This window comes from Rutidosis leptorrhynchoides, chromosome 11 (assembly GCF_046630445.1).
Source record: "Rutidosis leptorrhynchoides isolate AG116_Rl617_1_P2 chromosome 11, CSIRO_AGI_Rlap_v1, whole genome shotgun sequence".
NCBI classification, from domain to species: domain Eukaryota; kingdom Viridiplantae; phylum Streptophyta; class Magnoliopsida; order Asterales; family Asteraceae; genus Rutidosis; species Rutidosis leptorrhynchoides.
The window spans coordinates 152,604,394-152,676,482 of NC_092343.1; the positions used below are offsets into that span (position 1 = coordinate 152,604,394).

At 35.1% G+C, this 72,089-nt stretch overlaps 1 protein-coding gene across 1 annotated transcript; it reads left to right on the forward strand.

Annotated features, from left to right (window-relative positions):
• The first annotated feature begins 9,585 nt into the window (after window positions 1–9,585).
• On the forward strand, window positions 9,586–13,082 carry LOC139875069 (uncharacterized). The gene is made up of 3 exons (XM_071862443.1): window positions 9,586–9,840; window positions 9,888–10,286; window positions 13,059–13,082. The coding sequence occupies exons 1-3, from the start codon at window positions 9,586–9,588 to the stop codon at window positions 13,080–13,082; spliced, it is 678 nt and encodes a 225-aa protein (XP_071718544.1).
• The last annotated feature ends 59,007 nt before the right edge of the window (window positions 13,083–72,089 follow it).

Sequence of the window (72,089 nt, forward strand, 5' to 3'; positions counted from 1 at the left end):
GTGTGAGTATATAGTCCCACTTTTAAACTCTAAATATTTCGGGATGAGAATACATGTATTTTATGTTTTATGATATGGACACAAGTAACTGAAAAATATATTCTACGTTGAGTTGTACCACTGGCATACTTCCCTGTAGCTTGGTAACTGTTATTTACAGCGGTATTGTAAACGCGAATCTTGTTGATAGATCTATCGGGCCTGACAACCCCAACCGGACTGGACGACCAGTATTCAACGGTTGCACAGTACTTCGTTTCGTGACTACACTTGGTACGGTGTAGTAAGATTTCATAATAAAGGGAATATGCGACGTGATTAAATGTTAAGTATGGTTACCAAGTGCTCAACCACTTAGAATATTTTTATTAAACTGTTTATATACGAAATCTTGTGGTCTATATATATATATTGCTGCCGGCATTAAACCTATATCTCACCAACTTTATGTTGACCTTTTAAAACATGTCTATTCTCAGGGGATTTCTAAAGCTTCCGCTGCATCATGTTGGATCTAACCAGGATCTTGCGTACGCATGTTTGTGTCAAAAATAAAACTGCATATCCGAGATGTTGTATTGTAAAATATGCTAGAAACCGTGTTGTTGTCATCATTTGTAAAGTTTGTAAGTCGAAGATTATCGCTAAACGTTAATCTTCTTTTTATTGTCTTAAGCTTGTAACAAAAATAATGGTTATGGTTTGTAATGTATAATATATGCAGTTTTCTTTCAAAAATGTCTCATATAGAGGTCAATACCTCGCAATGAAATCATACGTTATCTAACGCGTTCTTATGGTTAAGGACGGGTTATGACATTAGGTCCCATTGCGTGGTCGTAAGTCTTTAAAATGACGTTTGACCAAAAAAAATGTCGCCTTCATTTCTTACATAAAGATTGTTCCCAAGTTTACAAGAATTGTTCAACCAAAAGTTTCGTTACAAAGTTATAAGTACAAATGAAACCTAGGCGACACAGTTTTAAATAAAGTCAATAGATGCTCCATGTATGCACATATACTCGACATCCAATGCAAGTATCAAAATAATGAGCGGAAGCATGTTTCACATATCGTTCAAAGACCTGAGAAAAACATAGAAATCTGTCAACGAAAACGTTGGTGAAATCATAGGTTTAAGTAAGTAAGTGAGTAAAAGTAAGTCGAACCACAAGATTTGCAACATTGATGAAATAGTAGTACATTCTAAAAGTTAATATTCACGAGCACCCAATTATCAAGGCTTAACATTCCGTCCGTTGAACCCCATTAATAGTGCTAGAACAACACTATTTCTCGAAAATATATTTCATCCGTAGACGGTAGCGAACCGTCCGAGATGAGGGTTTGTCAAACCCATATGGCCATACAACATAAGTGCACGCCTACACTTACACACTGCAAGAGTAACTAATGATAATCGAATTGAGGATTTTGTTGTAAACTCGTATGTAGAATGTTTGTTTTCCTCTACTTGTGTTCACTTAGTTAAAAAGAAATGTTTATGTTTTCTCATCCCAAATGTAAGTTCAAAAGAGTAAAAGTGGGACTATGATCTCACCTGGAGTGCGAGAGTAAAAAAGGTACTTCAACAAGTAACGTGAAAAGTACAAATGCTAGTCTTGACCTAAACAATTAAAGTTGTATCAATAACGGTAAACACGATCGGTCAAAGATGTTCAATTAGTCCTATGGCTCGTTACGACTCGATTATGTAGCATGTGAAATAATTTGTCAAGTTTCATGCAAGATACAAGTATAGAAACAAGTTAGAAAAGATTGCATAATCATTTGTTTAAGTTTGACAAAAAGTCAAACTTTGGTCGGGTCAAAGTCAACAAAAGTCAGCACGTTCGGGTCGGGTCCTGAACTATTTTTCTGTGCTAGTTATTCATATATAAGCGTGTTAGAACAAGTTACATGTGAATCGGAGATCCATAGCATGCCACACATTTTTCTTATTTTGACCAAGGAGGTCAGAAGCTGGACACGGCTTAGGTCGCGCCGCGAACCAGGATGTGTGCTGGTACCTGGTCAGTCTCAATTGTTCAAGTCCCAAATCAAAACTCTTTCAAGCATATTTTACAAACCGCTAACACTTAGAACTCGCACCTTATATCATTAGAAAGCTAATTTGACAAGGAACACAACTAACTACTTTTCATCAAGCGAAAACATCATTTACAATAACCGATTTCTCGCCAAGTGGTCATTCAAGGTCCATTTTTAAAGCTTCAAGTTCTTGAAATGCATTACATGATTCGGGAATCCAATCCACACATGTGATATGCCGTTTCGAAGGTAATTACTCATGCAATACAACTAAACACTTACTAACAACATTTCATGGCATTAAAAGTATCAAAAGTTCATTTCAAGTTCATCAAACCCTAATCAAAATTCACAAAAATCACTAATCATGTATTTGAAGTTTTCTTAATCAACCTACGCATCAAAACGAAGCTAGTGATACTAGTAACATAATTAAAACATGAGCTTAAACAATTTAACAACATTAACTCATCCAAAATCAAAGATTAAGCAAACCCATTTTCAAGTTCATGCTAGTTACTCCAAAACAACAAATCGAGCATACAAGTCATATATTCATGTTAGACTTGAGCCATAGACACTAATTAACAACTTTATAATTCAAAAACATCAAGAACACAAAATCTAGTGATTTTAGAAAGTTACCCAAATGAGATGAAATTGGTATCAAGTTGTAAAGGATGAAGAGAGGATTCCAAATATGTAATTTGTTTTGTTGCTAGCCTCCTAATTCGAATTTAGATGATGAATTCTTGTTTTGAAGATTGAGAGAAAAATGGTGAAAGTATTTAAGAAAAAGGAAATGAAATGGAAAATGAAAGAAGGAGGTGGGTGTTGACCACTTTGACCTAGTCAAAGGTTTGGTCTTTTGGCGAGTCTAGTCCCTCTAGTTTATAAGCGGGTGCGTGAATTACCTAAATGAGATATTTTAGATACGCACATTAACGGGAGATGTTATAATCCAATAACGAAAATTATTAAGAATGTTAGCTAACGGAGGATACGTATCTAGTCACGAAGGATATTATTTAAAATAAAAAGAGGGCGTTAAAATAATTTAACGGAAAAATGCGGGATGTTACATTACCCACACCTTAAAAGAAATTTTGTCCCGAAATTTAGTTGGAAGAAATAGTCGATGTCTCTTCCTCGAGACCTTGCGTTGTCAATGCTATGAATAAGTGAAGATATGTCCTTGGGCATTTCCACGAATTTGGATAGTCGGTGTTTCACGTTGTATTAAGGCTTGGTTTACGATCCACCATTTCAACCGGTTTTCCCATGGAGGGGAGTTTGTCATCAATTGTAGGTTTATCTAGGAGGATAGCATGTTCCTGTTTAGCAGGACACGTCTCTAAGCTTGTTACATGAAATGTAAGGTAAACGGAAACTTTAATTGAGTCAGGAGATCTAAACGGTAGGAGGCGGTTCCAATACGCCCAAAATTTTTCAAAAGGATCAATATTGCGGATATAACTTTCCTCAATTTCTCGAAACGGGTTACACCTTCCCAAGGTGCGGTTTTTCAATGTTACGCAGTTACTGACCTTGAACTTGAGAGATTTTTATCTAACCTTGGTGTAACTCCTTTGGTGATTACGGGTCGTCTTGAGCCCTTCTCGGACTTGAATTATCTTAACGGTTATTTCTTAAATGCTTTCGGATCTGATGATTTGCTTGTCACCTACTTCGGTCCAACGAAATGGGAGGACAACACTTGTGGTGATGTAAGGTTTTGAAAGGTGCGGCGTTAATACACGAGTGGTAACTACTGTGCGAGAGGAGACAACTAAAGGCAACAATACAAATTTGTAACATGTCTTTCCAAGATGTGAAACGTAAGTTTGTTTGGTCCGATGGTTGTGGATGATACACGGCACTCATGTTTGGACGGGTCCCCGAGGTTCCTTGTAAGGCATCCCGAATTTAGAAGTGAGACGAGTATCCCGATCTAAAATTTTAATGGAGATGGTATGCCATGCCGAGCTAGAATTTTCTTTAAAACACATTTGAACATGTTTCGTTTCTCAAGAGGTCCGCACCGCGGAAGATCCATCGGTTCCCGAAAATGGTTGTTAGGACTATTCACCCTCGTGGCGAATACTAATATAATGTGAAGAGTTTCTCTCTCCATTGAGAAGTTTTATAAAAAGTTTCCTTACACGGAAGTGCGAGCGATAAGACAGGAGTGAAATGAGAACTTAGAATAGGATGAATTCACACCTTAAGGTAACCATGTCGCGCACTTAGTGGTCGAATGTTGAGGCTTGGTGGGATAACGAGATAGTACACGTAGTTGTATGATAAGTCAAAGAAGAGTGAAGTATCCTTGGATTGGGTGTTATCTTAAGTTCCAGTAATATCAGGCGGAAAATGGTGAAATAACAGAGCTATGTAACGTGGCACGTGTTGACGAGAAAGTTGATCGGGTCCATGATTAAGTATTTAAATTTTTCGAGCAAATTAACGAATTTCAGTTTCCTTGATTTCGAGTCGAGAGAGTATGCCTTTAGGGCTTTCAAGTAGAAATATTTCCATATTTGAGTTCCAGTGTGCTAAACGAATTTAGCTAGTAAGGTTTTTGTGAAAGATCATGTTCGAAGTTTGGACACGGAGAGGTTTAAATTTTTCCCTCAGTGAGTTAACGAGTTTAAAGGTCGTGCAACACGAGAAAAGTCGGAAATGAGTCTTCAGTAATAACCGGCGAGATCTAAGATTTTACGAATACAAGTCTGAGTCGTGAGGGTTTCCCGATTACGTGTGGTTCCGATTGCGAGATGTATTGAAATACGTTGACCACTAACAACATGGTCTAAAAATTGGACTTCGTTTAACCAAAATTCTCACTTGGAGAATTCGACATAGAGTTGCTCTTTTCTCAAGAGTTCGAGCGTAAGATGGAGATATCGTTCGTTTTCTTCTTTACTTGAATAGGTTTAGACATCATCTATAAATACGATAACGGATTCATCTAGATAAGTTTTCAAACGCGGTTCAGGAGGCCTATGAATACGGGCGGAGGCCTAGATAATCGAACGGTACTAAAAAAAATTTACAACTATCGTAGCGAGTTCTAAAAGCGGGTTAGGAGACATCTTCTCCCTGATCTCTCAATTGATGATAACCGGAACAGAGGTCGGTTTGAAATATACGCGAGATTCATGTAAATAATCATGAGGTCATGGATACGAGGAAGAGGGTATCGGTTTTCAATCGAAAGTTACTTAGTTCCAATGATCTATACATAATTGTAGGGAAACATTTCTCCTTAACGAATAGGTTTTGAGCTCCTTAGTTCTATAGGTGTCAAGTCACAATTCAAATTATCCACCCAATAAGTTTAACGTATATCCTCCGATAAAATTTATAGGTACACAATATTTTTCCGTTGGTCACTTAAATTGCCTAAGTAGTATTTAAAGGAAAAAGGTGGAGTGCAAAGAGTACGAGTCATAGCCTTGGTTATAAAATGTCTAACAGTAACCGAATCGAATAAGTATGAAATATGCGGGTTGTTGTGAAGAAACGTACCCGTGACTAGTCCATCGCCGTCTCGGGCATCCTAGGTGTCGATGTTGAAAGTTCAACGGCGTGCGTTGGGGTTGGCTTTCTTCTTTGGGCACACATTCCTATAATGACCCGGTTGGCCACATTCGAAACAAACAACCGCCCTTGGAGCATTGGGCGTCTTTTGAGCGACGGTAACGGTACTTTTACAAATATGGGCCACATGGCCACTTCTTTGACACCTGATGCAAAATGGTTTGCCACATTCACCCAAATGATGTTTGCGACATTTGTTACAGTAGGGCAGGTTTCCGGCATACCCTTTCTTGCCGCCGGAGGTGAAAGGTTTCTTGACGAAGTTGTTGTGGTTGTAGTTGTTTGATTGAGAGGCTTCCCATTTTCTTTTGTTGCCGCCCGATTGTTTCTCGGCCGTAAGTGCCGGCACTTTAATTTCACCCACCATTTCCATAATCTGGCGGGCCATTGTTAAAGCCTCTTGCAGGTTAGCAGGTTTGGATGATACTACCTCGTGGTGAATGCTCTTTGGGAGGCCTTCCATGTAAAGTTCAACTCTTAGGGATTCAGGAGTCATGAGGTTCGGGAAACTTAAGGCTAGTTCGACAAACTGTTGATTATAAGCTTCGAGGTCATTCCTGACCGTTTTTAAATTTCTTAGCCCCTGTTCGAGCCTTCGAGTTTCGTCGTGCGGAAAGTATTCGGTGATCATTCTTTCTCTTAATTCGGTCCAAGAGAGTGTGTGGGCTTCATCGATACCCACCGATTGTACATACATATTCCACCATGAGAGAGCAACGCCGGTGAAAGTGAGGGTGGAAAACTTGACCTTATCTTGGTCTTGACAACCGCTTATGGTAAAAATGGCTTTCGTTTGACCAAACCATTGGGTGAGAGCAACCGGTCCCCCGGTTCCATCGAAAGTGGGAGGATTGTACTTCATGAAGTTTTTGTAGGAGCAACTTTCGCTTGAATTACCGGCTCCATGATTGTTTTTGTTGGAAAAGTGATCGGCCACGGCTGCACCCACGGCGGTGGTTATCATTCGTTGAAGTGCTTGTTCTAGAGTTTTGAGAGGAGTATTGTGTTGGCCTTGGTGAGCCATTGTTCCTTCATGACACAAGAATATCGTTGATTAGTATTCTCAACAATACTAACCGTGATATGGAATAAGGATAGAGAGAAAAATTCCCTTGACTCGCCTTAAATTCTTTATGTCATAATGCCGGAACGTCCATGTGAATCACCGTAATATAATCCCGGAAATTATATTACCCTGATTCACATGTCATTTAACATTACTTCAATAAGTCAAGGTGGCGCGTCACCAAAATTTATCAACGTAAGATCAAGATCAAATACGAGTTAGATATGATAGAAGAGTTCGAGTATAATGCATAAATAGTCAAGTAATTCCTACATCAGTCTATATGCCGGTTGTAGTCTAGATTCACTAATGTACCCTATGACTCGGGGTTGACACCAATGAACTCTAAATCCCTACAACCAATGCTCTGATACCACTTGTAGCGACCCGACCAAATCGTCATTGACGGCGCCGACTACTTAGGTCCCATTGCGTGGTCGTAAGTCTTTAAAATGACGTTTGACCAAAATAAAATGTCGCCTTCATTTCTTACATAAAGATTGTTCCCAAGTTTACAAGAATTGTTCAACCAAAAGTTTCGTTACAAAGTTATAAGTGCAAATGAAACCTAGGCGACACAGTTTTAAATAAAGTCAATAGATGCTCCATGTATGCACATATACTCGACATCCAATGCAAGTATCAAAATAATGAGAGGAAGCATGTTTCACATATCGTTCAAAGACCTGAGAAAAATATAGAAATCTGTCAACGAAAACGTTGGTGAAATCATAGGTTTAAGTAAGTAAGTGAATAAAAGTAAGTCGAACCACAAGATTTGCAACATTGATGAAATAGTAGTACATTCTAAAAGTTAATATTCACGAGCACCCAATTATCAAGGCTTAACATTCTGTCCGTTGAACCCCATTAATAGTGCTAGAACAACACTGTTTCTCGAAAATATATTTCATCCGTAGACGGTAGCGAACCGTCCGAGATGAGGGTTTGTCAAACCCATATGGCCATACAACATAAGTTCACGCCTACACTTACACACTGCAAGGGTAACTAATGATAATCGAATTGAGGATTTTGTTCTAAACTCGTATGTAGAATATTTGTTTTCCTCTACTTGTGTTCACTTAGTTAAAAGGAAATGTTTATGTTTTCTCATCCCAAATGTAAGTTCAAAAGAGTAAAAGTGGGACTATGATCTCACCTGGAGTGCGAAAGTAAAAAAGGTACTTCAACAAGTAACGTGCAAAGTACAAACGCTAGTATTGACCTAAACAATTAGGGTTGTATCAATAACGGTAAACACGATCGGTCAAAGATGTTCAATTAGTCCTATGGCTCGTTACGACTCGATTATGTAGCATGTGAAACAATTTGTCAAGTTTCATGCAAGATACAAGTATAGAAACAAGTTAGAAAAGATTGCATAATCATTTGTTTAAGTTTGACAAAAATGTCAAACTTTGGTCGGGTCAAAGTCAACAAAAGTCAAAACGTTCGGGTCGGGTCCCGAACTATTTTTCGGTGCTAGTTATTCATATATAAGCATGTTAGAACAAGTTACATGTGAATCGGAGGTCCATAGCATGCCACACATTTTTCTTATTTTGACCAAGTAGGTCAGAAGCTGGACACGGCTTAGGTCGCGCCGCGACCCAGGATTGCCGCGCCGCTGCATTGGACGTGTGCTGGTACCTGGTCAGTCTCAATTGTTCAAGTCCCAAATCAAAACTCTTTCAAGCATATTTTACAAACCGCTAACACTTAGAACCCGCACCTTATATCGTTAGAAAGCTAATTTGACAAGGAACACAACTAACTACTTTTCATCAAGCGAAAACATCATTTACAATAACCAATTTCTCGCCAAGTGGTAATTCAAGGTCCATTTTCAAAGCTTCAAGTTCTTGAAATGCATTACATGATTCGGGAATCCAATCCACACATGTGATATGCCGTTTCGAAGGTAATTACTCATGCAATACAACTAAACACTTACTAACAACATTTCATGGCATTCAAAGTATCAAAAGTTCATTTCAAGTTCATCAAACCCTAATCAAAATTCACAAAAATCACTAATCATGTATTTGAAGTTTTCTTAATCAACCTACGCATCAAAACGAAGCTAGTGATACTAGTAGCACAATTAAAACATGAACTTAAATAATTTAACAACATTAACTCATCCAAAATCAAAGATTAAGCAAACCCATTTTCAAGTTCATGCTAGTTACTCCAAAACAACAAATTGAGCATACAAGTCATATATTCATGTTACACTTGAGCCATAGACACTAATTAACAACTTTATAATTCAAAAACATCAAGAACACAAAATCTAGTGGTTTTAGAAAGTTACCCAAATGAGATGAAATTGGTATCAAGTTGTAGAGGATGAAGAGAGGATTCTAAATATGTAATTTGTTTTGTTGCTAGCCTCCTAATCCGAATTTAGATGATGAATTCTTGTTTTGAAGTTTGAGAGAAAAATGGTGAAAGTATTTAAGAAAAAGGAAATGAAATGGAAAATGAAAGAAGGAGGTGGGTGTTGACCACTTTGACCTAGTCAAAGGTTTGGTCTTTTGGCAAGTCTATTCCCTCTAGTTTATAAGCGGGTGCGTGAATTACCTAAACGAGATATTTTAGATACGCACATTAACGGGAGATGTTATAATCCAATAACAAAAATTATTAAGAATGTTAGCTAACAGAGGATACGTATCTAGTCACGAAGGATATTATTTAAAATAAAAAGACAGACGTTAAAATAATTTAACGGAAAAATGCGGGATGTTACATTAAGAATACCTGATCAAGCACTATTGAACTATTTAGGTTTCTTTTTAGATATTTCTGCCTATTTGTTATTTGTTTTATTGTGTGGTTAATTATTATCTGTCAAGATGAGTAATAATGGTGATGATGTTACTATGATTAGCAAACTAGATTTTGGTAATCCTTTGTATTTGCACGCTAGTGATATTTCTAGTGCTCCATTAATTACTTTCAAACTTAAATGTACTGAAAATTACAGAGTATGGAGTAGTGCTATTAAACTAGCATTACAAACTAAAAATAAAATTGGATTTATTGATAAATATTGTGTTAAAGATGAGGATGATGAAGTTTTAAGTAATCAATGGGATGGATGCAATGCTGTTGTGTTGTCTTGGATTCATGAATTTAAGAGTTATATTTGGAGCAGATTTTCTCTGAAAATGCTGCAGAGGTTTGGGAAGAACTTAAAGAAACATATGATAAGGTTAATGGGTCTGTGATTTATAATGTGCATCAATCAATAAAGTCTCTTACTCAAAGTGGTCTTACAAATTCTGAATATTATCATAAACTCAATTCTCTCTGGAAACAATTTGATTCTTTAACAAAATTGCCTACTTGTACTTGTGATGCATCAAAAGATTTTTCTGATCACAATTCTTTAATTAAGCTGATGCAATTTCTTATGGGTCTGGATGATGTGTATGTCCATATAAGGAGTAATATACTTATTTCAGATCCTTTACCATCGGTTAAAACTACTTTTTCTTTTGTTTCGGGGAAGAATCTCACAGAGGGTTGGTTGTTGATATGGCCAAAACGGACGGTTTTATTTATGCGGTGTTGTTAGGTCGTAACACGTCAGAATCAGCTACCAAAAGAGAGTAAGGGTTTTATCATTTATATTTAGCTGGGGTTTCCTAGCTATAACTCACCTACTTATCTTTCTTTTAACGTGTAAGTGATAAATATAACTCAGGTTCGTATTTTTGTATGTTTGCTCAGTAACTTGGGACAAAAGTGCCTATATAGTTAACCCTAGTGACAAGAGGTGATAGATTAAGATTAACCAATAATATGGTAATTTAACTGGAAAGATAAAGATAGATAGGTATGGAGAATAGAATTTTGATGGTGAATTATCACAAGAGTTCAACTTTCTAGAATAAACACTAAACCTCAATCAACTGGGCTATGAACCTAACAGATTTATCACTAAGAGTTTAGGCTTTGAAGATTCTGGCTAAGACCGATATCCCTACTCCCAATGTTAACTTAAAAGGGTTTAAACGACCTTATGGATAGAATCCTAGGTACATGAACAAAGTGGTATACCCATAAAGGAAAGTCTCAGCTTTTCTTAATCCTAGTTGGTCTAACTAAAGCAATATTCCACTGCTTAACACTACGCTATACCTTAACATTAACAGACGTGTAATCTTAGATATTCTAAGGTACTGCTAATTGGATTAGAGGTCTATCCTTTGCGATCACTTATTCAACCCCGTATCATCTTACAACATCTCAAGAACGTTGCTTCCGATGCGAATTATGCTTTTGAGTAAGGCAGTGTTCACTGAACTCTATGCTGCCTACTCTAATCACAACCTAAATGGGCAGCTCTTCTTTGACGAATAAATGGTTATTCGTACGTAGGTACTATATCCCTATTGTGACGTTAAGAACACATAACTACTTACCTTGTATCCTAGGGTTGATCAGGTCCTAATACTAGGTTATAGCCACGTGAATAAGTGGAAAGGGTGATCCATAAATTAAACTTCTAAACGTCAGGGTTTCAGCATAACAATAGGATAAGTTTCAGATAAATTATTCAACATGTAATAAACATTTGTAACAGATAGATAGGCATGTAAGATGAAAGCAACTTAAGATAACAAGATAACTTCATTAAATTAAGGAAAGCGTTCACCGTTACAGACGAGATCTGGACTATTACAAGTGCTGACATCCTCTAGACCGCTCCTATTACTATCTTCGGTGTTCGCCTCCGGGTACTTAATTTCCCGCTCGGAGGTGAGAAGGCCTTGAAAGCTCTAGTTAGAGAAACTGTATTGTAGTGATAGAGTGAGGAGAGGTGTGTTGAAATTGGATGACAAGAAGCCTTTAAATAGACTTGGATTTTTCCTACAAACGGCTGGCAGGCCGTTTGACAGGCCGTTTGCAGGGGCCGTTTGCCAGACCAGCCCGTTTGCAGGGACCGTTTGCCCTGGCCGTTTGGCAAGCCGTTTGTGATCTAGGCAAGCCGTTTGGCAGGCCGTTTGGCAGGCAGTTTGGCTTGCCTGGTCAGCTGATTTTTCTGTATCGTATCTTGATTTCTTGTCTTTCACAGTTTTCGCTCTAAAATCTTCGTTTTAGCTATGTTTCTCTTGATTCTTCTTGTATCATCTTTGTAATTACTTTATCTACAAATTTAGCTAAAAAATGATTATTTTTCCGACAAAGTTATGAACTTTATGCTTTTGGGACTCAATATCGGGGGTAAAAACATGACTTTTTAGCCGATATCAAATATCCCACACTTAGACTTTGCTTGCCCTCAAGCAAACTTTCGAACCTTAAATACTGAAGACTTTTATTCGTAGTGATCAAGTGGTCTTTGTTTCGCAAGACGGAGGAGCGAAAACTTAGCTTTATTCATTTTGTTATTCTCAAACCCTTTTTTGCAAGCATGAGAGGAGGTTACATAACTGAGGCTATCTCACTCGGGTCACTCATTTCACTAAAATGTTTAGGGTGTCCTATAGTTCTAAGAAATGAAATTGCTCTTAGCCAGTCATGCTCACATCCTTCGTCATAGGCTTGATCAAGACTCAAATCTCCATCACTTATTTGAGAGAATTTTCAGTTATTGACTCAGGTTGGATCGTGAAGAGATGGTGATTTTGAGATTTCTAGGGTGCGAAGGGTTTTGATAGATAGGAGTTTCTTTTGAAAGATCGAATTTCAGTGATCCGTTCAGCTTTTTGTCAGGAATTTCACGGTGAGCATCCTTGTTTTTGACTGCCAGGAGTTTCTTTTCTCGAATCTTTTCTGGTTCTGCTTTTTTTTTAAAATAAGCATCTTTCGTTTTTCTCTTCGAGGTCTCCTTTCATTGGCGGTCTCCTTTGATAGTTAGCTCGGATGCTCGCATTTTTTTTTCTAATGCGGTTTTATAGAGGGTTTCCCGAAGGAATGATTTTGTCGGGATTTATTTCTTTATTTATGAAGCGAATTGAATAGATAAGTAGTGGTGGATGGAATTGTGGAATGAATATGAAAATGAAGGTGTTTAATGGGGGATGTTTTTGTTTTCACGAATAGCCGAGATTCTAACTTAGTCATCCTTGTCAAAATGTGTGATTTCGAAATGTAGATCAAGAACAAGTTCTGATTCCGAGATGTTAACATCGGCGTGCTCAATAGAAGTATAGTGAAGCACTAAAAATGAGTTCTTATAAAGCCTTATTTTGGGGTGTCTCACAACAATTATAATGGGTCGAATCGCGCCTTTCGTTATGCAATGCTCTTTTGGAAAATTTGGTTTGATTTTCGAAAAAAGTTTTAACCTTGTTTTACTCTTTGGTCTATTTTGTAGAAAAAACTTTTTGATCTTTTATAGAATTTTATAATCCTTAGTGCTTATAGTCTGGAAAGTTTTAAATTTTGTGAAAAATTTAGTTTTACCAACACTTGAGGGTTTACAAGAATCGTTATGTTCAACATTTGCTATCTCACACTTTAAAATAACATTGTCCTCAATGTTAAGGATACAGCGTATCCCACACTTAGGTTTTAAAAGAGGCGTTTTGTCATTAAAAGTTTATGTTGATGGGGTTGCCAATCCTACACTTAGTTTTTAAAGTGGTATAGTAGTTTGCGTATATTCTATTTGAAAAAGTGGTGAAGACGTAGTATTCCCCTATGGTTGCTAGGCATGTAGTCGGATGGTGTGCCAATTATGGTTTTTTTAGTTCTCGTGATGGCGTCATCCTCGTTCAGTGCGTCCTTGCTCCAAGTCGTGCTTCCATCTCGTATGGTCTCGATCGTCGTTTGTTTGTGACGTTTTCTTAATGCAATTTTATTCTAAATATCATACATACTCAAAAACATAAAGTAGTTATGCCCGAGATCGGGCGTACAAACATAGAGTAATAAAGTATCATAAGTAATTATCAAAATAGTTCAGAAATAAGGACAGTTATGGATGAGGTGGAGGGTACGGAAGGGAGTAAGATACACTGGTGCGCGACCTCGTCGGGTTCCTCAAAGCGGACTATTCCTCGTCAGTCATCTCCTCGTCTGTAGTGAATTGTTGTGCCAATTCTGCCGTGTTCATACCCGAGGATATCCTGAACTGTATCTCATACAATCGCGCGATCAGTCCTGTGAGCGATGAGGTGCTCGTGTGAATCATAGGCCCTGTACGCCAACCCATACCTTCCTACAGATCCCTACCCCACTGTGGGTTCACACCCATACCGTCTATACCCTGCATGACTCCCTCAGTCGTATATCGGTTCGTAGCCTGATCTCATACGTAAGCCTGAGCGTCGGTAGATGTATCTCTGTGAGTGCTCATGTGGGATGTGTTGAACAGGTTGTCGATGAAACCCGCAGCCCCTGTGCTCTGTTCCCTAGGAGGAGATGGAATGACTGTACGCTGCATGTAGTGATGCCGAGGTGGAGATGGGGGTCCTGTATACTGATGGCTCGGGCCTGCGCCTCTGGGTCCCTGTAGGATACTAGTACCGGATACTCATGAGGATATGGCAGAACATTGAGTTGTCTGCCCACATAATGTGTAAAGTGATCCAGATTCTGAAAGATCACATGCTGAGCAAACCAACTCTCATGTCCGGGTAGATCTCCCATGTGATAGTGGTACGGCGGAAAGTGCGGCATATCCCCTTCCCCAACTGATGAGTGTCGGCGAGTTTCAGTGGGCCGTCCCTGTGTGGTGGGATCATCCTCATCCCGTGGTTCCTTAGGACCTCGCCGTCTCCTACCATCACTCGTCCTCGTATCAGGCCTAAACCCTGTTACTCTTACTCCTGGTACTGTCCGGTCCTCGGAGTCAGGTATCGCCAGATTAGATGCAATGATTAACTGTTCACCCTTGATATGAATGTACTCCCAAGTGTTCAGTAGCCTATACCCTATCTCTTCTGACTCGGCTCCGATCCTATACCTAAATCTCTCAACACTCCCCAAAGCATGCATCCTACGAAGGAGCTTGGTAACAACGGTTCCCAAAACTGGCACAACTGTTCTCGCGACATTCCTGTCATTGGTGAATGCCTGGGCTAGAAGGTGTGCAACTTGCATATTGTAGTTGTGGATCATGGCGTGCATCAAGCGCATATCATTAATGGTGACGGCACCACCATGTTGGCTTTTCGAATGAAGGGTTTTGGTGATGAGGTGGTGAAGAATGCGGTGTACGGGATTAGTGAATTTTGAAGCCTTTTTACTTGACCTCCATGGTTCATTATCGGAGGTGTAGGCATGCCAGAAAGCTTGATGATCTATGTTGTCCAGGGTGGTGTACCCTCTTTTGAATACAGAAAGTTTAAGGTGTGATGTTTTGTACAGTTCCATATGCCTTGCAAACTGCGCAAGATATAGGTGATAGGTCCAATTTTGATGGCGGAAATGGATGCACTCGTGATCGTTCTAATTGATGATGTAGCGTGAGGGTACGAAATAGTATTTTTTTAATACAAAATACTACAAAATATTACACAAGTTTTATTAATTTACGGATGGGATATACCTAAACCTTGCTACAACACTATAGGCAGTGTACCTAATCGTAGAATAGTGTAGTTTTTAGTAAGTCCGGTTCGTTCCACAGGGAGCTAGTGATTACGTACTATATTTTTAACAACTATATTTATACAAAATATATATAATTATATAAGTAGTAATATTATTATAAAAGGGGGGTTTTACCGTTTAATGACCGGTTTGTCGATTCTATATTTTAAGCGTAAAGATAAATGACGATAATTAAAGTGCGTAAAAAAATGACAGTAAATAAAATTGCGAGTAATAAAATGACAGTAAATAAAGATACGATGAGAAATACAATAAAAGAATTATGCTTATTTAAACTTCCGTAATCATGATGTTTGACGTGTTGATTTTAATTTATTACCATGGGTTAATTGTCCTTTGTCCTGGATTATTTAATATGTCCGTCTGGTTTTTGTCCATAACAGTCCATCAGTCATAAATATAAAGTGCGAGTATCCTCGTCAAATTATCCTTATACCCGAAGTCAAATATTCCAACTAATTGGGGACTTAAACTGTAACAAGATTTTAATACTTTGTTTAATAATTACACCAGGATATCGACTGTGTGTAACCCAAGGTTTTAATACTTTGTTATCAATTATGCCAAGTGTCCTTGTACATAATTTCACCCCTGTTTTAATAATTTCATAGACTATTAATCCATTCCCGTGTCCGGTTAAATGAACGATTATTCGTACATATAAATACCCCGCCCATCGTGTCCGATCGAGTGTATATGGTTATTTATAGGGACGTCCAATTGTAAATCTTTATATTAAAATTAACAAACTATCATTTAGTTAAACAAATATAAAGCCCATTAATAGCCCATAGTCTAATTTCCACAAGTGTCGTTCTTTTGTCCAAACCCCAATTATGGTACAAAGCCCAATTACCCCGTCTTTAATATTTAGTCTAACATCATGATTACTTTGGCTCAAATAAGCATAATAATATCTTAAGTACGAGACTTTAATTTAAAAAGGAGAACATAACTTACATTGAGTATTTATCGCGTAGTGTTACACGGACAGAATTTCGATTTCAAAAACCCGTAAAATAACCTTTACATAACCCGAACTAATCTAATATAAAACTACCCTATACTATATATAATATATATATATATATATATATATATATATATATATATATATATATATATATATATATATATATATATATATATATATATATATATATATATATATATATATTATTTATTACAGAGTATTATTATTTTTTTTTATATTTTTACTCGGCAGAATGCATGGCCTTTTATAGGCGTTTTGATTTCTGACAGCTCCGCGAGTCGTGGAGTTTTAAGCCAGCAAACTCCGCGAGTCGTGGAGTTTGAAAATCCAGCTCACATACTTTTGGAACCTTGCTTGTCGACATATTTTATATATAAATATAAAATATAAATAATTAATATAATTATTTATATATTATATTATATTCTTGTGCATAGTAGACTTGTAATTTTTGGTCCATTGCGTCGGGCGTTGATAGTTGACTCATGTCCCGATTCCGGATTTTCGAACGTCCTTGCGTACAATTTAATATCATGTACTTTGCGTTTTGTAACTTGTACTCTTGTCATTTTGAGACGTTTCTCATCAATAAATTGAACCACTTGGATTGTATCTTGTACATTTGAGCTTTTTGGACGTTTTTATCTTCAAATCTTCGTTTTCACCTTTTGTCTTCGCATTTATTTATTTAAATAATTACAATGAAAATATAATGCAATTACATATGAAAACCTATTATTTAGGAGGGATATTGCTATGAAATATATGTTCCTTTTTAGCCTTATCAAATATCCCCACACTTGAGCGTTGCTTGTCCTCAAGCAATACAGAACTTGAAATAAAAACATACATGAATCACTTTTTTATTCATCACACTTTGTACATTAGTGATTTTGATATGGTGGTATAAACAATGATAGTAACGATAGAACCATGGTTAAATGTGGGTGTGTCATCCACAGTTGCCTCGGGTTTAGGTCAACGACACTTGCAATCAAATAGCCGATTTACTTTCGGTTTCCAAAGCAAAGTGCACATTTGAAAGGCGGTTTACAGTCCCACATGACTATGAAAATTTAGATCCGTTAGGAAATTGGATCTTTATGAAAACATTTGATCTTTTGAAAATTCAATCCAGCTTTTACCCTAGATAAGTTTTCCGGAATAACCCTTCACCGGTGTTTGCAAAATATTTTTGTGGGTTGTGTGGGTTTCAGATTTGAAAATTTTAGCTCAACACTTGTGATTTTGTGTTACCCACTTGCTAACCTTGTATTAGGAAAACAACACGTCCAGTTTACTTGTCCCGTATATTACCTTTCGGTAAACTACCGTCCGGTTGTAAAGGAAAGCGATGAACAAGAAACTGTTAAGGCAATGTCTAATGACATGCATATGATTATGGTCTTAAAACGTGTCGAATGCTAGTACTATCCTTTGTAGGAGCAATAGTAAAGATCATCCTATGATTTTTCGGTCTGGCACAAGGTCCTGTCTCCGACCATGCTATGCAACCACCGTTTCTTACGGTTGACACCCGATTTGGTTCAGGTGACCTAATGAATTCTGATGAATTCTCAAGATTTTACGTTCAATGGTAATGAACGCATTGAAAATAGGTTTTCAGAAAACAAATCGGTTTTATTTTTTATCAAAATATTTTCTCGTTCAAGCTCGAGTTTAGATATCATTGAATTCCATGAGTTTGTAATTCTCAATCTTTAAGGTCAATCTCTAGGATTGAGTAATATCAGTCTTAAAAGCTGATTTTTGATCTTTAAGGAGATTATCCTTTCTGGGAATTTGATTCATTAGTCTTATCAAGCTAATTTGCACGGTGCCCCCCCATTGTGCGAGATAAATCCTTCTCATGGTTAGGATAAATCTGACCACATGGCGACCCTGTTTGATGCTGAGGTCCGTGGATTTCCTGCTGATTTTAGAGATGACTTTTCTAGATTTTTCTTCAACCTACAGCTGGTCTGGACGACAACTTCTTGACCTAAATCAAGAAGCGCGTGTCTTTTTCGGAAGACTTTACTTCCTTTTAATGATGGAATTGATTCATCGTGTAGATCCATCTTTCTTTAAAATATATTACAGTAAACCGGGTAAAACTGATTAGTATCGTCCAAAGCAAAAGTACCTGCAATAATTCTTATACAAAAATGTGATAGATAGTTTTTAATTGAATAACTTGGTACATTCTCCCCACACTTAGCTTTTATTTATTCTTTTCTTTGCCTTTTTATTCTCTTCTATTCCATTTTAAATGAATTCAAGCGTTTTGGGTTGTTTCTCAATTTATGTCCTCGAGGTAACAATAATTTCGGCATTAACACCTAGTTTTATCGTTCATAAATATGTATAAACATGATTTTGAATTCATTTAGTTGAAATTTTTTTCAAATTTTCACAAAATTTGGCAATTAAAACAAGTGTAAACCCGAAAGAATTTATAACCCTTCCCCACACTTGAGATCTTGCAATGCCCTCATTTGCAAGAAATCAGTAAAAATTTAAATTCATGAGGGTGATTAGTGTAGGAAAGTGATTAAAAATACCCAGTTTGCAAACATATTGTTGTTATTTCACATTTGATATTTTGTTTCTTGTCGTCAAAATTAGTACCTTTTTCTGAACTTAATGACAGTCTTTGAAAGTGCGTTGTTTTACACTGTTTTGTATATAACATAAAATACAAACATACATAATTTTGAAGTTGGGTATATTACCCCACGTTCAAAAATTTATAAAATCTAATATTTTTTTTGGCATACTTTAAATCAATTAAATTAAAAATAATGATAACAAAATTTCTCGTCCCGCCCTCGGTTAAAGTAATTTCGGTTCAACTACCTAATCTTCAACTCACGACGAATTTTAGAAATCTTTTTTTTACTTAATGAAATAAAGTAAATTTTGTTTTTAAATTCACACAAAACTTAAATTTAAAAAGCATATTAATTTCATATAAAACCTACAAAATAAAAAAAAATCAGAATGGGGGGAGAAAACTAGTTCTTTAGTGTCTGCTAGCGGAAAAGACAATCGGATTCCATTCTCGGAACTACACGAGAACAGAACAACTAATTCTATAGAGCATTTTCTTTTTAGAACACTTGAATCTCCTCACACTTAGGTAGATGTGGTGTCGAAATTGTGATTAACTTCATCGTCAATTTCTCTTGGACCATAATCAACTTGCATATCTATGACTTTTTTTTAAGCCATTGGTCGGATTCCTGTGTAATATCCACAATTTCAACTAGTTTCGCCTTTTCTGTAGGCGATAGATTGGATACTAACCGGTTACATAACTTAGAGTTCCCCTTGGTTCTAGCATCGTGAATCCGTTTAATAAGTTTCTTCATTGAACTATTAATAACGGGATCATTTAATTTTGTATCAACAACGGGGTTCTTTGTTATCAGGTCATCATTAGGTGTTACTTCATTTTCCCCACACTTAGGCGTTTTATTATTGTTAAGCACTACCGTTGGAGTTGGTAAAACAACATGGTTCTTACCAATCGTTTTTGTCGGTTCAATGGTTTTGGTTTGTGGATATTTAGACTTTCGAATCATAAAGGTGATCGATTTCTCATCATTACTAAGTGTCATTCTACCCTTTCTTACATCAAATAACGCCCCGGTGGACGCTAAGAATGGTCGACCTAAAATTAGAGGAACGTTTGAGTCCTCTTCTATGTCAATGACAATGAATTCGACTAGAAAGGTTAAATTACCTACTTGAACGGGTAGGTTGTCAGCAATTCCAACTGGGTGCTTAATGGTTTGATCAAGGAGTCGAACAGTCATATCCGTTGGAGTTAACTCACCTACACCTAATCTCTTATATAATGAAAGAGGCATAACACTCACACTTGAACCTAAATCTGCTAGTGCATCATACATGACACAGTCACTAAGTAGACAAGGAACAATAAATTCACCTGGATCACCTACCCTAGGTGGAGGATTTGGTGGAACTGTCTTCACCGGGTTTACTTCTACTGTTTTAGTTTCTTGCACTTTTTTATTCTTCTTCTTCTTCTTCTTCTTCTTTCCAGAGGTATCACAAACTTTATTACCTATCACTTGCTCATACTCAACTCCTTTTCTTGAAAACGGGATGGGTGTTTTGTATGGTGCTACCACTGGCTTTACATACTCGGGTGGTGGTGGTGGTGTAACTTCTTCATTGTTACTTACATCTAAAACCTCCCCATCTTCTGATGCTGGTTTTCAGAATTTGTTGAAACCATATTAACATTTTCATTCCGAGGATTTACTTCATTATTACTCGGTAGCTTTCCTTGTTTCCTTTCACTCATCAATCTAACAAGAGTACCTACTTGTTTTTCTAGATTCAAAATAGAAGCTTGTTGAGTTCTAAATGACTGAGCAAACCTCTCATTCGTTTGAGTTTGAGTTTCAATAAATTGTGTTTGAGATTCAACTAGCTTAAATACCACTTCTTCCAGATTTAACTTTTTCTCTTCGATTTGTTGTGGTGGTTTATACAAGCCAGGTCTTTGTTGATTGAAAGTGTTGTTTTGAGTTGGTTGGTTATTCGGACCTTGTTGGTTATACGAGTTATTATCGGGTCCTTTTGGATTGTAAAGAATGTTTTGATTTCGATTGAAGTTTGGCCTTGGCGGTTGATAATTATTCTGATAACTATTTTTCAGCCTTTGGTTCATGTAGACAACATTCTCACGTTGTTCCATCGTTTGTTCAATGTGACAGTCTTTCATTAAGTGTGGTCCACCGCATTGCTCACAACTGATTCGTATTGCGTGAATATCTTTATTCATCTTTTTCATTCGTCTCTCGAAAGCATCTATTTTTGCGGAAACGAAATCAAAGTTATGGCTAGAATCGGCTCTAGCCGCTTTAGATGAACGATATATATCTTTCTCTTGGTGCCACTCATGAGAGTGGGAGGCTGTGTTATCAATAATTTTGTAAGCTTCAGTTGCGATTTTCTTCATAATGGAACCACCAGCTGTTATGTCGATGTCTTTTCGTGTAGCAACGTTGACACCTTGGTAGAATATTTGTACTATTTGATAAGTGTCTAAACCGTGTTGAGGACATCCTCTCAACAACTTTCCAAATCTTGTCCACGCCTCATATAGAGTTTCATTTGACTTTTGTGTGAACGTAACAATTTCTCCTTGAAGTCTCACGGCTTTAGATGCCGGAAAGAATCTTTTAAGAAATTTCTCAACTAAAACATCCCATGTGTCAATCGCCCCTTCAGGTAACGATTCTAACCAATCTTTGGCTTCTCCCTTTAAAGTCCAGGGAAACAACATGAGATAGATCTGTTCATCCTCAACTTCTCGGATTTTGAATAGTGTACAGATCCTATTAAACGTACGAAGATGTTCGTTTGGATCTTCCTTCGGCGCACCACTATATTGGCACTGATTAGTTACCATGTGTAGGATTTGTCCTTTGATTTCATAATCTGGCGCATTAATGTCTGGCTTAATAATGGCGTGACCTTGGCCCGTGCGTGTGGCTCTCATTCGGTCTTCCACACTTAGAGGTTCCAGATTTTCCATAATTGAATTTGTTGAATACGAATCACTAGAAGATTCCGATTTAATGGTTTGTGGTTCAGGAGGAATGATTAGTGGTTCTGGATCTTGGAATTGTCCCTGAATATTCTCCGGATTCTCAATTGTGAGGTCGGGTTCAAAAGATGGATTATCGGAAATTTGAGTTGGAGTTCTTGGTCGTCTAGATGATGATTCTAAAGAAAAATCAACGGCGATAATATTGGCTAGATGTCTTGATCGAGTTCTAGGTAGTGAATGTATGAAAGGTGGTGAACGTTTTGCTCGGTGCATTCACAGAATATCCTATTAGTTATAAAAATAGAAAAACTTATATAAGTTGTCAAATTAATAGACTTTTCTGATTTTGCCCACGTTTCGAATAGCCAAAAGATGCAGCAGAGGGGCAGGATTCGTTTGGTCTCAATATAATTGAGGACTGTTTGGCTCCAATAACCCGGTCCACGTACAAATCCAACTATTACTACGAACCAGAAAATTTTGATGTCTATCAATTTAACCACTTAAAATAAATTTTCGTAATTTTAAGAAATTTAGATAAGAAGCAGAATAAAATTCTATGTCCTAAAACTAGAATAGCGAGAAATAAGAAAGAAAAAGATTGCGCGTCGAAAAAGGTCGAAAAATAAAAGGTCGAAAAATAGGCGTCGAAAAATAAAAATAAGAAAGTAGCGCGAAAAACGGCGTCACAAAATTCTAAAGCACATAAATCTTAGTCTAAGGAATAAGCACTTAAGGGATTTTACGGCAAACCTAAAAATTCTAGAAATAAAAATAACTATGGCAAAACTAAACTTAATACTAAAAATTGTAACTAGAGTCTAAAAATCTAAAGGTAATAAAAAAAAACCTTTTTTTTAATTTTTTTTTTATATTTCGTTTTTTAAGGATTTTAAATTTTTTTTTTAAAATTTTTTTTATATATTTTTTTTAAACTTTTTTTTAAATTTTTTTTTTTTTAAAAAACGATTTTTTTTACAATTTTTTTTTAAAACGAATTTTTTTCTTTAAAAAAAATGATTTTTTTACACAATTTTTTTTCTTTTTTTTTATTATTAAAATTTTTTTTCAAAACTTTTTTTTTAACTCATTTACTATTCATAAATAGTAAATGAAAAGAAATTAATTAATTTACTATTCACATGAAAGCGACATGATAGAAATTATTAATTGCAAGTTAAATAATATACCCCTGAAATATTTAATAAATACGACTTTTTTAAAACTTTTAAAACTTTTACGATTCAAAATAGTAAAGGAAAGAAATTAATTAATTTACTATTCACATGAAAGTGACATTATAGAAATTATTAATTATAAGTTACATAATATACCGCTGAAATATTTAATAAATACGACTTTTTAAAACTTTTAAAACTTTTACGTATCAAATTTGATTCTAAAATATTATTATATTATTATATTTTATTTCAATATTATTATATTTAATAAATTATTATATTTAAATTAATATATCTTTAATCAATCAAAAACTAAAAAAAAAACTTAAATACCCCGTGAAAACACAAAAAGTGTCCCCGAAATTACTTTTTTTATAACTATATTTTTACAGATATAAATTAAAAATATAGCGTTTTAGCGCTCCCCGGCAGCGGCGCCAAAAACTTGATGTGGTAGTGTGAGGGTACGAAATAGTATTTTTTTTAATACAAAATACTACAAAATATGACACAAGTTTTATTAATTTACGGATGGGATATACCTAAATCTTGCTACAACACTATAGGCAGTGTACCTAATCGTAGAATAGTGTAGTTTTTAGTAAGTCCGGTTCGTTCTACATGGAGCTAGTGATTACGTACTATATTTTTAACAACTATATTTATACAAAATATATATAATTATATAAGTAGTAATATTATTATAAAAGGGGGGTTTTGCCGTTTAATGACCGGTTTGTCGATTCTATATTTTAAGCGCAAAGATAAATGACGATAATTAAAGTGCGTAAAAAAATGACAGTAAATAAAATTGCGAGTAATAAAATGACAGTAAATAAAGATACGATGAGAAATACAATAAAAGAATTATGCTTATTTAAACTTCCGTAATCATGATGTTTGACGTGTTGATTTTAATTTATTACCATGGGTTAATTGTCCTTTGTCCTGGATTATTTATTATGTCCGTCTGGTTTTGTCCATAACAGTCCATCAGTCATAAATATAAAGTGCGAGTATCCTCGTCAAATTATCCTTATACCCGAAGTCAAATATTCCAACTAATTGGGGACTTAAACTGTAACAAGATTTTAATACTTTGTTTAATAATTATACCAGGATATCGACTGTGTGTAACCCAAGGTTTTAATACTTTGTTATCAATTATGCCAAGTGTCCTTGTACATAATTTCACCCCTGTTTTAATAATTTCATATACTATTAATCCATTCCCGTGTCCGGTTAAATGAACGATTATTCGTACATATAAATACCCCGCCCATCGTGTCCGATCGAGTGTATATGGTTATTTATAGGGACGTCCAATTGTAAATTTTTATATTAAAATTAATAAACTATCATTTAGTTAAACAAATATAAAGCCCATTAATAGCCCATAGTCTAATTTCCACAAGTGTCGTTCTTTTGTCCAAACCCCAATTATGGTACAAAGCCCAATTACCCCGTCTTTAATATTTAGTCTAACATCATGATTACTTTGGCTCAAATAAGCATAATAATATCTTAAGTACGAGACATTAATTTAAAAAGGAGAACATAACTTACATTGAGTATTTATCGCGTAGTGTTACACGGACAGAATTTTGACTTCAAAAACCCGTAAAATAACCTTTACATAACCCGAACTAATCTAATATAAAACTACCCTATACTATATATAATATATATATATATATATATATATATATATATATATATATATATATATATATATATATATATATATATATATATATATATATATATATATATATATATATATATATATATATATATATATATATATTATTTATTACAGAGTATTATTATTTTTTTTTTATATTTTTACTCGGCAGAATGCATGGCCTTTTATAGGCGTTTTGATTTCTGACAGCTCCGCGAGTCATGGAGTTTTAAGCCTGCAAACTCCGCGAGTCGTGGAGTTTGAAAATCCTGCTCACATACTTTTGGAACCTTGCTTGTCGACATATTTTATATATAAATATAAAATATAAATAATTAATATAATTATTTATATATTATATTATATTCTTGTGCATAGTAGACTTGTAATTTTTGGTCCATTGCGTCGGGCGTTGATAGTTGACTCATGTCCTGATTCCGTATTTTCGAACGTCCTTGCGTACAATTTAATATCATGTACTTTGCGTTTTGTAACTTGTACTCTTGTCATTTTGAGACGTTTCTCATCAATAAATTGAACCACTTGGATTGTATCTTGTACATTTGAGCTTTTTGGACGTTTTTATCTTCAAATCTTCGTTTTCACCTTTTGTCTTCGCACTTATTTATTTAAATAATTACAATGAAAATATAATGCAATTACATATGAAAACCTATTATTTAGGAGGGATATTGCTATGAAATTTATGTTCCTTTTTAGCCTTATCAGTAATCCTCCTGATCAACGTTCGACTCGAATCTCCAAGTTGCCATGAATTCTGCGTATGGCTATCATACACCTTTTCATTTATTTCAAACACCTTTTGCCAAGCTCTGTTTGTTTTCCCGTATGCTGTAAAGTTCAAAATTTCCCTAAGCTCATCGGCCATCCACACTGTTCCATTATTACCCAGTTGATATATTTGTTGGCCCCTTTTTGCCGATTAATCCAGTTTCTCATAAATGGTTTATTGTCTGTCGGATCATCCTGCCCGAGGAGGTAGGTACTGTGATGACCCGGAAATTTCTGACCAAATTTAAACTTTATCTTTGTATGATTAACATTTCCGACACGATAAGCAAAGTCTGTAAAACTGAATCTCAAAATTTTTGAACTATTCAAATACCTTTCGGTTGTTCTTGACGATTCGCGAACAATTATATGTATATAGATACATATATATATATACTATAACTTGAAAACGTAACAATGTATTAATTGTTTAATACCGTACATTAAACTTATTGGTTTAAATATTTATTTGAATATATATGATAAGTTGGAATATTAACTGTATGAATAACTTGCGATGTATATTTAAAACATGTTTATGAATGTTGAAAATATATATTAACTTGGTCATAAAACGATTTGTTATTATATATATATATCAAAAAATAGCGAGACAATGATTTATAAAAGTAAATGACCAAAACACTCGAAAGTTTAAGATACACTTAGAATGATATAGTTTATTGATAATTTAAGACTATATTTTGACAAAAGTACGAGTCATAAAACGTAAATTGCGAGTTTTCTAAGCGTACGAAAATGCGTTCGAGAAACCGGAATCGGGACATAAGTCGAGTGACAACGTACGAGTCATCGGAACAAAAATTACAAGTCAACTATGCACATGAATTTAATATAATATATAATTAATTATTTAAATTATATATATTATATATATTATATTTAATTATGTCGACAAACAAGAGAACAAAAAAATATGTGAGCTGGATCTGACGGCCATGCGATCGCATGGGAAATAGGCATAAAACCCATGCGAGTGCATGAGCTCATGCAAGTGCATGAGATTTGCACTAAAATCCCATGCACTCGCATGTGCATCAGAATCAGGAATTATGGCTATAAATACCAGGTTTCTTGCGCATGTTTTTTTACACTTATATTACTCCCTAAGTATTTATTTATTTATTTATTTATTATTATTATTATTATTATTATTATTATTATTATTATTATTATTATTATTATTATTATTATTATTATTATTATTATTATTAAGATTATTATTATTATTAATCTTAATATTTTTAGTAATATTATACATAAAATATTGCGACGAGGTCATGAGCCTGTCACTTTCAAAACAAGCTTCAAACGGGATAGAACTAAGGAAATTATGGGTTATAGCTATGGAGGTTATGGGTAATGTTCATGGGTATTGTTCGCAAGTCAAACCTAGTATTTATCATCTCTGTTGCGTCTACGTACTTTCCTGCAATATTGAATCTCAATATTGATACGTGAGCATTCATATCTTATCTTTTATATATTAATAGTGTATACATGTCTAGTGCTCGAGTATATATTTATACATGCTTGTATGCTAAATTTCGTCGTTAAACAGTTTATAATGAATCACGAATTAAATACATATATTACTGGTAAAAGGTATATGATATACATGTTTTCGGAAAGCTGGCGAAAAATCAATAACTTTTCATTTAGAAATCGCGTAATTTCGATGAACGAATCAAAAGATATGGTCAACTGAATTATAATTGACGTTAATTGGAATTGCTTTTGAATCTGCAATTAATATTTAAACAACCTGTTTATGAGATTGATAAAATACTACTAGCCAAGTAAATGAATCCTTATATAAGGCACGTCTCGTTTTGTTGAACAATTGTCAAAATTGACTTTTTGAAATGACTTTTGATAACTTTTGTATGTCGATCTCGAGCATTAGGATTGTGATACACTATAACCCAACCTAGTTTATTAGACATGTATTGACCAACATATGTTCTCTAGGTTGAGATCTACGGTTAATCTTGCATTTCGAGTTACGGTCACTTTTTGATGAATGACCGTATGTGCTGCTAAGGTGAGTTTCATTTGCTCCCTTTTTAATTGCTTTTGCAATATATATTTTTGGGCTGAGAATACATGCATTTTTTTTAAACGCAATGGATACAAGTACATACTAAATTCTACACCGAGTTTGAACCAAAAATCCCTTAGCTTTGGTAACTAGTAACTGCCAGTTATAAGAACTGGTGGGCGCGAGTAGTTATATATGGATCCATAGGGTTTGACATCCCCATCAGTTCCAGGTATAGAAACCCTAGCCTGAACTATAAAACAGACGTATGCTATTTGAGTTTAGTACACGTTGGTTTGCGTGTATTGTACATGTTGGTTGCATGTATGTTAAAACAGGGGTACTTATTATATAGACGTTAAAGTTTAGTTACCAGGGTGCTCAATCTTATAGAATATTTTGATAAACGTTTCGGGATGAAACAACTGAAAACTTGTGATTCACCTTTATATACAGATTATGCGCAACATTAAAACTATGAACTCACCAACCTTTGTGTTGACACTTTTAAGCATGTTTATTCTCAGGTTTCTAGAAGTCTTCCGCTGTTTGCTTATATGTGATACAAGCTATGTGCATGGAGTCATATATGCTTTATTCAAGAAAACTTTGCATTCACAAAATCATCACCGTGTATCTTATTTTGACTTCATTATCAACGGATGTATTATGGTAAACTATTATTTATGGTGATTGTCTATAAGTAGAAATCATCAAACATTGAAAACCTTAGAAATTGATATTCATTTATTGTGTACCTTTTGAAAAGAATGCAATGTTTACAAAACGTATCATATAGAGGTCAAATACCTCGCAATGAAATCAATGAATGATGTGTTCATCCATATGGATTTGGAGCGATCGTCACAGGTGGGGTAACTCATATTCTGCTGGTATATAATTAGCCATCTGCAAAGGTCAAGTAAGGTAGGTTATGTTCCAAAATAATAAGACTTAAAACAACACTTAGAATTTAAAAATGCATATATTTTTTGAAAAAAATTCGAAATGAGGGCTTTAAAATGGCATTTTCCAAATTCCTGTTATAGTCAATTATGGCCAAAATTACCGCAAACAATATCTAATCTTACTACAAACTTATTTTCAAGCAAAATTCAAAGCGTACACGTGATTGCAATAAATAATGCTAAAAATAATAACTATAGTGAGTTAGTCGTAATAAGCAATTTTGATAAAAATGTGATGATTTTTAAGCATACAATGATTCTAATAACCATTTTCGATTACCTTAAATATTTTTAATCATCAAAATTGAGCTATAACATTCTTAAGTCAAGGATTAAGACCGTTTTACCGAAAAAGAATCATTTTGTTAAAAACTTACAAAATAAGAAAAATCAAAGACTAAGCTACATTTTCACTAGCAAGTCAATGATATCTTCATTTAGGCTAGTTTTAAGGCAATCCTAAGTTTTAAAAACGTTTTAACTATAGGAAATACATTAATCCTAATTAAGTGTAGTTTTACCAAAATGTCAAAATCAAGCAAACAAGCCTACATTGTTCCAAAATTAGTTTCTAAGCATCCTAAATGAATCACTAAACTTAAATAAGCTAGCAAAACATCAAGTTTCCAAAAATTTCACCAATTCCTACCCTAAAACCTCAACTAACGAATCGAGACCTAAAAACTATCCAAAATGCTTCAATCAAACCTAAAAACTAACACATAACAATCACATTATCTAACTAAGCATAATGGAATCCAAAATTGGGCATAAAACACAATTTTTTCTAAAAAGTAAAAAATTTGACTTTGAGTAAAAACTCGAATTTTAAACGTGAAAGAGTACCTTTTACACTAAATTGATGATGGAAACGTGTTTAGGAGGCACGAGAGAGTCGGATTTGAGCTTTGATTTGTCAAAAATGGTCAAGATTTGAGGTTGGAGTGATGGTGATGGTGTCGTCGGTCGAGGGTCACAGAGAAGAGGAAGAAGAAAAGACAAAGAGAAAGAAGAAAAGGAAAGGAGGAGAAGAAAAGAAGAAGAAAAGATGGGCCCGTGCGGCTCATGGGTTTATTTCCCCGATCCGACTCGCGAATTTTATATTTTTAAAATTTTAAAATTTTATCTAGATTAATAAAAGATAAATAAAATTTTACTTCGGATTTTAATCCGGTTATTTTTATTAAGTAAACTAAAATTTAAAAGAAAAAGACAAATGGATGGAGTAAAATTAAAACACAAATTACACAGGTTCCACAACTAAGTTCCAGAAATGACGCGAAAAGAAAGACAAGTTTAAAGCTTCTTTGATCATCCAGAGTAAATCAGTGGAGTGTACTGAAAATTTTTCATAATCACTTAGCATTTTGCGTTCACGCTTTTGTAAATCTCCGATATCGCCCATAAGTTTAACCAAAGCCCTTCTCACTTTTTTAATGTTCGAAATTCCATCCCTAGGTCCAGTATCTCGATAATTAAGTTCGAAAAGAAGTTTTGACACTGTGTCTTGAAATAAAAGATCTTCCGCGCAGTCAGGATCACTGATAGTAAATTTAAAATTTTCAGATATTTCCCGAATGATCTTTCTCTGCGGATTTGTAAATGGAAATTTTGACATAGTGAGAATTTGTACGAGTTCAGAATATATTTCATTTCTTTTTCCGAAGAAATTCTTATGTATTCTTTCCTTGGTAGAATCCGGAAAAACTTCAATTAATCTTTTGATGAGAAATGAGGCTGGATCAAAGTAGAAGAAATATCAGTTTCCATATTTTGAAATAGGGTTAGGTTTCTTGCTTTCAATCCAAAATTCTAATTCAGAGATCATTGCGGTGACGTAACGGTTTATATGAATTGGAGAAACTTCTTTATTGCTGAAGTGAGGGAGAAAACTGACGAATGACTCTAGATCAAATTTGAAATCAATTTCTGCATCCCGATACTTGACAAAAATATCATCCCCACATTCTTTTAACAGTTTGTGAACAGAACGAACTTGAGAATGCAGCTCTTTTAACAGATTGATTTGAAATGTTGAGAAGGGGAAGTCTGAGGAATAGAGGTTCCTAATGAATTCTCTATAGACATCTAACCTTCTACTAGGATTTAACAGATTTCCAGTAAGCGGAGCTTTTGTTTTATCAATGTGTCATTTCTCTTTGGAATTAAATTCAAACAAGTCTGTAAAATTGAAAATAGTTGGATATTCTTCCCGTATTTCATCTTCCATAATCAGGAGTTCGTTAAGACTGAGCCTCCCTTTTGGATCGTGAAGAGGGTTGAATCCTGGGTCTTTTGAGTAAAACTTATCCAAAAGCAATGAAATCCCTAAGTTAGATGAAATTATCCGGCTTCTTGGACTACAAGGATTAAGAACTAATTCTTGATGAGACTCATCAGGGTTTAGATTTGTTTTGATTTTATAAAGGAAAACTTCGCTGGTTTTCGAATTCGTGGGAGAGCAACTGCCTTTCGCACTTTCTTCGTAGTCGGTTAAGTTTGAACTGGAATTTACAGAAATTAATACCATAATTAATATTTTATTATTATAGTTAAAAAGGGTTTTACTATAATGGCGATTTAAATCCTATACCGACAAACTCCCTGTTTGTTAAGCTTTTGTGTTTCTTATCAATTTATCTTTGAAACAAGTGGCCAGGCCGACAACGGAGAGGCATGATCCTTTTGGTTCCAATATAATTGGAGACTATTCGGAAAATCCAACATCCAAGTCCGTGTATAATTGTCTTTCTTAGACACCACTCAAGAGTCTCAGATATTTTGACAGAATCAACGATTACCTTTAGAGAGAAAATAAGTCCCCAGCAGCGGCGCCAAAAACTTTACTTCTACTTATGATATGGCCAAAACGGACGGTTTTATTTGTGCGGTGTCGTTAGATCGCAACACGTCAGAATCAGCTACCAAAAGAGAGTAAGGGTTTTATCATTTATATTTAGCTGGGGGTTTCCTAGCTATAACTTACCTACTTGTCTTCCTTTTATCGAGTAAGTGGTAAATATAACTCAGGTTCGTATTTTTGTATGTTTGCTCAGTAACGTGGGATAAAAGTGCCTATATAGTTAACCCTAGTAACAAGAGGTGATAGATTAAGATTAACTAATAATATGGTAATTTAACTGGAAAGATAAAGATAGATAGGTATGGAGAATAGAATTCTGATGGTGAATTATCACAAGAGTTCAACTTCCTAGAATAAACACTAAACCTCAATCAACTGGGCTATGAACCTAACTGATTTGTCACTAAGGGTTTAGGCTTTGAAGATTCTGGCTAAGACGGATATCCCTACTCCCAACTTTAACCTAAAAGGGTTTAAATGATCTTATGGATAGAATCCTAGGTACATGAACAAAGTGGTATACCCATAAAGGAAAGTCTCAGTTTTTCTTAATCCTAGTTGGTCTAACTAAAGCAATATTCCACCGCTTAACACTACGCTATGCCTTAACATTAACAGACGTGCAATCTTAGATATTCTAAGGTACTGTTAATTGGATTAGGGGTCTCTCCTTTGCGATCACTTATTCAACCCCGGATCATCTTACAACATCTCAAGAACGTTGCTTCTGATGCGAATCATGCTTTTAGGTAAGCCAGTGTTCACTGAACTCTATGCTGCCTACTCTAATCACAATCTAAATGGGCAGCTCTTCTTTGACGAATAAATGGTTATTCGTACATAGGTACTATATCCCTATGGTGACGTTAAGCACACATAACTACTTACCTTGTATCCTAGGGTTGATCAGGTCCTAATACTAGGTTATAGCCACGTGAATAAGTGGGAAGGGTGATCCATAAATTAAACTTCTAAACTGTCAGGGTTTTAGCATAACAATAGGATAAGTTTCAGATAAATTATTCAACATGTAATAAACATTTGTAACAGATAGATAGGCATGTAAGATTAAAGCAACTTAATATAACAAGATAACTTCATTAAATTAAGGAAAGCGTTCACCGTTTACAGGCGATATCTGGACCATTACAAGTGCTGACATCCTCTAGACCGCTCCTATTACAATCTTCGGCGTTCGCCTCCGGGTACTTAATTTCCCGCTCGGAGGTGAGAAGGCCTTGAAAGCTCTAGTTAGAGAAAGTGTATTGTAGTGAGAGAGTGAGGAGAGGTGTGTTGAAATTGGATAACAAAAAGCCTTTAAATAGACTTGGATTTGGGGCCATTTGCCTGACCAGCCTGTTTGCAGGGGCCGTTTGCCCTGGCCGTTTGGAAGGCCATTTGGGAGCTAGGAAACCCATTTGGCAGGCCGTTTGTGAGCCAGGCAAGCCGTTTGGCAGGCCGTTTGGCTTTCCTGGTCAGCTGATTTTCCTGGATCGTAACTTGATTTCTTGTCTTTCACCATTTTCGCTCTAGAATCTTCGTTTTAGCTCCGTTTCTCTTGATTCTTCTTGCATCGTCTTTGTAATTACTTTATCTACAAATTTAACTGAAAAAATGATTATTTTGCCCAAAAAGTTTTGAACTTTATGCTTTTGGGACTTAGTATCTGTAAAGACCCGTCCTAATCCATCCAGACGAAGTCCATATCGATTATAAACGATTCACAACAGTTGATTACATCGCGAGGTACTTGACCTCTATATGAAACATTTTACAAACATTGCATTCGTTTTTGAAAAGACAATCTTTTATTACATCTAAAGTTGACAACATACATACCATTTCGTAATATATCTTACTATAATTGAATTAATAATAATCTTGATGAACTCAACGACTCGAATGCAACGTCTTTGGAAATATGTCATGAATGACTCCAAGTAATATCTCTAAGATGAGCAAATGCACAACGGAAGATTTCTTTCGTACTAGAGAATAAACATGCTTTAAAGTGTCAACCAAAAGGTTGGTGAGTTCATTAGTTTAACATAAATAATCATTTCATAATTTTAATAGACCACAAGATTTCATATTTCCATTTCTCATAAACATACGTCCCATGCATAGAGACAAAAATATAATTCATATGGATTGAACACCTGGTAACCGATATTCACAATATGCATATTAGAATATCCCCATCATTCTGGGATCCTCCTTCGAACATGATATAAATTTCGAAGTACTAACGCATCCGGTACTTTGGATGGGGCTTGTTGGGCCCGATAGATCTATCTTTAGGAGTCGCGTCAATTAGGGTGTCTATTCCCTAATTCTTAGATTACCAGACTAAAAAGGGGCATATTCGGTTTAATAATCCAGCCATAGAATATAGTTTCATTTACTCGTGTCTATTTCGTAAAACAGTTATAAAAGCAGCGCATGTATTCTCAGCCCAAAAATATAAAGGGTAAAAAGGCAAATGAAACTCACGCATATAAATATTGTAAAATAGTTAATAAAGCATTTGCATGTATTCTCAGCCCAAAAACGTAAAGAGTAAAAGGGGGCAAATGAACTCACCTAATGTATTTTGTAGTAAAAATACATATGACTATATTGAACAATGCAGGGTTGGCCTCGGATTCACGAACCTATATCATTTGTATATATATTTATTAAAACATAATATCATAATCAAACAAATGTATATATATATATATATATATATATATATATATATATATATATATATATATATATATATATATATATATATATATATATATATATATATATATATATATATATATATATATATATATATATATATATATTTATTTATTTATGTAATTGTATAATAATTTATAAGTTTTATTATATACTTATATATTTTCATTTTATATAAAATAAATAATATAGTTAAATTATGTGTATTAATTGTATATTTTTATCTAAAGATCATTTATTTGTTAAACTAATATTTGTAATAATGCTAGAGTAGGGATTATAATAATAATAATAGTAATAATAGCGATAATAGTAATAAATATATTAATTTTAATAATGACAATCTTAATAGATATAGCAACTTTAATATTAATGATAATTTTACTATAAATGATGTTTTTACTAATAATGATAAAATGATAGTTTTACTTATAATGATTCGTTTAATAATAATACAGTTGTAACAATAATAAAAATGATACTTTTTAATAATTATACTAATTCTTAATAACAATGATAATTTTAGATAATACATGTTAAGGATGATAAATGTAATAATATGCTTAGTAACTATAATAACAATACTTTATATAATAATTTCAATAATACTAACGATAATAATGATAATAATTTTAATAATAATGATAATACTAATAGCAAGTAATATTAATAATAATAATAGTAGTTTTAATCTTAATAATAATAATAATGTTAACGATAATAATAATACTTGTAACATCAACAATAATAATAATAATACTAATAATAATAATAATAATAATAACAATAATAATAATAACAATAATAATAATAATAATAAGGAAATAATAAAAATATAATAGCTACCTCAAATGTAAGCCTCTCTAAAAAGATTTGTCGCAGACAGGACTCGAACCCACGACCCCTCGCTTTCCCGACACACACCTAAACCAGTTGGGCTATGCCCATTTTCTGAAATATTACAGAATGAAAAAGTATTTAACCCGGTTTTCCTTTCTGTTCATCTTCTTCAACTCAACCCGTCGAACAGTGATCCCAACCAATTCATGACAGGTATATTAAACTGTGAATTAAAACAGAACGTTTCATTTTATAAACGACTTATGATTTCAAAACAATCCTATTGTAAATTTAAATTATATGCAGCAAAACAAATGTTGAAACAGAAAAAAATATCGATGAACAACTCGTTCATCAATTTCATTTTTCAAACCATTTTAAGGCATAATTCCTTCATGAAAAAGTTTTTAAATACCTCCTAGAAACTATAGGAACTATCAATTTAACCTAAATTTAAACAGAAAATGCGAATTAAGCTGAAGAACATTTGTTGACTTTTTAAACCCAAAACTTGACTTCGAAATTGAAGCTCGATAAATGGAATTGGGATTTGAAACTTTACAGGAAGATTAAACACATGATTTCTAACCTATCTGCATTTATACATTTTGAAAAATGATTTGATTTCGAGCCTTTTAAATTTTGAAGTAAGTACAGAGCACGTCTAGGTGTTCTTCACTTTTTTTTTTTTTTTTTTATAATCGCCATATAAGGCTGGAAAATTTGATGTTTGTTATTGAGGATATAGAGTTGATTAAATGTGGAAGTATTCTGTGAAATTCCAATTTTTATCTCAACTTGTCGACGGCTAGCCAAATAAAAACAGAAATATATAAAAAATAAAAAATAAAGCTTGACACCAAAGTCTAACCTAAAGTTGGATTCTTCTTGTGATTGATTCATTATTGGTACGTGCTTAGAGACAGAAACAAAACCCAAATACAGTAAGATAACGATATTAAACAAATTTTGGAATCTCTTTATATAATACAGTAAATTAATTAATTTAATTTAGTTAATAATTATGTTATTATTATAAATATACGAATTTATATAATATAATTGTATATATATATCAATATATATATATATATATATATATATATATATATATATATATATATATATATATATATATATATATATATATATATATATATATATATATATATATATATATATATATATATATATATATATATATATATTTACTTTTATATATCTGATTATCTATTTGTTTTTATATAACTGTATTTATATATGTATAATTATATTTCGTAAATGTATATGTATATGTATATGTATCTGTAAATATATATATATATATAAGTGTATTAATAATAATATTAATACAAATATTAACTACTTAAATAATAATAATACAATTAATAATAATGATAATAGAAATAATAATGATATTAGTAAGAATAATAATACTAACAATTATGATTATAATAATGTTTATAATGATATCATTAATGATAATATTAATAAATTGTATTATTTTTATAATATTAATAGTAAGGATAATATATAACAATAATAATGATTCTTAATGATAATGCATAATAATAATATTAGTGATGTCGAGTTACATGTTTCCATTTTTATATCTAAATATATAATATATATTATAATAATATTAATACTATAAATAATATTAATATCAAAATTAATATACTTTAATTTGTAATTAAGTTTATTGCAATAATGTTACATATCATTAATTATGCAATACTTATATTATATAATAACATTTTTGAATATTTATTATGTATACATATTATAAATATTACAACACACATTAATTGTGTAATGAATTCATATATATAATTCTCTACATAATTAATTTAAATGGTTAAATGGTATTATATTAATTCAAATTTATATATATACTTATTTTTATATTTACTTATATATATTTATTCACATATATATTTGCATAAAATTGTTCGTGAATCGTCGTGAGCAGTCGAAGGTCAATTGAATATATGAAACAGTTCAAAATTTTCTAGACTCAACATTACAGACTTTGCTTATCGTATCAAAATCATATAAAGATTAAGTTTAAATTTAGTCAAAAATTCCTGGGTCGTCACAGTAACTACCCGTTAAAGAAATTTCGTCCCGAAATTTGAGTGAGGTGGTCATGGCTAACAATAAAAATGTTTTCATGACGAATATGAGTTGATAAATAGAGTTTTATCATTATTGAATAATAATGATAAAATAATTCGATTATTCTAAGGATACGAATGAAGCTATCACAAAAGAGTGAATTGAAGAAAAATAAGATTTTCCTTAGCTTTTGACGTAAACAGGGTTGAATTTAGAAAATAAGGTGTGCCTTAACTTTTGACGTTGTCACTGTTGAATTCCAGAATTTAAGGGATTTAAAGAAAATCTTCGAAATCTGAGAGATTTGATTCTTCGGCGAATAAGGAGATTAAGATCTCTATAATTAAATACGGTGATCTGCCTCGATTACTCTATCTGATATTTCCATTATAAATTAAACTCCTCCGTTCTATTCTTCTCACCATTCCTGTACTTTCTTTCTTAATTCATATATCCAAAAGATTGTGAAAATGCTTAATCCAGTTCTAATCCTTGATATTTTCCTAATTATCATTTCTTTTCAATCTTCCACCAGAAAAATCTGTTTACTTCTACTATTACCTTGAGGTGATACTATTCTTAATTATACCGTGTCTTTATATTGCTATTCGTATTAATATCCACGGTTTGTAACCTCCGTGTTGTTATTGGGCTTTATATTTTCTCTTTTATTTTGAGGTCCCATCTTCTGTATTCTATAATCATTGTCATCCACAGTTAATGCTCTCTTTTATTTGCTGCGATTTATACCCCCATTTCTATTCCGGAGCTTTATTCTTTTGCTTTCTCTTTGCAAGTAATGGTCCAGAATTCATAGGTATGGAGTTTCGAATGAATTTAATGTCCTAAACAAGAAAGATCATAATCGTACGATTTGATTTTGTCAAATTACCAGAATCACTGAGAACGGAACTATCAACAATATATTTTCTTGATATGTTCGAAAGTTAAGCAGAATGAAAGAGTTATGTAACATGGCAAATGATGAAGTTATAATCTGTGAATCATCACATTCCATTAGAAACTCAGCATGACTTACTGTAATATAATCACGTTGACCAAGTGTCATTATATTATACTAACTCATGCATCAGTTCCCAACTCTACTTCAAAACATTTATATTTTAAACTCGAAAGTTTACAGAATATAGAAACTAATAGTTTCTCACATGATGTAACACTGATAGTTCAAAGAGATAAATGATTTCAGATAAGATTAGTTATGAACATATATTCAGAAATATCGAGGATATTTTTAATGAAAGATACGATAATATCTTTGAATATCTAAAATCAGAGGATGATGGAAACTATTGTCCGCAAGGGTTTAGAGTAAGGAGCAAGATATTCGCTAAAGACTTCAGCAGGCATTGATTCATTTGGATTCTTTGAACTCAAACTTATTCTTTGTGATTTGTCCACGGTTGCCTTCTAGTTTCGCATAATCCGCTTTTCAGTACTAAATTTTCTATTGCGTGTTTCCAATACTCCATTCTTTATCATCAAAATTTCGACGGTTAAAGTCATGTACAGTTTTTGCTGATGTATTCAGCTTTTTTAGAATTTGTGGTATTGATTTGTAGACTGGGTGCTTTTCAGAATTTCAGAATGAAAGATCATAATTCTAAGAGGAAAATGTTATACATATAACTGTTGATGTAGTTATGCTGTGAGTTTTCAAAGTACTGATTGCTGATTCCCGTTAATTGGTATGGCAGTTCTCGTTACAAGATGTGGATGAGTATATGATAAGGTTTTAATGAATAAATATAATGATTTATCGGAGAGATTTAAACCAAGAAGTAATGAGGTTGCTGGTACGTCTGCTGGTAATATGGTAAAATATGAAAGGTTCCCGGTAACAATAAAAGAGCACGCATATATATCAAGATTATAATAAGGTTGTTTCGAACGAAAAGTCGAAGTTGACTTGTTGGAGCTGTGACAAAACTGACTACTTGGAAAGGGATTGCAAAGGTATTATTGGTAATAACAACGCCGAAGGAGTTAGCACAGATATGTGTTACTCAATTTTCGAGAGTTTTCAGATGCATAACTATATGCATCAATCTTTTCTTCCGTAGATGAAGTGTGGTTGGTTCATCCTCTCGATTGAGGTGTTTTCAAGAATCATGAAAGGTTTGAACGCAAATTGTAATCGTCAAAATACAAATGAGGTTTAAGATGAAATCAAGTGGCAAACTTGAAGAATTGTTTAGTTTCATATGTTATAATCAATATTTTAATTCATTTTAATTGTCCAATGTTGGCAGTCCACAGTCGATATTCCACAGTTAACAGTCCAATAATTCATATATAGTTTAATATATAATATTCGAATTAATTAATACGTATCGTGACCCATGTACATGTCTCAGACTCGATCACAACTCAAAGTATACATATTATTATAGAATCAACCTCAACCCTGTATAGAGAACTCGATCATTATTGCATATAGAGTGTCTATGGTGATTCCAAATAATATATATAGATGCGTCGATATGATATGTCAAAACCTTGTATACGTGTCCCGATATTTAAAGTGCGTAAAATAAATACAGAAATTAAATGATGATAAATAAAATTGCGAGAATGTAAATTGCGATAAATAAAGTGTAATCAGTTAGCTGGGAACAATTAGCTAGGAACATTTAGCGTGGATTCTTAACAAAATTTCTCATAGTTAATTTGTTTGTTTCTAACAAATTTTATTTTGTCAAATGTTTCCTTCATTAAGCCACTTGATTTTTGATAAATCAAAATCCAAATATGAAATTGGATGAATATGGTTATTCTGCTGTGAATGGATACGTATATCTGTAGATGTAAACAGGATAGTAAATGACTGTTGAATCAGGTTTGAAAGAATGTACAGTGTAACTTATTAATGTGAAATCTAAATATTCCTCGGGTATTACCTACCCGTTAAAATATTTTCACCATTAACAATTTGTACAAAAGAATTATTAATTACATTCTTTATGAAAACATATATACGTATATATTTTCTTCAGATGTAATCATGGATTTAATGAGTTAATATGATATTAAATTCATTTGATTTACCGTTAGAATAAGAATATATAATCTCTAAAACATTAGAGATTACCTAATTGCCATGTCGAACGAAGATAACTGATGTAGAACGTCATGTAAAACGATGATTATACTAAAGGTATAGAGTGAGATGTTGAGGCATGTGATATTGAAACTTGGGTTGTTGGTGGTACTGTTGGTGCCGGTGATGCTGCTGAAGCTGGTACGTTTTGCACCATATCCTCCAAATTGATTACTCGAGCGCGAAGTTTGTTGACTTCTTATATTATTCCGGGATGATCGTCGATAGGAATGAGCAAATGAATAAGATTTAGAATTGTGGATAGAATATAATCGTTTCAAACTACTCTGAAATGAAGCTGAAAATGGTGTTTCGGATAGATTCGCCGGTAGGTGCTTCGGGTTCTTCGCCAAGAGTGCAGGTTGATGGGTGGAAAGAATCGCTTTCTACTCGTCTCCATTAATTAAATCAACTATGAACCCATCCGATGAATTGAGGATGGATGATTGGTTGATTCATTCTGGTGAAGCTGTTTTCGGAGCTTAGGTGAATATCCACGTCGGAATAGCTGTCGGAATAACTATCGGAATATCTATCAAAATCTGAGGGACTCGAACTGGTTGCAGGATTCATCTCGTACGATCAGATGAAGGATTTTCGATAAGAAATAGATTATAGGATGTAGATTAGTACCCTGTAATACATAATTTACATATGCATGTATAATACTAAAATCCCATAAGTTACGGAGGAATCTACGGAATATGTTAGGCAAAGTTTACAGTAACAGATATGTTAAGATATGAATTTATCTATACACTGTCTATGCACTAGAGGCAGTAAGACGTGTCTTAGACTTTAAGGATGATAAGCAAATGATTTTCGACACGAAATGATAAGCAAAACTTTTGACATGCAGACACGATCGAAGTCCAGACTCACTAATGCATCCTAACGACTTATCAGTTAGACACACTAATGCAGACCTGGTTCGCTAGGACCATCGCTCTGATACCAACTGTAAAACAGTTGGGGACAACCACCGCCCCACCCAGTGCCTTCCCAGCTAACCGCCTGGTGATCACTGAGTGTACCTCAGATACTGATTTTAGGGCCTGCCTCTCGGCTACTGCCAACCCTCGTAAGGGATCGCAAGGAGTAAGAGCCAATGCTTCGTCACAGGTAAACTCGTAACCCTTACTACGACGCCATTGAACTTTAAAGGTTCTCACCTCTTTATTTCTCAACATTTTCACTTTCTCATCAAGTATAGCAATCGGCTCTTCAACATACTCTAACTTGTTGTTTAGCTCAATCTCTTCTAATGACACCCATGAAGAATCATCTGCAAGACACTTACTGAGATGGAAAACATGAAATTTATTATGGATCTCCGCAAGCTCTTCGGGTAATTCCAAATGATACGCAACTTCACCAACACGAGCTAAAATTTTAAATGGCCCAACAAATCGAGGAGCTAACTTTCCCCGTTTTCGAAACTGAATAATACCCTTCCATGGCGAAACCTTAAGCATCACCATGTCACCTTCTTGGAACTCAATCGGGTGCCTACGTTTATCCGCATAAGATTTTTGTCTATCTTGTGCCGCCTTTAACCTAGCCCGAATCATCTCAATCTTGCCATTCGTCTCTAAAACCAAATCGGTACTCCCGATTTCCCTTTGTCCCACTTCACCCCAACAAATCGAAGTTCGACACCTTCACCCGTAAAGCATCTCATAAGGTGGCATCCCGATACTAGTTTGATAATTATTATTGTACGAGAATTCCACCAAAGGCAAGTGCTCATCCCAACTACCACCGAAATCGATAATACACGCCCGTAACATATCCTCCAATGTTTGATTCGTACGTTCGGTTTGACCGTCCGTTTGAGGATGGTACGTTGTGCTCATTCTCAATTGTGTACCCATATCTTCATGAAACTTATTCCAAAATCGAGACGTGAAACGAGTGTCTCGATCGGAAACAATGGATATAGGAACCCCATGTCTTGATATCACCTCCTTAATAAACAACTTTGACAAAGCCTCCGACGATATCGTTTCCCGAATGGGAAGAAACAAAGCACTTTTCGTCAATCGATCAACTATCACCCAAATCGTATCAAATTGGATTCTCGCCGTCTTTGGTAACTTGGTAATGAAATCCATGGTAATGTGCTCCCATTTCCATTTTAGAATTTCTAACGGTTGTAACTTACCATACGGCTTTTGGTGTTCGGCTTTAACTTGCAAACACGTGACGCATTGTTCAACATACTTAACAACATCACGTTTCATGCCCGGACACCAATACTCTTTCTTCAAATCAAGATACATCTTCATCGCGCCTGGATGAATGGAATACTTTTACTTATGCTCTTCATCAAGTAGCACTTGTCGGTAATCTCCCATTCTAGGCACCCACACTCTTCCTTGAAAGGACAACTGATGTGTCAAGACGTAACCTTTAAAATGTAGACAATATGCTTAATAATTAACACATAATATAGGCAACTAAAACCCGATCATGCAGTAACTAGCAAGTAAATTGACCAGTTCGATCCACAGGGAGAAGTTTGTTTTAAGGACTTTGCAACGATTAATTATTCGAAAGGGGGATTTGTGTTTTAAGTTGTATTTATGTTAACAAAACAGTAATTAAAATATAGTAAATAACAAGAATGAGAATGTGGTGTTTACTTCTATGTTTGATAAACGACAGGGATTGTTCTTTTATAATTAAAACCGTTATGTGATAGTTACAATAGAGCAGTTTATATCAATTTCACAATATCTATAAACTTAAGAGCTATGTTTAATCAACAGGATTCTTTCTTGGTTAAATTCACATAAAACCTAGTTTACTAAGATCACTCTAAGTAAACTACAAGATTTTAAAACCTATATATCATTCAATTACCCTCCTATACTCACATATAGGTGACTAGATCACTAGGTATTGAAGTACAAGTTATAGCCTTTGATAAACTCACATAAATCAAGTCATAACTCGTATAATTGAACTGGGATATAAAGATGGTTACAACAATGGATTTCTTGAAAGAACATGGTGATTTAGATTGATTAACTAACTAGACCCAACCCGGTTAAACTCACGTAAAACCTAAACTACAACAATCACTTGAGGTAATTTCATGACTATGTTGCTTTGAAACTTTTTCAATTACCGGATTAAACACATAACGAAATCACTTAAGCTTATGTATCCAACCGTCTAGATTACTAGATGTATTGAAGCATAAATTGTTTCCCTAGTTAACTCACATTAATTCGTTTACATTTTATGTAATTGAAGTGAAGAACTAAAGAATCATAATTATGGTTCTTGTAGTTGGACTAGGTAATTTAATCAATCAAAGATATATGTAACTATCATAACATCAAAATATAGAACAATCCCAAGCCATAAATCTTACATTGAAGCAAACACACAAGGCTTTTAGCCAAACATAATCATAATGGAACTAGTAAACAGTTGATACAAATTGAATTCATGTTTGGAAGATATAGAACAATAATACCAATAGTGATGAATGATCCTAGCTTAATCTTGATGTTGAAAGAGTGGAGATTGGCCTTGTAGCCTTCCTTGAGCCTTGAAAAATGTATTAGAACTAAGAGAGAATGTAATAGTGAAGGTGTCTGTAGTATGTAACCAAAAGCCTCTCTTAAATAGGCTCAAAAGTTAGATAAAATAGTGTTCCGGAGAGGGTTGCGCCGCATCCCTTTAGTGATGTGCCGCATCACTTTAGGCTCAAGTGTTTTCCAGCTCGTTTAGCACTCAGGAACTGTCAGCAGGCAAGGGATGCGCCGCTTTTGTATAAGATGTGCCGCATCTGTCTTGGATGCGCCACATCTAGATCAGATGCGCTGCATCTGGATGTTTTTTGGTCCAGAATTTCCTGATGCTCCGCATTTAGAACTGTCGTGATTTATTTGTGCATGGATGCGCCGCATCTAAAAGGGATGCGCCACATTTGGGCCTGTTTCAGTAGTTTCAGGCTATTTACTCGTTCAATCTAAGAGGGATGCTCCGCATTTAGAACTGTTTACTCGTTTTAACGTTGTTTTCGCTGTTGGTCTTCATTTATTCAATCACAATGGACTTTTACTAATATACATGAATTATAATACATAAGTGCAGCAATTACATACGAGTGGAAACAACTTTGGATCGAAATAACGACAATAAACATGTATGATTTTGGCGTTATCAAAATCCCCACACTTAAACCTTGCTTGTCCTCAAGCAAGACTTACAAGAAATTGAAATTTACCATAGTGAACACACGCATTTAATTGAGAACACAAAAATGGAAATCACACTCAAATCACAATATATACACACTCACACTTTTTATTTCACACACGAATAAAACTCACACGTTTTGAGTATACACACACCTTTAAAGTACACACACTTTTATTTATTTCACAATGTAATACACACAACACTTTGAGTACATACACGAATTGAAATCACACCAAAGTCGAAAGGTGGGTTTTAAAGTCCACATTTCTTGAAAATTTGGATCCTTAGGGAAATTAGGACCTTTACGAAAAACCTTTGATATTTTGAAAAATAGTCATGTTAGTTTTTATACTAACAAGTTTTCCGGTTTTAACCTCAAAGTCCGGTTGAGGGTAACTGAAAACCGAAGTCTCAGTCGGCGATTAGCAAGCTACTCACCCCCATGAATGAAGTATCATGGAACTTGTATCCGGATGTCCAAAAAAATGGTTTTACACAATATAGTTCATAAAATAGTATAAGTTTTTAGAAGGAACTATATCATGTCCAAATATCATCAGTGAACCATGAGTTTGCACACATCAATTTGTTTTGGCATACGTATGTTGACCGCAGTCAAACATAGATGCGGTTGATCTTTACGGAGATTATCCATCTGGGGATTAGATTCATTAGTCTTAAAAGCTAATTTGCATTGTGCCCCCCCATTGTACGAGACATATCCATCTCATGGTTAGGATACGACTGACCATCAAAAACCCTGTTTGATGTTGAGGTGAGGTGGATTTCCAGCCGATGAGAGAGATGAGTTCTCAAGATTTTTCGTCAACCTACAGCTGTTCTGGACTACATCTTTTAACATAAGTTAGCAAGTGTGTCATTTTGGAAGACTTGACTTCCTTCATAATCATTACATAGATGAGCATTGGATTAGATTGTTAGAACAACAAAGTACTTGATGATTCTTTCCATTAAGAATGTGGTGTAGCATATTGATTATCTCTTTTATACGATTACTAGTTTTATGATTTTTAACCAAAATAAATTCAATCATTTGGTTTTTATGATTACTAGTTTTATGATTTTTAACTAAAATAAATTTAATCATTTGGGGACTTTTAAAGTGAATGGTTATCATTATCCTATTACACACCAAACATAAATTGTTTTGAAACACACAAATATTATTCAAACCTCAATCAAATCATGAGAATCATCACTTCAAGGTTTAAAATTTACAAATTACAAAAAGTCCCCAGCTCATTTTGGGGACTTTTCTCTGGTTGAAGTGATGTCATCTCGAATCGTGGTTTCAACTCCATCAAAATAGAGTTTTAATCGATGACCATTCACTTTAAAAGTGTTTCCGTTTCCAACCAATTCAACATTTCCCGATGGGAATGCTTGTTTCACCAAATAAGGTCCCGTCCATCGGGACTTCAACTTTCCCGGAGAAAATTTAAATCGTGAGTTAAAAACCAAAAATTTGTCACCGGTTTCAAACTCTTTCACTCCTTTTAGTCAGTCATCATGCCACCTTTTTGTTTTCTCCTTATACGAGCTTGAATTCTCGTATGCTTCCAATCTTAATTCTTCCAATTCATGCATTTGCATGAATTGGTTTTCTCCTGCCTTCTCCATGTCCAAATTACAAAGCTTCAACGCCCAGTATGCTCGATGTTCTACTTCAACCGGTAGATGGCACGCTTTACCATATACAAGCTTAAATGGTGTGGTACCGATAGGTGTTTTAAACGCACTTTGAAAAGTCCACAACGCGTCATCTAACTTGCGTTGCCAAATCTTAGGGTTGTTATCAACCGTCTTCTCAAGTATGCGTTTCAAGGCACGATTCGTGTTCTCCACTTGACCACTCGTTTGAGGGTGGTACGGAGTAGAGAAATAATGAGTTACGCAATACTTTTTCAACACCTTTAAGGTTGTTGGCAAAATGTGTTCCTCGATCAGATATGAGCGCTTTTGAGATTCCAAAGCGAGAGAAGAGATTTTTCAAGAAGTTCACCACCACCCTAGCATCATTTGTAGGCAAAGCTTTTGCTTCAGCCCACTTGGACACATAGTCAACGGCTACTAAGATGTACTTGCATTTATGAGAACTTGGAAATGGTCCCATGAAATCGATTCTCCAAACATCTAAGATTTCACAAACTTGGATGCAGGTTTGAGGCATCTCATCCTTTTTCGTGATGTTGCCCGTTCGTTGACATGCATTACAAGTCCGAACGAAATTATGGGCATCTTTAAAGATCGTGGGCCAATAAAAGCCCAAGTCAAGGATTTTTCTTGCGGTGTGGTTTGGTCCGAAATGACCGCCGTTGGGCCCTTGATGGCAATGCTCAAGAATTTGTTGAGCCTCTTTTCTGTACATACAATGGCGAATCACTTGATCTGCACCAATACGAAATAGATCGGGGTGTTCCCAGAAATAGGACTTCAAATCCACAAAGAATTTATTCTTTTGATAATAGGAAATTCCTCTTTGAAGAATTTCCGAAGCAAGATAGTTTGCAAAATGGGCAAACCATGGGATTTCAGATTCCTTGTTTACCCTCATTAGAGATTCGTCGGGAAATGTGTCCTTGATGATTGTATCATCGAGTTTATCTAATTCAGGGTTTTCAAGTCGGGATAAATGATCGACAGCTAGATTCTCAGCTCATTTCTTATCACGTATCTCAATGTCAAATTCTTGAAGTAAAAGAACCTAATGTATGAGACGATGCTTTGCATCTAGTTTCGAGAATAAGTATCTAAGGGCCGAATGGTCCGTGTAAACAATGGTCTTGGACAACACCAAATATGACTGAAATTTATCAAACGCATAAACAACCGCTAGGAGCTCCTTTTCCGTGGTGGTATAAATAATTTGAGCTCCCGTTATAGTTTTTCTCACATAATAAATTGGGCGAAAATGATTATCGGGACGTTGTTCTAAGACAGCACCTAAGGCATAGTCGCTCGCGTCACACATTAGCTCGAATGGCATACTCCAATCCGGAGACACAATAATTGGGGCTTGTGTGAGTTTTGACTTTAGAATGGAGAATGCATTCTCGCAATTAGAATCAAAGTCAAATGGAGCATCCTTTTCAAGAAGCTTGGTCATTGGGCGGGCGATTTTAGAAAAAAATCGTTGATAAATCGCCTATATAATCCCGCGTGACCAAGAAAGCTTCTAATGGCCTTGACATTCGACGGTTTAGGCAGCTTAGAGATAACTTCAATTTTAGCTTTATCCACCTCTATTCCCGCACGAGATATCTTATGCCCAAGAACAATGCCCTCGTTCACCATGAAGTGGCATTTTTCCCAATTTAGGACCAAGTTTTCTTTCTCACATCGGATAAGCATACGTTCAAGGTTAAAAAGACACAATTCAAAGGAGTCTCCAAACACGAAAAAGTCATCCATGAAGACTTCCATACAATTCTCTACCATATCATCAAAAATTGCCATCATGCACCTTTGAAAGGTTCCGGGTGCATTGCATAAACTAAATGGCATGCTGCGATAGGTAAAGGTACCGAAAGGACAAGTAAATGTGGTCTTTTCTTGGTCGTTGGGATCAATTGGAATTTGGAAGTAACCAGAGAAACCAGTAAGAAAGCAATAGTATTCTTTCCCTGATAATCGTTCAATCATTTGATCAATAAATGGTAATGGGAAATGATTCTTTCTTGTGGCATCATTGAGACGTCTATAATCAATACAGACTCTCCAGCCAGTAACTGTTCTAGTTGGAACGAGTTCGTCCTTTTCATTTACAATAACGGTTGTACCCCCCTTTTTGGGTACTACTTGTACTGGACTAACCTGAGGACTATCAGAGATAGGGTAGATTAACCCGGCATCAAGAAGCTTGACTAACACCTTTTTAACAACCTCCTTCATATTGGGATTTAGCCTACGTTGTCTTTGTACTACTGGTTTGAAGTCATTCTCAAGGAGAATTTTATGTGTACAATAAGACGGGTTTATCCCTGGAATGTCGGTCGTTTTCCAGGCTATAGCCTTTTTATGGGTTTTCAAAACAGAGATTAACTTACCCTTCTCATTATCGGTAAGATGTGAAGTAATAATTACCGGTAATTGAGATGTACCTTCGAGATAAGCATACTCCAAGTGTTTGGGTAGCTCCTTAAGCTCTAGTACGGGTGGTTCTTCCAAGGAATTCTTTATACGGAATCTATCTTTATTTCCGATATCTTCAAATGATTCCTCTTCCTTGGGAATTCCTTCTTCTATGGTCTCATCATCTGTGACCACCTTCATCAACTCATCAAAATCTTCATCAATATTGAAGTATTCACTTTCACTTACCGGGGCAAACCCCGAGGTATTAATTTCAAGTAGCTCCTGCAATTCATCCTCAACACAAAGATCTATAATATCAACTTAAAAACAAGAGTCATCGGTGGAAGTGGGTCGTTTCATGGCTTTGTCAATGTGACAAATTACTCTATCATTTCCCACACCTAGACTTAATTATTCTTTTTGGACATTAATGATAGCATCTGCTGTGTTAAGGAAAGGACATCCTAAAATGATAGGAACTTTTGTGTCCTCTTGCATTTCTAGAATAGCAAAGTCGACGAGAAAGATAAGTGAGCCAACTTTTACAAGAATATCCTCGGCTATACCTATGGGAGTATTAAATGATTGGTTTGCTAATCGAATACCCATCTAGGTTGGTTTCAAGTCTCCTAAAACAAGTTTTAAATATAATGATCAAGGCATTAGGTTAACACTTGCACCTAGATCGGCTAGTGCATCATACACTACCGAATCACCCATCATACATGGTAAGATAAAACTACCCGGGTCTCCCAATTTTGGAGGTACATTTTGCTTTTTCAAGATGGCCGAACACTCCTCATGGAGGAATGTGGCAGAAACTTCGTGGTATTTACCCTTCAAGGATATGATATCTTTTAAAAACTTCCCATAATGGGGCATACCCTTAAGAACCCCTGCGAGTGGCATGTTAATGCTTATTTGCTTGATCATATTCGCAAATTTCTGATATTGGCTCGCGAGTCTGTCTTTCTTTAATGCTTTTGGGTATGGAATACGTGCCTTGTACACCTTCACTGGTGGTTCTTCACTTTTCTTCGATATGATCTCTGGTGGATCATCTTTCTCTTATTCGTTTTCAACATGCTCATCTACATCAACGGGTACCTGCAAAACAGAAGGAGACAAAGGAACTTCCGGGGAATTACGGGTCTCCGGGTTAATAGTTAAACCACTTCTAGTAGTTATAGCATTTACATGCTCATTCCTTTTTTGATTGTTATTGGGATTCACTTGAGTATTCGAGGGGAGAGCGCCCGGTGGCCTCTCTGCTAGTAACTGTAATCAACCGGATAAATTTTTTTTTTATTTAATCAACCATTTACGCCCAAAATAATTGGTTACATAACGTAAACCATTTCATACAACCCATTAAAAAGTACAACAAGTTTTGTGTTTACAAAAGGCACTAGGGCCATTAATCAAATTTAATACAAATTCGACCCATTTGAAATGATAGTTTTAATCCAAACTACACCCGAGCATGGTTTGGGGCTAAACTACCCAAAAGCATAGGGTCATCTTCCAAAAGCTCTAACTAGCAAGCATTATGGGAATCTAATGCCCAATAACCCCTTTTTTTTTCTCCGCGTTCGCACCTAAAAATGTAAACAACGAGAGGGTAAGCTAAAGCTTAGTGAGTGCAACAATTATACATACATATATATAACCCCTCTACTTGCAATCGCACCCACCAAGTACCTCTTACGAAAATATAACTCAATAGCATGCCGTCATACTCATAATGCTAACAACTCGTACACTAACACAAAACCACATTAGCATATACTCAATACAATATATATATATATATATATATATATATATATATATATATATATATATATATATATATATATATATATATATATATATATATATATATATACACACACACACACACACACATATATACAACATGCTTATCCAACGTTCAACAACATAATATGGTTAACCATAACGCTATGGTGCTACCGGCACGTGGTTCACACCATACGCATTTGAGTCTCACTCTTTTATAGTTCTACTGGCACGTGGTTCACACTTTGGAGCTACCGGCACGTGGTTCACGCCTCATTTTATAGTGCTACCGGCACGTGGTTCACACTTGATGCTACCGGCACGTGGTTCACATCATAATACTAGTCACACACATGTTATGGTATTACCGGCACGTGGTTCATACCATAACATTCACAAATAAATACGCCATATACATGTACGCATAATTATTCCACTAACCTTATAGACTAGGCGATGAATTAACAACTCCGCAAGCTTCAAAGTGAAGTACCTAATACAATAAGTACACATTCAATACACAATTAGTGGAATTAACCACAATACTCACTCTTGAGCATTTAATGACCCAATCTGCATTAAATGGCTCAACTACACTAAAACCGCCCATTGATGGCTAAGACTTGTCATAAATCACTAGGAACAAGTGATGTAAGTCTACTAACACCAAATAACCCGAACTATGGGCATTTCATAGCCACTTCACCCAATTATGTCAACTAATACTAATTTGACTCATTTTGACACTTACACTTGCAATTTTAGTCAAACATGACCCATTAACAATTCTTTCATCATTTACAAGTGTATTAGTGACTAACAACACCAACTAACACTTACAAATCTTGATTTACATAACCAAACCCTAGATTATAGTTATTAGGGTTTCCTTACATCAATGTAACCCAAATTCGCCCATTTAACCCCCAAATGGGTCTTACAAGTCTTAAATGGCCCAAACCCTAGCCATAGATTAACTAAAACTTAAAACATGGAGTTAAGACTTACCAACACTATTGGGTCATAGCTAAGAACAAGGAGAACAATTTTACTTCTTGCTCCAAAGATCGATTCATAATTCTTCACTCTCGAATCTTACTTTTAATTTAAATGGGTTTTATGTTTTGAGAGTAAATAGAAGAAGAAAAGAGAAAAGAAATTGAATAAATGAGATAAGTGGTTGAGGTTTAAAGCTCTAATCAGGTACATACGTGAAAAGACAAAGATACCCTTGGACCACCCCTTTTTAAATAGGAAAAACGGGTCAGATCTGCAGCTTTGTCGCGTCACGACCTCAATTGTCGCGGCGCGACAATACACTGGATTTTCGAGCTGTCTTATTTCACTCCTGACTTTGATATGCTTTATTTGTCGCGGCACGCCCAAGATCTCCGCGGCGCGGCAATGGCCTGTAACTGGCCATTTCGACTATTTTAAATCAACAATGATTCATTCGACTTGTACACCTCGTTCACGCTTCCTATATTCGTTTAAACTTCATCTTTAAGTCTCAAATGACCGAACGCTATCAAAACCTATGCATATACTTATACATGCATCCAATCTCAAACGTAATATATGAATATATCTCGTATACATCGAGTTAACACTTTATATCATTTAATCACATAAACAAGCGAAATATAAACATTCTAACGATTAAATAAGTACCTTAAGATATGTATGAAGAAAACGGGATGTTACAACTCTCCCCCACTTGAATCGGAGCGCTTCCTCGCGATCCAAGCAGCATGACAAGCCGGAAGATACACCAATACAAACTCTTCGGGTTCCCATGTAAACTCGGAATCTTTACTACGACTCCATTGAACTTTAAAAGTTCTCACCTCTTTATGTCTCAACCTCTTTACTTTTTCATCGAGTATAGCAATCGGCTCTCAACATACTCTAACTTGTTGTTTAGCTCAATCTCGTCTAATGGTACCCATGAAGAATCATCCGCAAGACACTTACGGAGATGGGAAACATGAAATGTATTATGGATCCCCGCAAGCTCTTCGGATAATTCCAAACGATACGCAACTTCACCAACACGAGCTAAAATCTTAAACGGACCAATAAACCGAGGAGCTAACTTTCCTCGTTTTCGAAATCGAATAACACCTTTCCATGGCGAAACTTTAAGATCACCATGTCGTCTTCTTGGAATTCGATCGGTCGCCTTCGTTTGTCGGCATACGACTTTTGTCTATCTTGAGCCTTTTTCAAATGAGCCTGAATCATATTAATCTTGCTATTCGTCTCTAAAACTAAATCGGTACTCCTGATTTTCTTTTGTCCTACTTCACCCCAACAAATTGGAGTTCGACACCTCCGCCAATAAAGCATCTCATAAGGTGGCATCCCGATACTGGTATGATAACTATTATTGTACGAGAATTCCACCAAAGGCAAGTGCTCATCCCAACTACCACCGAAATCAATAATACACGCCCGTAACATATCCTTCAATGTTTGATTCGTACGTTCGGTTTGACCGTCCATTTGAGGATGGTACGCCGTGCTCAATTTCAATTGTGTACCCATATCCTCATGAAACTTCTCCCAAAACCGAGATGTGAAACGGGTATCTCGATCCGAAATGATAGATATAGGAACCCCATGTTGAGAGATTACTTCCTTGATAAACAATTTAGCCAAGGTCTCCGAAGATATCGCTTCCCGAATGGGAAGAAACAAGGCACTTTTTGTCAATCGGTCAACTATCACCCAAATCGTATCAAATTGGGTTATCGCCGTCCTAGGTAACTTTGTAATGAAATCCATGGTAATGTGCTCCCATTTCCATTTCAGAATTTCTAACGGTTGCAACTTACCATACGGCTTTTGGTGCTCAGCCTTAACTTGCAAACATGTAACATATTGGTCAACATATTTTACAACATCACGTTTCATGCCCGGCCACCAATAATCCTTCCTCAAATCAAGATACTTCTTCGTTGTGCCCGGATGAATGGAATACTTTGACTTATGTGCTTCATCAAGTAGCACTCATCGAAAATCTCCCATTCTAGGCACCCATACTCTTCCTTGAAAAGACAACAAACCGTGCGGGCCCATAGTAATGAACTCCGATTGCCCCACGATTCGTTCGACATGCTTGTTGTGAACGTAAGCCTCTATTTGAATCTCACCAAGTTTTACAAGAAAATCATTAGTAATAATCATACGTAACAATCCCAATCGTAATGCCGGATGTTGACTCTTTCAACTTAACGCATCCGTGACCACATTTGCCTTGCCCGGATGATAAAGTATCTCGCAATCGTAATCTTTCACCACATCCATCCATCTACGTTGATGATAATTCAAATCTCGTTGATCGAAAAGATGTTTCAAACTTTTATGATCCGAATAAATCGTACACTTGACACCATACAAGTAGTGGCGCCAAATTTTCAACGCATGTACAACCGCCGCCAACTCAAGATCATGAGTCGGATATCTCGTCTCGTGTTCCTTTAATTGTCGAGAGGCATAAGCGATGACTTTACCTCTTTGCATTAGAACACAACCGATCCCATTTAAAGACGCATCACAATAAACTGTCATATCTTCTACACCTTCCGGCAACACTAACACCGGAGCTTGACCTAACTTTTCTTTTAACAGTTGAAAAACAATTTCTTGCTCGTTCTCCCAATTAAATCTAGCATTCTTTCTCGTCAATTTCATCAACGGAGAAGCAATCTTAGAAAAGTCTTGGATAAACCGACGATAATAATCAGCCAATCCGAGAAAACTTCGGATTTCCGTGGGCATAGTCGGTCGTCCCCAACTCTTCACCGTCTCTATCTTCTTCGGATCTACTTGAATACCATCCTTGTTCATAATATGACCAAGGAATTGAACTTCCCTTAGCCAAAATTCACATTTGGAGAATTTAGCATACAACTTCTCCTTCCGCAACGTCTTCAACACACCCCGTAAATGATGTTCATGTTCCTACATACTCTTCGAATAAACAAGTATGTCGTCAATGAATACAATTACCGACTTGTCCAACATAGGTTGGCACACTCGGTTCATAAGATCCATGAACACTGACGGTGCATTCGTAAGACCAAAAGGCATAACTACAAACTCAAAATACCCATAACGCGTTCAAAAAGCCGTTTTCTCAATATCTTCCTCGCGGAACCGCATTTGGTGATAGCCGGACCGTAGGTCGATTTTAGAGAAATATGTTGCACCTTGGACTTGGTCAAATAAATCGTCAATCCGAGGCAATGAATAACGATTCTTGATCGTCACTTTATTCAACTCCCGATAATCGATGCACATCTGCATACTACCATCCTTCTTCTTCACAAATAAAACTGAAGCACCCCATGGCGAAGCACTCGGTCGAATGAAACCCTTCTCAAGCAACTCTTGGGTTTGATTTAACAACTCTTGCATTTCCGTCAGTGCTAAACGATAAGGAGTTTTAGCAATGGGGGTAGCCCCCGGAACCAACTCAATGCGAAATTCAACTTGTCTTTCCGCCGGAACACCCGGTAACTCATCCGGAAAAACGTCTTCAAATTCACTTACCACCGAAATTTCACAAATGGATGGTGGCTCATATCGAGTATCAATAACATGGGCAAGAAAAGCCATGCCACCACTAACATGGAAATGACGTGCTCGTGCAAAAGTGCATATCGGCACAAGTCTTCTTCGTATATCACCGTGAATAATTAACTCTCCCCCACTTGGGGCCTTTACCCGAATAAACTTATCATGGCATGCAATATCGTCTTTATAACGATCGAGCCAATCCATACCAACGACGATATCAAAATCACCCAAGGTCATCAGAATGAGATCGATTTTAAAACTTTCGGCACCAAACACAACATTACAATTTTTACACACATCAACCACTAGCGCCGTCTTGCCATCCGCTATTTCAACTTCTACCGGACGACTTAACTTAACTAGCGGTTTATTTAACTTAGGCACAAATCTTGGAGACACAAACGACAAATTAGCACCACTATCAAAAAGTATCCGTGCCGGATTAGAGTTAACCATGAAAGTACCTGAAACAACTTCATTGGATTGCTTGGCCTCCTCATTCGTCATCAAATATTTGCGACCCCTAGCCGTGTCCGCCGCTTTCTCCAACCGTTTAACATGATCAGTGTTCAAACCGGGACACTCCGGCCACTTGTGCGCTTCTTTACCACAATTATAACAAGTAACTTTGTTCAGCGCATTTGTACAATCACGGACCATGTGTCCTCTTTTTTTACAATTAAAACACGTGGGCCCGTAACCCGGAGTATCACCCTTCCCCACGCTATTTGCACCTTCGGAACCCTTCTTTGACTTCTTGTTTGAAAAGTTCGAATGACTTGATGCTTCAAACTTTCTTTTAGAAAAAGTAAAATCGCTTTTTCTTGGAACCTCCGGCTCAAAACCCTGAGCCAGTTCAAATAACTCTTCAAAAGACTTAGCCGCTCCTCGACTAATCTTACCCTTAAACTCATCATTCATGGTACGGTAGAAATCCTTCATAAACTTGTGATCGTCGCCAACATATTTCGGATAAAAACTAGTCTTTGCCAAGAAGGTAGACTTGAGATTAACCAAGTCCATTGAACCTTGTCGTAAATTGTGCAACTCATCCCGGATTCTATCAAGGTCGGAATAAGTTCGGTATTCTTTGAAGAATTCTTTCTTAAACTCCTCCCATGTCAAGTTCATGCATTGTTCCTCACCATATAATTGGATTTTATCATCCCACCACAACTTCGCCTCTTCTCGTAACATGCTAGAACCATACCTTGCCTTCTTCTCGGGAGGACATTCCGCGGTACGGAAAGCTCCCTCGATATCGGAAATCCAACATGTGCTTTTTAACGAATCTCGTACCCCATTAAACATCGGGGGTTGAGCATCCTTGAAAGTTTTGTAATGGAAGTCTCGCCTTCCATAACCACCATTTCCATTACCCCCTTCACCACGAGGATGAATGTTTCTAGCTTCTAATGCCTCCTCGATCGCGGCATTCATTCGCTCATTGATCATTTCGGTTACTTGCCCATCAACCGATTCTTGGATAACCTTTCATACATCATCAAGAAATTCCGTTTTTAGCCTTTTAAAGATGGCCTCAACCTTGGCCGTGAGTTCAACGTCCTCGCTCTTGCCTCCTTCATTGGTATCATGTCCATTTCTCATCTTCATTTTATAAAACGAAGTAAATTAAATAATGAACGAAAAGACATGACACAATATACATGAACACCTCACCACCCCATCTTGTTCAACAATCGTCTTACATCGCTTGTTCGACACGATTTGAACCCGTAACAATGGTAGCTAATCATTGTTACGCGATCACGTCGCATTAACTTGCTAGTATAATGCCTATCTCGCTTGATGATTGCAAAACACAACACAAAACAATTATCGCATAGTTAGTTCAACTAAACTAGGCACTAACCAATCCCCGGTCTGACCCGTCTCCTACAAGTCCCGCATAACACGCATACACAATAAAGTCTAAGTCTAGGCACCTATCTCAAGTCGCCTAAATCCCTTAGACCATGCTCTGATACCACTTGAAACAACCCAACCCGTAATCAACCGGATAAAATTTTTTTTATTTAATCAACCATTTACGCCCAAAATAATTGGTTACATAACGTAAACCATTTCATACAACCCATTAAAAAGTACAACAAGTTTAGTGTTTACAAAAGGCACTAGGGCCATTAATCAAATGTAATACAAATTCGACCCATTTGAAATGATAGTTTTAATCCAAACTACACCCGAGCATTGTTTGGGGCTAAACTACCCAAAAGCATAGGGTCATCTTCCCAAAGCTTTAACTAGCAAGCATCATGGGAATCTAATGCCCAATAACCCCTTTTCTTTTCTCCGCGTTCGCACCTAAAAATGTAAACAACGAGAGGGTAAGCTAAAGCTTAGTGAGTGCAACAATTATACATACATATATATAACCCCTATACTTGCAATCGCACCCACCAAATACCTCTTACGAAAATATAACTCAATAGCATGCTGTCATACTCATAATGCTAACAACTCGTACACTAACACAACACCACATTAGCATATACTCAATACAATATATATATATATATATATATATATATATATATATATATATATATATATATATATACATATACATATACATATACATATACATATATATACAGCATGCTTATCCAACGTTCAACAACATAATATGGTTAACCATAACGCTATGGTGTTACCGGCACGTGGTTCACACCATACGCATTTGAGTCTCACTCTTTTATAGTGCTACTGGCACGTGGTTCACACTTTGGCGCTACCGGCACGTGGTTCACGCCTTTCACACTTGATGCTACCGACACGTGGTTCACATCATAATACTCGTCACACACATGTTATGGTATTACCGGCACGTGGTTTATACCATAACATTCACAAATAAATATGCCATATACATGTACGCATAATTATTCCACTCACCTTATAGACTAGGCGATGAATTAACAACTCCGCAAGCTTCAAAGTGAAGTACCTAATACAATAAGTACACATTCAATACACAACTAGTGGAATTAACTACAATACTCACTCTTGAGCATTTAATGACCCAATTTGCATTAAATGGCTCAACTACACGAAAACCACCCATTGATGGCTAAGACTTTTCATAAATCACTAGGAACAAGTGGTGTAAGTCTACTAACACCAACTAACCTGAACTATGGGCATTTGATACCCACTTCACCCAATTAGGTCAACTATTACTCATTTGACTCATTCTGACACTTACACTTGCAATTTTAGTCAAACATGACCCATTAACAATTCTTGCATCATTTACAAGTGTATTAGTGACTAACAACACCATCTAACACTTGCAAATCTTGATTTACATAACCAAACCCTAGATTATAGTTATTAGGGTTTCCTTACATCAATATAATCCAAATTCGCCCATTTAACCCCCAAATGGGTCTTACAAGTCTTAAATGGCCCAAACCCTAGCCATAGATTAACTAAAACTTAAAACATGGAGTTAAGACTTACCAACACTATTGGGTCGTAGCTAAGAACAAGGAGAACAATTTTACTTCTTGCTGCAAAGATCGATTCACAATTCTTCACTCTCGAATCTTACTTTTAATTTAAATGGGTTTTATGTTTTGAGAGTAAATAGAAGAAGAAAAGAGAAAAGAAATTGAATAAATGAGATAAGTGGTTGAGGTTTAAAGCTCTAATCAGGTACATTCGCGAAAAGATGAAAATACCCTTGGACCACCCCTTTTTAAATAGGAAAAACGGGTCAGATCTGCAGCTTTGTCGCGACCTCAATTGTCGCGGCGCGACAATACACTGGATTTTTGAGCTGTCTTAATTTACTCCTGACTTTGATTTGCTTTATTTGTCGCGGCGCGCCCAAGATCTCCGCGGCGCGGCAATGGCCTGTAACTGGCCGTTTCGACTATTTTAAATCAACAATGATTCATTCGACTTGTACACCTCGTTCACGCTTTCTATATTCATTTAAACTTCATCTTTAAGTCTCAAATGACCTAACGCTATCAAAACCTATGCATATACTTATACATGCATCCAATCTCAAACGTAATATATGAATATATCTCGTATACATCGTGTTAACCCTTTATATCGTTTAATCACATAAACAAGCGAAATAAAAATGTTCTAACGATTAAATAAGTACCTTCAGATATGTATGAAGAAAACGGGATGTTACAATTATATATAGTGTTTATATATTTTATTCGTCGCGTATTTGTTATCTCTCTGAATAATTAATCGCGTTGCTGTTTTTTCACGAATCGTGATCTGTTCGGGCTTTCAGGCCATAAGCTTTATCACTTGACATCATGATGGGACAAAAAGGTCCCACCCTTGTGCTATGTTCGGTCGAAATCCTTAAGGGGAGGGGGGCATTGTGACAACTTTTGAAACTTGGGATTACATGAGCTAATTAGGTCATACCACTTCATTTTAACCTAAAACTTCTTTTCTCCCTTTCCCTTTTCTCTCTAGGCCATCCCCTTTCACCATCATCATCATCATCAATTCATCATCAAATCAAGTTGGATCATAGGGCTTTCATCATTTCCAGATTCCACTCTTCGTTCTCTACGCGACTACATCATTTGATTCTTGATTAGGGTATAAACCCAAACCCTAGCTTTTTGATTTTTACTTAATTTTTTTCTATTTTTAATGATTAATATGATATTATAGTGCTTGTGTATTGTTGGATTAATGATTGTATGCTTAGAATCACTCGTTATTACATGTTTTCGTTTTGATTAATTGTGGACATCAGACTAATCGACCATTTCAGTACCTTTACCTGATGTTTTTGATAAAATAAAGTATTTATATGAGTTCCTCTCATCAAGACATTGATTTTAGACTCAGGATTCACGTTATTTCGATTCTCGGAACTTAAGTTATGATTAAAATGGTGTTTTCATGGAATTAACAGATAAAAAAGAATGTGTTCTGGTTTGGTCCGACTTTGTGACCACTTTTGGAGTCTCTAGAGTGTACTAGTGTGTTAGGATTGATGATTGGATGAACATTCATGTTCGGGTCATCGAAATCCGAGCCACGGATCACCCGGTATGACTAAAACATGTTTTGAACGGATTAAAGCTCCAAGTTGATATATGGCTGTTGGTTACGACTTGGGGGATGTTCTTGGAGTGTTCTTGAGTGCACTAATATGTCGGATGGTTTGGTTAGGCGAGGATATATATAAGACTCACCAAAAACTGACACATGGGACTCAAGATATGACCCGATGAACTTATAATTAAAACTTATGGTTATGAAATAAAACTTATGACATAAATAATGATTTTCATTATTAATAAATTACTTATGATATAAAAGTAACTATTTTAATTGAAGACTTATGATATACATATTTATTATATCATTTATTAATTACATTATGATTAATTAAACATTTAATTAAACTTATGATTAATAATACTTTTATTATTAATGAGAAATACTTATGGTAAGTATTAAACCTATGTTATGAGATTATTATAATAAGACTTATAATAAGGATTAATTAATTATTTAATTATTATGAGGCTTAGTTATTATTTAGTTATAATTTAATTATTAAATACTTATGATTTAATGATTATAATTAGAAACTTACGATATGATTAATAATTCATTATTAATTAATAATACTTATGATATGATTTAAAATTTATTATTAATTAATAATACTTATAATATGATTAATAATTAATTAATTAATTAAATACTTATGTTATATTAATTATATCATTTAAACTTATGTTAACTTTAATAATTCATTTTAATTTAATTAAACTTAAGATATGACATAATTATACATATATGACTTTAAATAACATTATAAATTATATTATTAATATAACTTATACTTTAAAAATTTAATGTTGACTATGTTTGACCAAAATTGACTTTTGAGTTGACTTTTGGTTGACTTTGACTTTTAGTTGACTTTTGTCGACTTTCTAATTAAGGAAACTTTCCTAACTTATAAACTTTCCAAAAATAGCAACTTTCTAAATATGAAAACTTTCCAAAAATAGAAACTTTCTAAAAATAGAAACTTTCCAAAAATAGAAACCTTCCTAAATTAGAAACTTTCCAAAAATAGAAACTTTCCTAAAATAGAAACTTTCCTAAAATGGAAAGCTGCTAAAATAGAAACTTTCTAAAAATAGAAAGTACGTGTCCTTACACTGTTCTGATCAAACCGAAGCATGTTGAGTGTTGTTCTATGTCTACTTGCAACAAGTACTATAGCTATCATACTAAGATTTGACCTAAGTTAGTTATTTATATCGACCTGCTTTATTTATAGGTCGGCGTTGTGATCATTCTTGATCACTTTACTTCGTTTGTTGTTCGCTTTTTGTGTGGTTACTTCATTTGCTTTAAGATGAGTTATAGTCCCATTTTTCTATTTTAAATCTTTTGGGATGAGAATACATGCAATTTATTTTATATTTTGGACACAAGTGGAATTGGTTTAAATTATTCATTGTGAGTCGAACAAAAATATTCCCTAATCTGGTAATTGTAATCACTGGTTTCTACTAGTGAACGTGAATCCTATGGATAGATCTATCGGGTTTGACAACCCCATTTCGAGCTAGTCGCGCTAGCAATTTATAATCGGAATTTTTAGCGCTTCGTATTTAGTTGGAGATACACTTGTTCGGTGTATATTATTTATTGTGTTTGGAAATGGTAAATAAATGGTTAAGTGGTTACCAGTGGCTCACGGAAAATGGAATAATATTTTTATATGTTTTCTAGCATATAATTTTGTGGTCCAAAAAGGAGTTTTTATTTTTCAAACATAAATTTTTATGGTTTAAATTAACATTGTTTGCAATATTAAACCTATAATTCACTCAACATTTTTGTTGACAGTTACTCGCATGTTTTATTCTCAGGTTCATGATTGATTGCTTCCACTGTGCTTAGAGAGTCTGCATATTTATGATGGCAGCTTTTGTTAAATATTAACTTGCATTCTATTTCGATACATTTAATAGTGGATGTTGTTGACTTGTTTTAGTCAACTTTTGGTTAAGTAATAATGTATGGTTTTTCTAAACTTACATATTTTGGTAGGTTTCCTTTATAAAAATCATTTTTAAATAAAGAATGCAAGGTTATTTATCAAATTCATATAGAGATATGATCAAGCTTTGGGACCAAGATAACGATGGTCATCAAGTGTACTTTGATGGGTCGTTAAAGTTGGTATCAGAGCATTGGTTGTAGGGAATTATGCTGCATTGATGTCGTTACCCGAGTCAATAGGGTGCACTAGTGAGTCTAGTCTACAGCCCGGTCTATAATATATTATTATATGTGATTATTTGTATCGTATTGGTATGTATATTGTTATCATATATACATCTCTATTATGTTCTGAATCTGGGAGGAACTCCCATTCCGATTTAAACGTATTCTCCGACTCATGCGAACTTTTCCTTATAAGAACACCTCGGGTAGTGAAACCGAGGGATGTCATTCTTGACTTCTGAAATTCTCAACATTTCTATGTCATCTATTATGGTTATGTATATAACGTTTGAGTTATTTTGGGCGAGATGTCATTCTTGACTTCTAAATGCTCGGCATTTCAATGTCAGCTATTATGTTTAAGTATATAACATCCTTGTTATATTACGTGCCTTGTGCCGTTGTGCCTATGTGCTTTGGTTTTTGAACCAGAAAACATCATTCCTGACTTTTAGAGATTCTTGGTACTTCGAAGACATTTTTATGTCATTGTTACTCTTATTCATTACTTTTGATGTTTTTGGTCTCTTGTGTTATCCTTAGCACATTGTTTAAGAAATCATTTTAGAGAAATCGTGTGGAAATTCGAGGTTGATCGCGTGTCATGACCTCATGTAGTGCTTTTGGAATGGAACTATGAATTAATATAATATAATGACGTCAGGCCAACGTGGTTATATTATGTTAATTCATATAGAAATTCTAATATTGTGACATGAGGAATAGAAAGCGAGTCAAAGAAAAAAATTTATACACCACTCATCATTCAGAAAATTTCAATGTTATTACATGAGTAAGGAAAATACTCATTATCATATTTGTTGCAATACGAGAAGCTCGTTTTAACCAAACTGCCTATCTCGTGCTTTATCCTTCATACCTCGCTTGTTAGCGACAGCTTCACACGTAAACAGCTTTGGTCCAAGGACTTATGTCCTGATAATAGTCAAAACGACATTAAATTCATTGGTTTTCATGACCACGTAATATTTGTTGGTCAATGTCGCACAACGATCCAAGTCCTCCACTCGATCTTCTACGATCTTACTTCAATTCGTAACCTCTGAAATATGAATACTCCGTTTATCGAAATCTTTACACATTTATTTATTTGTGCGGTCTTCACGAGATTTAAGGGCGAATAGAGGTAATAAAATATTCTGTCACGTATGTAATTTATAAAATCATATATGTACATATAAATTCAAATGAATAAATTTACCCTTACCTATTTTGGTTAGTACATACTAAATTATACCTTTAAAGTATTTTGAAACCACTCCTTTATTGAGTTGTTTAATTAAGTCAAATTGTTTTATGTAAAATGGTACACGTTGTACATAATTCTAAATTTACTAAGAACTTCGTTCTGTTTATGGGGTCACATCAGACATTTAAAGCTTTTTCAAAAACTTCTTTGATTGACTATATTAAAATTTTCGCATTACTCTACAGTGTGGTTGGATCACAGTTCTTCTCATCCTCCGTTTAAGGATGAAACTTACCATTAAGTTCATTGATAAAAACTCTTACATCACTTTGGATGGCGGTTTTATAAAATTGTTGGGAAGTCTTTGCGCTCATAAAATTTTCCCTCTTATGTTTGGACATAGCCGAAACGCGAATCGATAAATCTATTTTCTGAGGTACACTCTGAAATGTCCCGTTCTTATTGATTAAAAACGTTCCATATTAATTGATTTCGTTGCGAGGTTTTGACCTCTATATGAGACGTTTTTCAAAGACTGCATTCATTTTTAAAACAAACCATAACCTTTATTTCATAAATAAAGGTTTAAAAAAAGCTTTACGTAGATTATCAAATAATGATAATCTAAAATATCATGTTTACACACGACCATTACATAATGGTTTACAATACAAATATGTTACATCGAAATCAGTTTCTTGAATGCAGTTTTTACACAATATCATACAAACATGGACTCCAAATCTTGTCCTTATTTTAGTATGCAACAGCGGAAGCTCTTAATATTCACCAGAGAATAAACATGCTTTAAACGTCAACAAAAATGTTGGTGAGTTATAGGTTTAACCTATATATATCAAATCGTAACAATAGACCACAAGATTTCATATTTCAATACACATCCCATACATAGAGATAAAAATCATTCATATGGTGAACACCTGGTAACCGACATTAACAAGATGCATATATAAGAATATCCCCATCATTCCGGGACACCCTTCGGATATGATATAAATTTCGAAGTACTAAAGCATCCGGTTCTTTGGATGGGGTTTGTTAGGCCCAATAGATCTATCTTTAGGATTCGCGTCAATTAGGGTGTCTGTTCCCTAATTCTTAGATTACCAGACTTAATAAAAAGGGGCATATTCGATTTCGATAATTCAACCATAGAATGTAGTTTCACGTACTTGTGTCTATTTTGTAAATCATTTATAAAACCTGCATGTATTCTCATCCCAAAAATATTAGATTTTAAAAGTGGGACTATAACTCACTTTCACAGATTTTTACTTCGTCGGGAAGTAAGACTTGGCCACTAGTTGATTCACGAACCTATAACAATATATACATATATATCAAAGTATGTTCAAAATATATTTACAACACTTTTAATATATTTTGATGTTTTAAGTTTATTAAGTCAGCTGTCCTCGTTAGTAACCTACAACTAGTTGTCCACAGTTAGATGTACAGAAATAAATCGATAAATATTATCTTGAATCAATCCACGACCCAGTGTATACATATCTCAGTATTGATCATAACTCAAACTATATATATTTTGGAATCAACCTCAACCCTGTATAGCTAACTCCAACATTCACATATAGAGTGTCTATGGTTGTTCCGAAATATATATAGATGTGTCGACATGATAGGTCGAAACATTGTATACGTGTCTATGGTATCTCAAGATTACATAATATACAATACAAGTTGATTAAGTTATGGTTGGAATAGATTTGTTACCAATTTTCACGTAGCTAAAATGAGAAAAATTATCCAATCTTGTTTTACCCATAACTTCTTCATTTTAAATCCGTTTTGAGTGAATCAAATTGCTATGGTTTCATATTGAACTCTATTTTATGAATCTAAACAGAAAAAGTATAGGTTTATAGTCGAAAAAATAAGTTACAAGTCGTTTTTGTAAAGGTAGTCATTTCAGTCGAAAGAACGACGTCTAGATGACCATTTTAGAAAACATACTTCCACTTTGAGTTTAACCATAATTTTTGGATATAGTTTCATGTTCATAATAAAAATCATTTTTCTCAGAATAACAACTTTTAAATCAAAGTTTATCATAGTTTTTAATTAACTAACCCAAAACAGCCCGCGGTGTTACTACGACGGCGTAAATCCGGTTTTACGGTATTTTCGTGTTTTCAGGTTTTAAATCATTAAGTTAGCATATCATATAGATATAGAACATGTGTTTAGTTGATTTTAAAAGTCAAGTTAGAAGGATTAACTTTTGTTTGCGAACAAGTTTAGAATTAACTAAACTATGTTCTAGTGATTACAAGTTTAAACCTTCGAATAAGATAGCTTTATATGTATGAATCGAATGATGTTATGAACATCATTACTACCTTAAGTTCCTTGGATAAACCTACTGGAAAAGAGAAAAATGGATCTAGCTTCAACGGATCCTTGGATGGCTCGAAGTTCTTGAAGCAGAATCATGACACGAAAACAAGTTCAAGTAAGATCATCACTTGAAATAAGATTGTTATAGTTATAGAAATTGAACCAAAGTTTGAATATGATTATTACCTTGTATTAGAATGATAACCTACTGTAAGAAACAAAGATTTCTTGAGGTTGGATGATCACCTTACAAGATTGGAAGTGAGCTAGCAAACTTGAAAGTATTCTTGATTTTATGAAACTAGAACTTTTGGAATTTATGAAGAACACTTAGAACTTGAAGATAGAACTTGAGAGAGATCAATTAGATGAAGAAAATTGAAGAATGAAAGTGTTTGTAGGTGTTTTTGGTCGTTGGTGTATGGATTAGATATAAAGGATATGTAATTTTGTTTTCATGTAAATAAGTCATGAATGATTACTCATATTTTTGTAATTTTATGAGATATTTCATGCTAGTTGCCAAATGATGGTTCCCACATGTGTTAGGTGACTCACATGGGCTGCTAAGAGCTGATCATTGGAGTGTATATACCAATAGTACATACATCTAAAAGCTGTGTATTGTACGAGTACGAATACGGGTGCATACGAGTAGAATTGTTGATAAAACTGAACGAGGATGTAATTATAAGCATTTTTGTTAAGTAGAAGTATTTTGATAAGTGTCTTGAAGTCTTTCAAAAGTGTATGAATACATATTAAAACACTACATGTATATACATTTTAACTGAGTCGTTAAGTCATCGTTAGTCGTTACATGTAAATGTTGTTTTGAAACCTTTAGGTTAACGATCTTGTTAAATGTTGTTAACCCAATGTTTATAATATCAAAAGAGATTTTAAATTATTATATTATCATGATATTATGATGTACAAATATCTCTTAATATGATATATATACATTAAATGTCGTTACAACGATAATCGTTACATATATGTCTCGTTTCAAAATCATTAAGTTAGTAGTCTTGTTTTTAGATATGTAGTTCATTGTTAATATACTTAATGATATGTTTACTTATCATAATATCATGTTAACTATATATATAACCATATATATGTCATCATATAGTTTTTACAAGTTTTAACGTTCGTGAATCACCAGTCAACTTGGGTAGTCAATTGTCTATATGAAACCTATTTCAATTAATCAAGTCTTAACAAGTTTGATTGCTTAATATGTTGGAAACAGTTAATCATGTAAATATCAATCTCAATTAATATATATAAACATGGAAAAGTTCGGGTCACTACAGTACCTACCCGTTAAATAAATTTCGTCACGAAATTTTAAGCTGTTGAAGGTGTTGACGAATCTTCTGGAAAGAGATGCGGGTATTTCTTCTTCATCTGATCTTCACTCTCCCAGGTGAACTCGGGTCCTCTACGAGCATTCCATCGAACCTTAACAATTGGTATCTTGTTTTGCTTAAGTCTTTTAACCTCACGATCCATTATTTCGACGGGTTCTTCGATGAATTGAAGTTTTTCGTTGATTTGGATTTCATCTAACGGAATAGTGAGATCTTCTTTAGCAAAACATTTCTTCAAATTCGAGACGTGGAAAGTGTTTTGTACAGCCGCGAGTTGTTGAGGTAACTCAAGTCGGTAAGCTACTGGTCCGACACGATCAATAATCTTGAATGGTCCAATATACCTTGGATTTAATTTCCCTCGTTTACCAAATCGAACAACGCCTTTCCAAGGTGCAACTTTAAGCATGACCATCTCTCCAATTTCAAATTCTATATCTTTTCTTTTAATGTCAGCGTAGCTCTTTTGTCGACTTTGGGCAGTTTTCAACCGTTGTTGAATTTGGATGATCTTCTCGGTAGTTTCTTGTATAATCTCCGGACCCGTAATCTATCTATCCCCCACTTCACTCCAAAAAATCGGAGACCTGCACTTTCTACCATAAAGTGCTTCAAACGGTGCCATCTCAATGCTTGAATGGTAGCTGTTGTTGTAGGAAAATTCTGCTAACGGTAGATGTCGATCCCAACTGTTTCCGAAATCAATAACACATGCTCGTAGCATGTCTTCAAGCATTTGTATCATCCTTTCGCTCTGCCCATCAGTTTGTGGATGATAGGCAGTACTCATGTCTAGACGAGTTCCTAATGCTTGCTGTAATGTCTGCCAGAATCTTGAAATAAATCTGCCATCCCTATCAGAGATAATAGAGATTGGTATTCCATGTCTGGAGACGACTTCCTTCAAATACAGTCGTGCTAACTTCTCCATCTTGTCATCTTCTCTTATTGGCAGGAAGTGTGCTGATTTGGTAAGACGATCAACTATTATCCAAATAGTATCAAAACCACTTGCAGTCCTTGGCAATTTAGTGATGAAATCCATGGTAATGTTTTCCCATTTCCATTCCGGGATTTCGGGTTGTTGAAGTAGACCTGATGGTTTCTGATGCTCAGCTTTGACCTTAGAACACGTCAAACATTCTCCTACATATTTAGCAACATCGGCTTTCATACCCGGCCACCAAAAATGTTTCTTGAGATCCTTGTACATCTTCCCCGTTCTAGGATGTATTGAGTATCTGGTTTTATGAGCTTCTCTAAGTACCATTTCTCTCATATCTCCAAATTTTGGTACCCAAATCCTTTCAGCCCTATACCGGGTTCCGTCTTCCAGAATATTAAGATGCTTCTCCGATCCTTTGGGTATTTCATCCTTTAAATTTCCCTCTTTTAAAACTCCTTGTTGCGCCTCCTTTATTTGAGTAGTAAGGTTATTATGAATCATTATATTCATAGATTTTACTCGAATGGGTTCTCTGTCCTTCCTGCTCAAGGCATCGGCTACCACATTTGCCTTCCCCGGGTGGTAACGAATCTCAAAGTCGTAATCATTCAATAATTCAATCCACCTACGCTGCCTCATATTCAGTTGTTTCTGATTAAATATGTGTTGAAGACTTTTGTGGTCGGTATATATAATACTTTTGACCCCATATAAGTAGTGCCTCCATGTCTTTAATGCAAAAACAACCGCGCCTAATTCCAAATCATGCGTCGTATAATTTTGTTCGTGAATCTTCAATTGTCTAGACGCATAAGCAATCACCTTCGTTCGTTGAATTAATACACAACCGAGACCTTGCTTTGATGCGTCACAATAAATCACAAAATCATCATTCCCTTCAGGCAATGACAATATAGGTGCCGTAGTTAGCTTTTTCTTCAATAACTGAAACGCTTTCTCTTGTTCATCATTCCATTCAAATTTCTTCCCTTTATGCGTTAATGCAGTCAAGGGTTTTGCTATTCTGGAAAAGTCTTGGATGAACCTTCTGTAGTAACCAGCTAGTCCTAAAAACTGGCGTACGTGTTTCGGAGTTTTCGGGGTTTCCCACTTTTCAACAGTTTCTATCTTTGCTGGATCCACCTTAATACCTTCTTTGTTCACTATGTGACCGAGGAATTGAACTTCTTCCAACCAAAATGCACACTTTGAAAACTTAGCGTACAATTCTTCCTTCCTCAATACTTCTAAAACCTTTCTCAAATGTTCACCGTGTTCTTGGTCATTCTTTGAGTAAATAAGTATGTCATCAATGAAAACAATGACAAACTTGTCAAGGTATGGTCCACACACTCGGTTCATAAGGTCCATGAACACAGCTGGTGCATTAGTTAAACCAAACGGCATGACCATAAACTCGTAATGACCGTAACGTGTTCTGAAAGCAGTCTGTGGAATATCATCTTCTTTCACCCGCATTTGATGATACCCGGAACGTAAGTCAATCTTTGAATAAACAGACGAGCCTTGTAGTTGATCAAATAAGTCGTCGATTCTCGGTAGTGGGTAGCGGTTCTTGATGGTAAGTTTGTTCAACTCTCGGTAGTCGATACACAACCTGAATGTACCATCTTTCTTCTTGACAAACAAAACAGGAGCTCCCCACGGTGATGTGCTTGGTCGAATGAAACCACGCTCTAAAAGTTCTTGTAATTGGCTTTGCAGTTCTTTCATCTCGCTGGGTGCAAGTCTGTAAGGAGCACGAGCTATTGGTGCAGCTCCTGGTACAAGATCAATTTGAAATTCAACAGATCGATGTGGGGGTAATCCCGGTAATTCTTTCGGAAATACATCGGGAAATTCTTTTGCAATGGGAACATCATTGATGCTCTTTTCTTCAGTTTGTACTTTCTCAACGTGTGCTAGAACAGCATAGCAACCTTTTCTTATTAGTTTTTGTGCCTTCAAATTACTAATAAGATGTAGCTTCGTGTTGCCCTTTTCTCCGTACACCATTAAGGGTTTTCCTTTTTCTCGTATAATGCGAATTGCATTTTTGTAACAGACGATCTCTGCTTTCACTTCTTTCAACCAGTCCATACCGATTATCACATCAAAACTCCCTAACTCTACTGGTATCAAATTAATCTTAAATGTTTCGCTAACCAGTTTAATTTCTCGATTCCGACATATATTATCTGCTGAAATTAATTTACCATTTGCTAATTCGAGTAAAAATTTACTATCCAAAGGCGTTAATGGACAACTTAATTTAGCACAAAAATCTCTACTCATATAGCTTCTATCTGCACCCGAATCAAATAAAACGTAAGCAGATTTATTGTCAATAAGAAACGTACCCGTAACAAGCTCCGGGTCTTCCTGTGCCTCTGCCGCATTAATATTGAAAACTCTTCCGCGGCCTTGTCCATTCGTGTTCTCCTGGTTCGGGCAATTTCTAATAATGTGGCCCGGTTTTCCACATTTATAACAAACTACATTGGCATAACTTGCTCCGACACTACTTGCTCCGCCATTACTCGTTCCGACACCATTTGTTCCTTTCGTTCTATTAACCCCTGGTCCGTAAACCTCACACTTCACCGCGCTATGACCATTTCTTTTACACTTGTTGCAAAATTTGGTGCAGAACCCCGAGTGATACTTTTCACACCTTTGGCATAGCTGCTTCTGATTGTTGTTGTTGTTGCGGTTATTATTGTTGTTGGGATGATTGTTGTAGTTGCTGTTGCTGTTGTTGTTGTTGTTGTTGTTGGTGGGCCGTTTGTTGTAGTTGCGATTGATGTTGCGATTGTTGGGATAATTGTTGCGATTATTGTTGTAATTGCTGTTGTTGTTGTATTGGTGATTCTTATCACCGTTATCCTCCCACTTTCTTTTGACTTGCTTCACATTGGCCTCTTCAGCAGTCTGTTCTTTAATTCTTTCTTCAATCTGGTTCACTAGTTTGTGAGCCATTCTACATGCCTGTTGTATAGAGGCGGGCTCGTGTGAACTTATATCTTCTTGAATTCTTTCCGGTAATCCTTTCACAAATGCGTCGATCTTCTCTTCCTCATCTTCGAATGCTCCCGGACACAATAGGCACAATTATGTGAATCGTCTTTCGTACGTGGTAATATCAAATCCTTGGGTTCGTAACCCTCTAAGTTCTGTCTTGAGCTTATTGACCTCGGTTCTGGGACGGTACTTCTCGTTCATCAAGTGCTTGAATGCTGACCACGGTAGTGCGTACGCATCATCTTGTCCCACTTGCTCTAGATAGGTATTCCACCATGTTAACGCAGAACCTGTGAAGGTATGCGTAGCGTACTTCACTTTGTCCTCTTCAGTACACTTACTTATGGCAAACACGGATTCGACCTTCTCGGTCCACCGTTTCAATCCGATCGGTCCTTCGGTTCCATCAAATTCCAAAGGTTTGCAGGCAGTGAATTCTTTGTAGGTACATCCTACACGATTTCCTGTACTGCTAGATCCAAGGTTATTGTTGGTATGTAGCGCAGCCTGTACTGCGGCTATGTTTGAAGCTAAAAAAGTACGGAATTCCTCTTCATTCATATTCACGGTGTGTCGAGTAGTCGGTGCCATTTCCTTCAAAATAGTCAAATGGAACAAGTTAATCATACAGAATATTAAGAGTAGTTAATAGTATTTCGTAGCATAATATGAACTCATTTATAAAAGCTTTTTCTTCATATTAGCGTTTTATAAGTTTAAATTCGGGTAGTACCTACCCGTTAAGTTCATACTTAGTAGCTAATATACAATTCAACTACTACAATTCTATATGAAAAACTGATTATAATAATATTTCGCGTTCAAACTTTTATACAATATTTTACAAACTTACAATACCGCTTATTTTACATGAAGCATGAAATATAGCACACAATAACTTTGATACAAGATAGTTGTGAAGATAATTCTAGCTAGTACACAAGTCG

What these genes read in the sequence shown, in the direction of transcription:
- LOC139875069 (XM_071862443.1), top strand. Translation starts at nt 9,586, where the DNA reads ATGAGTAATAATGGTGATGATGTTACTATGATTAGCAAACTAGATTTT. An exon ending in AATGGGATGGATGCAATGCT is followed by an intron (nt 9,841 to 9,887) that starts GTTGTGTTGTCT and finishes TATTTGGAGCAG; the next exon opens with ATTTTCTCTGAAAATGCTGC. An exon ending in TGATATGGCCAAAACGGACG is followed by an intron (nt 10,287 to 13,058) that starts GTTTTATTTATG and finishes TCTATTTTGTAG; the next exon opens with AAAAAACTTTTTGATCTTTT.